Here is a 69,898-nt window from a genome sequence, read left to right as displayed (position 1 = left end):
GTCAGCTCATTAAAAACAAAAAACAAAAAACCCGTAGGTAAAGTTATGTAAAAGGGAAAATTTTAATCACTGACCTCAACTGGAAAACTGCTATCATTTGCCATAAAGAGGAAGTAACTGTATAATTAAATATGAGGAAAGCAAAACAAAATTCTTAAATCCCAGCCAAATCTCATTTCTTGCTGAAGGCTCTGAACTGAGCTCTGCTCTCCCTTCCTTGCCAGTGAGGTGTTAAAAAGACAGATGCTGTTAAATGAGACTTTCTTCCCCAGTAGTTGCAGAAACTAGAAGAAAATCAGAAGGAAATACATGTATTACAATATGATCAATGTTATTTAGTAGTGTCTTGAGACCCTAAAACCTCCTGGCATCCTATGTGTATAACATATTGGGGAAAACCCTGACCTAATCCAACTCTCTTCCTATTTTACACATGAGAAAATTAAGGCACCCAAGAAGGAGAGGAGGTGACTTGCTCACCATCTCATAGGGCAAATGACTTCAGCCAGACCTGGAATGCAACCAGAACTCTTCATAAGGTATCACTTCACTTCTGTGGGGAAAAACCTAAAGAGGAACGTTTGAAGGACACCACTGGTGGAATTTCAGGCTTAGAACAGAAACCAGGGACGTCTGGGTGCAGAGGAAGGAAGCAGGAGTGGCTGCTATGACAGCCATTCATGACCCCTCCTCCCTTCCTCCCTCTGAGTTCCTCCTGGAGGCGCCAAGCATCCTCAGAACTACAGCAAACAGAAATGCAGCCTGCTTGGCTCAGGCATCTAGGTAGAGGGATGTTCTGAGCCTGGAGAGAAGGAAATTCATGAAAGCCAAACTCTCTTTTCAGAAAAGTGCACATTTTTTGCATTTAATTTGAGTAAGGAGTGTTGGTTACCATTTATTTTCTCACTTTTTAACAAATGCTTATATCAGATTTATATTCCAGGCACTTCACAAACACTGTCTTTTAATCCTCACAACAAACCAATATTCATGTGTTAGTCATTCAGTTGTGTCTGGCTCTTTGTGACCCCATGGACCGTAGCCCCGCCAGGTTTCTCTGTCCATGGAATTCTCCAGGCAGGAATACTGGAGCGGGTTGCCATTCCCTTCTTCAGGGGATCTTACCCACCCAGGGATTGAACCCGGGTCTCCTGCATTGCTGTCTGAACCACCAGAGAAGCCTGACAAAATAATGAATTAGGTACTATTATTATCTCCTTTTTACAGATGAGGAAACTGAGACACAGAGAGTTTAAGTAGCTTACCCCAAGTCTCCCTACTCAGGAGTGGTGAGATTTGAACCCAGAAAATGTGGTTTGACTATGAACATAAGGATGCTTCAGTGCATTTAATCCTCAGGACTACAATGCAAGGAAGGTATAATTAATTTCATGTTATAGATGCAGAAAATGAGGCTCAAGATTATTTGGCATCTTTGTTGTAGACTCAACAGGCTCTTCACATTTTGCTATACTCCTTGGATTCTGAGCCAAGGATTCTCAGTCTCAGGATGACAGCATTTGCTGCAGGTAACTATTGACCATTTAATGTGGCTAGGGTGACTGACAGGCTTCCTAGGTAGCTCCATGGTAAAGAATCCACCTACCGATGCAGGACCCACAGGAGACACAGGTTCAATCCCTGGGTCAGGAAGATCCCCTGGAGGAGGAAATAGCAACCCCCTCCAGTATTCTTGCCGGGAAAATTCCACAGACAGAGGAACCTGGAGGGCTACAGTCCATGGGGTCGCAAAAAGTCAGACATGACTTAGTGACTGAGCATGCACACACGCACAGGGTGACAGAGGAACTGAACTTTTCATTTTTTTGAATCTTAATTTTAAAACAAGTGAAACAGTTCCTCCATTAAACACAATTGTTTTGATACTTTTACTATAACCACTGACAATTTTACTTTAGTCACTGACAGTTTAGCTTCCATGTTGATTTGTAGCCAAACTAAGTGTAAAATATATGCCAGATTGTTAAAATTTATTTATTTTTGGGTGTGCTGGGTCTTCACTGCTGTACACGGGCTTTCTCTGGTTGCCGCGAGCGCAGGGCTACTCTTCATCGCAGAGCGCCGACTTCTCACTGCTATGGTTTCTCTTGCTGCGGAGCACTGGCTCTAGGCTTGCAGGTTCGTAGTTGTGATGCATGGGCTTAGTTGCTCCTTGGCATGTGGAATCTTCCCACACCAGGGATCGAACCTGTGTCCCTTGCATTGGCAGGTGGATTCTTTACCACTGAGCCATCAGGGAAGTCCTATACCAGATTTTGAAGACATTACTATGAAAAAAAATTTAGGTTATCTCGTTAACAATTTTTTACCATCTGTTGAAATGATCATAAGCCATATACACACACACACACACACACACACACACACACACACACACAAATAGGATCAAATAGACTATATTATTAAAATTATTTTCACCTGCTTCTTTTTATTCTTTAATGCATAATTGAAAATTTGAAACTACATATTCGGTTCACGCTGTGTTCTATTGAAAAGTCCTGGTCTAGAGAATTGGAATGTGATACCCCTAACTGTAGGTCCCCAGACCTGGGGTCCATGCCCAAGGTACAATTCCAGCGACCATACCACAAGTGTTAGAGGAGGCTGCCAGGTTGCAAAGATTGTGAAATGTCCCTGGACATTGTGGGCACTGGAGTCAGTTGCCCCAGATTCAAATCTCAAATCTGCCTCTTATACTAAGCTGGGTGATCTTGACTCATCTATAGACTAGAAGTGACATTGCCCATTTCACAGTTCCATAAGTACCCCAGGGCCATTGCACATACTTTTTCCTCTGTCTCTTCTCACATGTTTCCACTCCCCCTCTTTTTTAAGATCTTAGTTTAAATACCACCTTCCTGATAAGTCTTACTAAAAATAGCCACCTCTCAGTCTTATCTGATAGAGAATAAATCTATGCTATTTATTTAAGAAAACACATGATGCATAATCTATTTTAAATGATTCTGGTTTATTGATTTTATTTTCCTGAGAGATGTCTGTCTCCTCCACTGATTTATAAGATCAGTGAGGGCAGGGATAAGTCGGTCTTGTCACTGATGAGTTCCCAGCACTTGGATCAGGGTCTGACACAGCATGGGACAAAGTTAGGACTGTATAAGCAAACCCAGCCACAGTTTGGTTTCAGAGAGGTGCTGGGAAAACAATATGCAATCTTTCCTTGCCCTCTAGAGCTGTGGGTGTGTCCATAGGAGTCTAGGTCCTCTTGTAGAAAATGAGTTCATTCATTCCTCCCAGGTTTGGGAGTCTCCAGGGTTAAATGGAGAAGGCAATGGCAACCCACTTCAGTACTCTTGCCTGGAAAATCCCATGGAGGGAGGAGCCTGGTAGGCTGCAGTCCATGGGGTCGCTAAGAGTAGGACACGACTGAGCCACTTCACTTTCACTTTTCACTTTCATGCACTGGAGAAGGAAATGGCAACCCACTCCAGTATTCTTGCCTGGAGAATCCCAGGGATGGGGGAGCCTGGTGGGCTGCTGTCTATGGGGTCGCACAGAGTCGGACATGACTGAAGTGACTTAGCAGCAGCAGCAGCAGGGTTAAATGAGATCTGAGAACAGCCCCCTGCTGTGCCCTGAAGACTCTGAGACACACATGAGCTGGTCCCTGGAGGTCTGCAACCAGGGAAACAAAGGTGACTCCACTTGTCTCCCATTAACCTCTGCCTGAAGGAGTTATTTTTTTGACATTGGTGAATTCAAACATCATGGCCTTAAGGGGACTGGACTCTCTGGGGCTGCATAGGGGTGCTTCACCAAACAGCAAGTGGCACCGGGGCTTCCCAGCCTGGGGTGCAAGTCCTATTATTATAGGTACCATTCCTCTCTCAGCCTCTACTGTCTCCCACTCTGTTTACTGAGCTTCTACCATTCGGTGGTAAAGAATCCGCATGCGATGCAGGAGACACGGGTTTGATCCCTGGGTCGGGAAGATGCCCTGGAGAAGAAACTGGCAACCCATTCCAGTATTCTTGGCTGGGGAAATCCCATGGACAGAGGAGCCTGGTAGGCTACAGTCCTTGGGACAGCAAAAGATTCAGACACGACTTAGTGACTGAACAGCAGCAGCAGTACTATGTGCCACAGAGTTCAAAGCATTTGACATGTGTTAGCTTATTTCCATTTCCTGATGTAGCACAGTGGGTTTGGCAGAGTTAGAGTCTGGGCACACTTATGCAGACTGGTTCCAGGGTTTTGTTGTTGTTGTTGTTCAGTCGCTCAGTTGTATCCAACTCTTTACGACCCCATGGATGGCAGTATGCCAGGCTTCCCTGTCCTTCACCATCTCCCGGAGTTTGCTCAAACTCATGTCCATTGAATTGGTGATGCCATCCAACCATCTCATCCTCTCTCGTCCCCTTCTCCTCCTGTCCTCAATTTTTCCCAGCATCAGGGTCTTTGCCAACGAGTTGTCTCTTCACACCAGGTGGCCAAAGTATTGGAGCTTCAGCATCTGACCTTTCAATGAATATTCAGGGTTGATTTCCTTTAGGAGGGACTGGTTTGATCTCTTTGCAGTCCAAGGGACTCTCAAAAGTCTTCTCCAACACCACAGTTTGAAAACATCAAATTCCAGGGTACTTCCTCTTAACTTCCAGGCTACACTGCCTGCATCAAGTGAGTGCTATGAAGCCCACTGGACCCCAGGCCTCTCCAGGGCACCACAATGGTCTTTTGAGCCCGGAGTCAGCCCCTAAGTCTGTGGTCTTTGCAAAGCTCCTGGGTTGTTTTTTCATAGCTGTAGAATGGGTTGAATGGAGCTTCCCGCCGGCCCAGGGTTCTCCTAAACATTCAGTAAAGCACTGGTGGGAAAGTGCTTTATTACCAGGGGAGTACCCAGGGAACTGTTAGGGTTTGCTTTTTTTCTCCTCCACCCATCCTGAGAAAGGGTGTTCTTCCTTCCATTTCACAGATGGGAAAACTGAGACTCAGAAAAGCAAAATGCTTTCTCTAAGGTGATAGGGAGAGCCAGCCTCTGGCATCGCTTTCAATCTTCGACCGCTGAGCGGGAGGGGTCGGGGGGTGGAGGCAAAACACCCCTAGAGGGCTAAGGGGAGGGGTTCCGGGACAGCTAGCTGTTCGCAAAGGAGGGGCGGGGCGGGCTTGGAGGTGACGGGCGGGAGGGCGGCGCTCAGCTGGGGATGGTGCAATCCCCGGCCTGAGGGCATCAGGCGGTGGCTGATTAACTCAGGTTTACATCACCCGGGCCGGAGCTGGAGCCCTGCTTTCCGCGCTCCAGAGACACTCGCAGCGGAAGCGGCGGCGGCTCCGCACACGTCCTGCTGCTGCCGGACCGAGGCCAGAGCCGCACCCGGAGCCGAGCTCGGCGGCGGCGGAGCAGCGCGGGCCACCGAGGGGTGCCAGGCGACCCTGAGCTCTTTCTGCGCCAGGACCCCGCCTCGTGCTAGGGCAAGGTACTCGGTGGGGGCGGGAGGGGCGGGAGGGGCGGGCAGGCGGGGCGGCTGAAGTTGCTGCGAGTGACACACACACACACACACAGACACAGACACAGACACAGACACACACAACTTTTAAGGAAGCCCGCCGTCGGGGGAGCGACGCTGGCTGAGTGTTCCCGCTGGGTCCAGGTGACGCGGTTCCGCAGGGCGCGGGGTCGCCGAGTGTGGCCGATCGGGCTGCGGGACCGTGGATCCCCGCGGGGTGGGGAGGCGTGTCCCGGGGAGGAGGGTGTGCGCTCCGAGTCTGTCTGAGTGTGGGGCGGGCAGGAGAGGTGTGTGGTTGGGTGCGGGGAGGTCCGTGGTTGGGTGCGAGGAGGTCTATGGGGTCCCTGGGAGTCGGGTGGTCCCGAGTACCTGTGAGATGTGTTCGTGAGGATTTGCTGGAGTCGGCGTGGGCCGATGGGTTCCGGGTGGGGCCGTGTGTCCGAGGACCGTGCGGAGGCCTGGGCACTGGGCGGCAGGTACTGGCCGTGCCGGGACGCACTGGGGTGCCTGTGGGTGGGGCGGGTGCGGGGTCAAGGGCGGCCTGGACGCTGTGCGCGCGCACAGATGTGCCGAGTCTGATGACCACCAGTTCGCCAGCTGTAGGATGCGCGCGTATTCTGGTTCTGCCAATGGTGTGTGTTGTACCTGTTGATACTGGGGTGTGCGGGCAAGGCCGCTTATCTCAGCGCCAGGGCCCAGCCTCCTTCCCTTTGCCGGTCCCCTCCCAGTCCTCTAGCAGCCCCTCGGTTTCCGCTTAACCTTCTGCAGGGGGTCGCGGGCGGGAACCGAGCGGTACTCCTGCCGCCCCGCCGCTTCCGCTCCCAAGAGAGGAGCCCAGCTGCTGAGGGTGCGGCCGGTCCGCCCACTGCCTTCTCGGTGGGAACTTGGAGTGGGGGTGGGGGGTACAGACTGAGCGTGTGGCCTTGTTGGTATCCGTCCTACAGTCGTGAGTACAGTTGGGAGAGCTCTCGGTGCGTGTGCTTGCGTCCTTGCCGGTGCAGGGTCCCCTTGACCTTGGCAAGACTTGACACCGGTGTGTCACTTAAGGATATGAAGGCCCCTCTCTGCCCTGCCCGTGTGCCATGGCGGGCCGGTTTGGACGAATGTGTTTGGGAGGGGCGCGTGTACACCTGTCTGCCCTGGGTTATGTGAATATGTGTGTTTGGTGTGACCCACCCTATTCCCCTGGGAGGGTCAAGGACCAGCAAGAGGTAGAAACTAGGCGCTGCCTGCATCCTACTGCAGAGATTCTAATCTTGCCCTGTGGCCTGTAAATTCCTGTATTCATCTATAAACTCAGTTACCCTGTCTGTCCAGTGGAGCTCATCCCAGGCAGGACCAGACTCTGAGCCCTGGATAAGGCCAGAGCAGCCTGGGGTACTGATGTAGTCATGGGAGAGTCACTCCAGGGAGTCTCGCTTTGCAGGACACAAAGCATCTACACACCTAGGGATCATCTTGCTTTACTCTTGGAAGAACCAGTGCAGTAAAGAGTGTTATCCTGGCCTCATCCCTGGGGAAGTTTCTGAGACTCCCAAAGGTAGCACTTCAGCATCTTCAGCTGTGAATAATAATAGTAATGAGCCAATGGTAGTGACCATTTCCTGACCCCTACCATGCAACAGGGCCGTGTTAATTTATTTGTATTTTCATTTCATCATCACAAAATCTTATGGACTTTGCATCCTGTTTCCACTTTACAGATGAGGCACAGAAAGTCTGAAAAACTTGCCTAGGGCTACCCAGCCAGGAAGGGTCAGAGACAGGATGAGATCCAGGGAATATCTGATGACAGCCACCCCCTACTGCATTCTCACCAAAATGGGATTATGCCTTTTTGTTCAAGATGGTGGCTCCCTCCCTCCCAAGGCAGCCCATGCATTTGGGAGCAGCAAGACTGGAGAGATGGGCATCAGCCTTAGAACTTTCTCTGAGTGATGTTCCCTCTAATCCTGCCTGGGACTGTTTGGAAGGTCTTTACCTGGCTGCAGTCCATTGTCCTCTAACACCTCATACCTGGGCTCCTTGTTCCTCCCCTGGAGCCTGGATGGGTGGGCACATGGGTGTTGGAGAGAACCTTTCTGCCCTAACATGCCATTGCCCTCCTCTACGCACCACACTGGCACACAGTGACATAGCTGTGTGGGGACGGGGCGGGGGGCGGTGCTTCCTCTGCAGTTGAGTAAGTGAATCCTGGGGCTTCCAGCCACCTTGCCTCCCTGCCTCATTCTCACCTGATGGTAAAACTGAGCTGGCTGGTGGACTAACTCCACACGTAGATCCTGTGATTCTGGTAGGTCTTGGGCCATCAGTTGATTGCAGACGAAGTTCACATTTGAGAAAAGAAATAAACTCCATCTGTTTTGAAGTACCCAAGCACTAAATAAGTGTAGAATCTTTATTTTAAAATACTGAAATTGAACATTCCCTTGCCTCCCTACTAAATCCCTTCCACTCCTGGAGTCTCCCAGAAGGCCAGAAGCTGCTGTGGCCAATTTAGCCTGGGTCCTTCTAGACCTTTTCCTGTGCATTTACACACCTGTGTATACAAATAGGCCTTTTCTGGTGGCTCAGATGGTAAAGAACCTGTGTGCAATGCAGGAAACCCAGATTCAACCCTGGGTTAGGAAGATCCCCTGGAGAAGGGAATGGCTATCCACTCCAGTATTATTGCCTGGAGAATTCCATGGACAGAGGTGCCTGGAGGGCTACAGTCCATGGGGTCACAAAGAGTCAGACACGACTGAGCTACTAACACTTTCACACATATCATATTACACACTTGTGGGGTTTTTTAAATAAATGAGATCATTTCATGTATATTTTTCAGCAGCTAGCTCTGTTCACTTGACAATATATTTAGTCATTCCAGAAACATCCATGTACATTCAGTATATACATCATTCATGCATCATTCTTCATCATCCATTCTTCTCTCCCTCCTCCCATTCCTCCCTCCCTTTCAGAGGTAATAACTGCCTGTGCTACAGCACTCAACAGATACAGTACAAAGTCTTTCTTCCTCTTCTCACCAATCTTCAAGTCCATCTCTCCTCTGTACTTTGTTTTTCACTTTACAGTTCACTCTGGAGATTTTTCCAACTAGCACATAAAGGATTTCCTCAATCTCTTAAATGGCTACAACTATTTTACGTATGGTGAAATATAATGTATTTAACCAGTCCTAAAAATGGATGTTTAATTGATTCTATCATATGGGCTGTAGGAATAACTTTGTACTTGCACCATTGCATCAGTATGTAGAGAGTTCTTGATCATTTTTAGAGCTGTATAGTATTCCACTATGTGGCTGTATCATGATGGCTTGCCCAACCTCCAACTGCTCAACATGTGGGAGAGTTTCCTACTTTTTGCTGTTAGATACGACACTGACAAGCAGCCTTTCACGTATTTAATTTTTTTGGTGAGCATTTTATTTGGAAGATAAATTCTCAAAAGTGCGACACCGAGTCAAGGGTATATGCTTTTGTTCATTTAACGCACACTGCCAGGTCACCCTTCATAAAGGCTGTGCCAGTGTAACCTCCCACCAGCAGAGGAAGAGAAGAGCCGCCAAGTAGCCTGACTTCAGTGCCTTTCTCCCCTTCTTTCTAGATGCGAGCAAGCCCCCTGGCTGTTCCAGCAAATGCCCCCTCCAGAAAGAAGCGGTTGGAGCTGGATGATGACCTAGACACTGAGTGTCCCAGCCAGAAACAAGCTCGAAGTGGGCCCCAGCCCAGGCTACCCTCCTGCCCGCTAACCCTGAACCCACCACCTGCTCCTGTTCATGCTCCGGATGTGACCACTCCCTCCAGGCTTGGACCCTATGTTCTCCTGGAGCCTGAGGAGGGGAGCCGGACCTATCGCGCTCTGCACTGCCCCACAGGCACGGAGTACATCTGCAAGGTACATGTCCCAGAGGCCATCTCCATGAGCATCACGGGGGCTGGGAAAAGGCGTTGGCTCTAAAGAATTGCCAGGGCTGAGGGCCCCTTATAGTAATTTAGTTCTGTGTTTACTGGGAAAGCAGCCAGTGAATACCCAGGCCAAGCTGAAACCAGAAAGGTAAACCAGATGGTCCCAGCCCTGGGGGAATACAGAGCTTAGGCTGTATAGTGTGATAAATGTTGCTGGGGTGAGGCTTAGGGGCCAGGAGTGCAAAGAGAAACCTCTAGTATATTAGAAAGCAGAGTCAGAAAAGGCTGAGGAGGAGTCAGCCAGGGAGAAATGGGAAAAAGGGGTTCCAGGAAGGGGAAATAGCTGTCCGAGGCCAAGAGGAGTGAACATGGCACTTCAGAGCATGAAAAGGACTTCATCATGGCCAGAGTGAGTGGGAAAAGGATGCAGACAGGGCTGACAGATGAGAGCTAGCAGCCGCGGATTGTGAAAGCATTAGGAAAAAGCCCTGCTAGGCTGTGGGGAGCCACTGAAGGCATTTGCACCAGGGAAGGATGAGATATGGTAGACATTAGAACTCCTGGGACCATGGAAGTCATTGGGCCTACTCGTGACCATTTTATAGATGGAAAAACTGAGGTCAAGAGAGAAGGGCCATGCATGAAGCCACATGGCATCAGACCTGGATCCTAGGGCAAGGTCCAGGGCTCCTGACAGAAATCAGGGTTCTTGACAGAATTCAGGCAATAGGCAGAGCCACGTGACCCCTACAGGACACTGCCAGGTCTTGGCCCACAAGGACAGAGATGAGAAAGCATTTGTTGCTGTTGTTTCAGTTGCTAAGTCACGTCCGATTCTTTTGCAACCCCATGGACTGTAGCCTGCCAGTCTCCTCCGTCCGTGGGATTTCCTAGGAAAGAATACTGGAGTGGGTTGCCATTTCCTTCTCCAGGGTATCTTCCCAACCCAGGGATCAAACCTGCATCTCCTGCGCTGGCAGGCAGATTCTTTACCACTGAGCCACCAGGGGAGGCCCTGAGAAAGCATAATCGTAGGCATTAACTGTGCACAAGGTACTATATTGATCGTGCAGTCTGCATCCTCTCTAATATTCACACAGTCTATGAAGTAGTTACTATTATTGGGCCCATTCTGTAGAGAGAGGACAGGTTCTGAGGCTCAGAAAGCTGTGGTTACTCGAACGTGAAAGTGTTAGTCAGTCAGTTGTGTCTGACTTTTTGCGACCTCTTGGACTCTAACTCACCAGGCTCCTCGGTCCATGGAGTTCTCCAGGCAAGAATACTGGAGCGGGTAGCCATTCCCTCCTACAGGGGATCTTCCCAACCCAGGGATCAAACCTAGGTCTCCTGCATTGCAGGCAGGTTCTTTACTGTCTGAGCCACCCAGGAAGCCCTGGGGTTACTTGCCACCTCACAAAGCCAGGAGGTGTCAGAGCTGAAATTGGGCCAAGGCAGGTTCAACCCAGAGCCTTGAACCCCATGCTAGGACAGGTGGTTCAGATACAAGCAGGGCAGGTTTGCCCTGGTGGGCAGAGGTAAGGAGGATAGGGGAGACCCAGGTACACAGGGAGGGGTAGAAGGGAGCTGGGTCCCCTTGGGAAGGCACAGAGAGGCAGGGGGACTGACGCCTCCGTCCAGTTGGCCGGGGGATGAGGGGAAGCAGCAGCAGTGGCTCCAGTTCCTGCTCATGGGGGTGCAGTGGGCGGGGCCACATCTGGACATCAGACACCAGCTTTACCTGGGCTCTGGGCACTTGATGCAGGTTCCTAGGTCTACCCCAGGTATTCTAGGGAACCCATGAACTCTGGGTCCTCTTTCTATAGCATCACAGGTTTTTTCTGGTCCCTCTAGGGAGGGAAGTCCATACTGAAAGGAATGACCATGGCAAGCTGGAGTCAGAAGCTTTCACATGACCCCAGATATTCAGGAACATTTAGGGCAATCTACTGGGAGTGCCTGTCCTTACACCTAGCGTGAACTGTGGGAGCTGACCTGTTGTTTCCACATTGCCTAGGCTTTTCTGGTCAGCATGTAGAAAGATCAACATCCTGTCTTTCTAGATTATTGCCTTATTCATTAATTCAACAAACTCTCAGTGAGCACTTGTATACTCTGTGCATCATGCAATATGCACCACATATGGCTAAAAAGTGGGCCAAGCTGTGCCATCACAGTTCATGGTGCAGGTGAATGAGTAACATATATATCAGGTTATCTTAACTGCTATGGAGAAAAACTAGGAGCTAGGAGAAAGGGGAGAGGGAAGAGGGGAAGGGGAGAAGGTGCAGGTGATCTTAGGTGGGAAGTCCACCTTGGAGGAGGTGACCTGAATAGTGTCTTGAACTGAGGAAGCCAGCCCTGTGGGTATCTAGAGGAGAACGCTCAGGTAGCAGAAAAAGCAAGTGTAAATGCTCAGAGGCAGGGATGCATTTGCCCTGATTTTTAAAAAAGTCTCTGTTTGTGAATTGTTTACTCGAAGCCACTCCAATTGCTTTAGGACATGTACTTACATCTTTTCATGGATTAAATGTGTATATGCTTTATTTATTTTTATTGGCTATATGTCCTAGACAAAATGACAAGCAAAGGGTTTAAAGGCAGATAAACCAAAGTGCATAGACTGCTCTGCCAGTGATGAGCCATGTGGCTTCCAAGTCACCATCCTCTGAACATCCTTTCAGGACTATGGAAAGGCTTCCATCTAATGTCTATAAGCCCCTAGCATCTTTCCCCACGACCTCACCACGCTCACCACAGGCCCCACCTTCCTTCACATTCCAGCCACACTGAGCTTTGGCTGGGTTTCTGGAGCAGCTCAGTTTCTTTCCTACCTCAGAACCTTTGCACTGCCTTTGCACCTGGAAAGCTTACTCCTTGGGCATCTCAATCACTCAGGTCACTTCCCAGAGTCCCTTCTGGACTATACTTTCTAAAATAGGTGTCTCCTGCCAAGATATTCTTCATTCCAGCATTCCTTTGCAATGCTCATCAGAATTTGTAAGTATTTAGTTTTTTGGCCTGTTTAACTGTCTCATGTATTGGACTGTGGGCACCAGGAGGGCAGGGACCATGGCTGTCAGTCAAGTTATAGTCCCAGTGGCAGGCACAGGTGGGCATTCAATGCCTGCTTGTGGGATGAAGGAAAGGGTGGGTGGGCAGTGAATGCTAGAGAATGGTAGCCATGATGGGTGATGACGACCATAAGGTTACTTCTGTATTGTCTACTCTTCCAGATTCCTCTTGTTTGAGTTACTTTTGTTCTGGTTACCTGATATACTTTTGAATATCTCAAGTTTAAGAGCACATGAGCTTGTAGCTAAGAGCATGGATGATGGAGAACAGGGATTTAAATCCCAGCTCTGCTCCTTGCCGGTCACGCAGCCCTCAGCTGGGTCAGTATTGAGTGACATGCAGTGGAAGCGCTGGGCACAGGGCCCAGCCCACAGTAGTGCCTAAAGGATCGGCTGTGACCTGCTGCAAGGCCGGCCCCAGCCGCCTGCCCCTGCCGCCTGCCCCCTGGAGTCCCCACCCATGCTCATACCACGCTCTGCCCACAGGTGTACCCGGCCTGCGAGAGGCTGGCGGTGCTGGAGCCCTACTGGAGGCTGCCCCATCATGGCCACGTGGCCCGGCCGGCGGAGGTCCTGGCCGGCACGCAGCTCCTCTACGCCTTCTTCCTGCGGCCGCACGGGGACATGCACAGCCTGGTGCGCCGCCGGCGTCGCCTCCCGGAGCCCGAGGCCGCCGCGCTCTTCCGCCAGATGGCCGCCGCCCTGGCGCATTGCCACCAGCACGGGCTGGTCCTCCGCGACCTCAAGCTAAGGCGCTTCGTCTTCACCGACCGGGAGAGGTGAGTGTGGCCGCCGAGGAGGCCCCTTGGTTTGGCCTTGACTGATGTTCTGGTCACACTTGGATTGAGGTGATGCGTTTTTTGGCAAGAATACCACAGAAGCCGTGGGGCCTTCTCAGCCGGTTCTATCAGGAGATTCGGGCTGCTGAGAGGAACTACTGTGATGTTAACCCCGGTCTTTGGTTACAGTGGCTTCTGCCAAGTTGTCCACTGGAAGGCTCCTAATTTACCCTTTGTGTACCTTGGGTAATTCTTTGTCATTAATTTGTCATTAAAAACCTTGAGGGTTTTTATTGACAAACTGCTATCTATTCCATAGCAGTTACTCTTATGATATTTGCCTAAGGGTGGTTTTCTTTTCTTTTTAAAAATGTTACTATTTATCTGGCTGCACCGAGTCTTAGTTGCAACATGTGCAATCTAGTTCCCCTTTCAGGGATTGAACTCTGGGCCCCCTGTATTGGGAGCGTGGAGTTTTAGCCACTAGACCACCAGGGAAGTCCCTGAAGGTGGTTTTTCCTTTTAAAGATGGTATTTCCTTTTACATTTTATACTAAAATGACCATGCTTTGAGTAATAGGTAGAATGTAAATTTTATAATGATTTTTAAGCTAATATGCAGCTTTTCAAATAATTTCAAGCTTAGGGTGAGTACAACACCCCCAGACCTCCCAGAAGTGAGAAAAGTGCTTTCTTCCCTTTTCAAGGCAAAAGTTTGAGCCCACCATCAGTAAATGATAGATAATGGAATCATCCTGGGGCCAAATTCTGGCTCTACTTCTTTAACCTGCAGTTTGGCCTTGAGCAATGGCTTCATCTGCCTGAGCCTTGACTTCTTTATCTGTAAAATGGGCCAATAATGCTATCATCTCCGCTCACCCCCAGTGCAGTGATTGACAGGACTGGTCAGCATTTTCAGACCGGCACCCAGGAAGTAGTACCACAGGAATGAGATTAGTAGCAATGGCAATGCTATGCTTACTATTAAAGTAATCTAGACCACTCTGTGGGAGTTATTTAAAGCAGAAATTGCTAAGGTTGGTCCACACACACTTTTTTTTCTTTGCACCACATACCTGTTCATTTGTGGGGTTTTTTTGTTTTTTGTTTTTGCTTGTTTCCTGTTTTTCTTTCTTTCTTTTAGTTGAAGGATAATTACAATATGGTGTTGGTTTCTGCCATACATCAATATGGGTCATGTTCGTTTGTGGTTTTAATTGAAGTTGGTTGCCAACTTTTTAAAACCTGTTTTTTTTTTTCCTTTAAAATATGATTTCTGGGTTCTTTTGTGGAAAAGGGGTACCATGGAGGCACCCTGGGAACTATATGAGCAGCTTATAGCACTGTCTCTGGGCAGGAGAGAGCCAAGGTTCAGTCTCAGTCCTGCTCCTTTGGCTGCAAAATGGCATCTTCCTCACAGGCTGCATGAGGGGGAAATGAGGTGTGATAGATACAAGCTTAGCTCAGGGTGAGGTATGCCGTGGACACTCCCAAATATTAACTGTCGGTTTGTGCTGAGATAGTTGACACAGTCCCCACTTCCTGTTTCTCATTTTGTTTCCTGCCTAGACCCCAAGTTTGCATCTGGCTTCAGAGAGTTTTAATGCCCTCAGCCCCTCAGCACAGCCCCACGTCCCCAGCCCCCAAGTCAAGGTTCAGGCAGGTGAAGCCATCACTCAAGGCCAAATTGCAAGTTAACAAGTAGAACCTGAATTTGATCCCAGAGACATTTGGAAAAATGTGTTCCTCTCAGAGTCCTAGTTCAGATTTAATTGCTGTGTGACCTTGAGAAATGAATAAACCTCTCTGAGCCTAGACTTCCTCATCTGTAAAATGGGATCAGCCAACCAGCCTCACAGGACTGACTCATGTCTGGCAAATGCCAGCTGGTACTGGGGAAATGGGTGCCACTCAGGGTGACAATGTGGGGTAGTAGAAGCGGGGGTCCCACTGGCTGACTCCCTGTCTCTCTGCCCATGTAGGACGAAACTGGTGCTGGAGAACCTGGAAGATGCCTGTGTGCTGACTGGGCCTGACGACTCCCTGTGGGACAAGCATGCGTGCCCAGCCTACGTGGGCCCCGAGATCCTCAGTTCCCGGGCATCCTACTCAGGCAAGGCGGCAGATGTCTGGAGCCTGGGTGTGGCACTCTTTACCATGCTGGCCGGCCACTACCCCTTCCAGGACTCAGAGCCTGCCCTGCTCTTTGGCAAGATCCGCCGTGGCGCCTTTGCCTTGCCTGAGGGCCTCTCGGCCCCCGCCCGCTGCCTGGTCCGCTGTCTCCTCCGAAGGGAGCCAACTGAGCGGCTCACAGCCTCGGGTATCCTGCTGCACCCTTGGCTGCGGGAAAATGCCATCCCTGCAGCCCTACCTCGGTCCCGCCACTGTGAGGCTGACCAGGTGGTCCCCGAAGGGCCGGGGCTGGAGGAAGCAGAGGAGGAAGGAGAAAGAGATATGGGTCTCTATGGCTGATGTCACCTTACTGGACTCTCAGCTGCAGACAGCAGATTGAGTCTGGGGTATCTCTAAGCTCTCTTCTGCCTCTTTGAGCTGAGCCAAGCCTTAAGTGCCTTCTGGGAGAGAGAGAGGAGGAGGTGTGTGCAGAGCATGCTGGACACAAACACCTGTGCAGATGAGCTCGTGCCCCACCGAGTCCTTCTCAGGAGCTCCCTGTGCCAAGCCCTGTTCCGGATGCTGGGAACACAGCAGTGAATAACAGAGACAAAGTCCTGCTCAGAGCTGACAATACTTTCCATGCCCATGAGTCAGTGTCTACACTGAGCACCCACAGTGCAGGGGTTGGCATCCACTCGTGCTGATACCCAGGCACCTCTGACATGGAACAGTCCCTGTCACAAACAACCCAGCTGCCTTTGTATCTCATGCCTTTTCAGAGGAATGGAAGCATCCCTGTGCCAAAGGCTCCAGGCCTCTCCCCTGTGATTCAGGACCCTAGAGCCCAGACCAGGCTGGGAATTTTCCTCCCAGCAGCTCTGTCCTCTTGGCCAAGGGCTTCTCCATCCAGGCTTGAGCCAAGGATTTAGGCTGGAAGATCAGGAGTGCAAAACATGAGGCTGGTCCTCATCTTACTGAAAGAGTAATTTGGAGTGAGGGCCTAGGCCTGTCCACCTCTGTGGACCAAGCACCAAGATCAGGCAAGTTCTGTCCCCTGGCCTCCTGGAAAGTCTCAGGTTCAGGACCCTACATTAACACTATGGGTTTATATGCCATGAGTGTGTATTTTTTATCTTGTGCCTCATAAAGGAATTATGAAATGCTGTCATCTCTCTTACATATTTCATCCATCTTCTCCTCCCCATCTCTTATGAGTTTTCCGTGCCTCTGCAACCAGCCTCAGGGTGAAAGGTCGGAGGCCTTGTGTCTCAATCTCAGCCGACTGGTTCATGAGAATAGAAGACCCAGTGGGTCTTCTCTCATTCACTCTGTTCTTTCTGGATGTTCTGATGTCTCAGGGTACTGTTTGACTGCAAGTCACTGAAATCTTGAGTCAAAGTGGAAAGAAAGAAGGAGACGAACCAGGAAGTCAACAGGCAGAGAGGGGATGGGCTTCAGGGCTCATTTATTTATCTGGCTCAGTCGGTAAAGAATCTGCCTGCAATATAGGAGAACTGGGTTTGATCCCTGGGTCAGGAAGATTCCCTGGAGAAGGAAATGGCAACCTATTCCAGTAAAATCCTGGAAAATCCCATGGAAAGAGGAGCCTGATGGGCTATAGTCCATGGGGTCACAAGAGTCGGATACGACTTGATGACTAAACCACCACAGAGCTGTTAGAAAGGACCCTGGCTCCCTACGTTCATTCTGTCTTGGCTCTGCTGTCCTAGGTAACTGCTGGCACAACGGCTACAACCATCTGTGGTGTCACCTAAGACAGATCCATGACCAGAGAGGAAGGAGGAGGGTGGTACCTGAGAACTCTTTCTCTGGAGTCAGGCTGCCTGGAATTAAATCCTGGCTCCAACACTCACTAGCTGTTTGACCCTTGACAAGTTTCTTAACCACTCCATACTGCAGAGACTTCATCTGTAAAATGAGAGATAATAGTACCTAACCCAAGAAAGTTGAATGGGTTATTTTATTTAAAGCACTTAGAATTAACAGTGCCTGGCAGTGGCAAGTGGAGAAGGCAATGGCAACCCACTCCAGTACTCTTGCCGGGAAAATCCCATGGACGGAGGTGCCTGGTAGGCTGCAGTCCATAGGGTCTCTAAGAGTTGACACGACTGAGCAGCTTCACTTTCACTTTTCACTTTCAGGCATTGGAGAAGGAAATGGCAACCCACTCTAGTGTTCTTGCCTGGAGAATCCCAGGGATGGGGGAGCCTGGTGGGCTGCCATCTCTGGGATCGCACAGAGTTAGACACAACTGAAGTGACTTAGCAGCAGCAGCAGGCATAACAAGCCCTCAAAGTTAGGTATTTCTCTCCATAGCTTTTCCATGGGATGAGGAAAGCTTTCCTAGGAGCATTCTGAACAGACTTGCCCACATTCCTCACTGGCCAGACCTGGGTGTGCCTTCTCCTGACCAATCACCAGCAAAGGAAATGCAGTTATGTTAATTATCATGTCAAGTCTCCAGCAGTTTCCCTGAGGCTCATGCTACATATTGGGAGTTGGGATGGTGGGGGAAAGATACCTGCACAAAATCAAATTCTGAGAGGGAGGTGTAGTGGGGAAAAGTGCAGAGGAAGAGAACTGCAGAAGCTCCCTCAATAGCTTGCTAACTGCAGACAGGTGAGGGTGGCTATCCTAGATTGCCCAGCCATCAGTTGACCCTCCAGCTGACTGAAAATGCAGAGTTCAGTTAGGTTGACCCAGACCAGAAAATTTCCCCAACTGACCCACAGGATCAGGGGCTAAATAAAAGGATTGTTTTAAGCCATTGAGTTTTAGTGTTTTGTTACACAGCAAATGCTGATATAGACAGGGACAAGTCAGCCTCCTCTCTGTGCACCCAGCATGACCCAGAAGAGGGCCCAGCTGTATCTAGGGTCTCATGGAGCTGCCTCCAACCTTTACCCTTCCATCCAGCCTCGAAAAGACCCTGCCCCGTCACAAGCTGTGCGCAAGTAGCAAGGGCAAGAGGGGACAGTTCATATAAAACGGGGGCTGCCAAGTGGCAGGTCTTTATTACACAGAGACTCATCACCATCTCACAACAGCCCTATGAAGCAAGTGCTTTTGTCATTTCACTGACAAGAAAAATGAGGTTCAGAGAGAGCACAAGATTCATCCAAAACCACACAACAGGGAAAAACTCACCTGGTTTTTGCCTTGAAGCAGGAGCTTTTGCCAAGTCCACTCTGAGGCAGCTGAATGAGAACTATCACATAAAAATGTAAATCTTCTCTCACCAAGCAATGCACATAGCCATACCTCTGGCCGCAACTAGTAGGGACTTTGATGTTCTGTTTGTGTTCTTTGGTTGATCACTGTGTAAGAGATTTACAATATCAAAGGTAATGCATATGTGTTACTGGGAGGGAGGAACTGTTAGACATTTAATTGGGGATTTTCTCTGCAACTGGGAGCTAAATACAAAAGATCACACCATGACCTGCCCAATTATTCATTAAACTAGCAATTCAACAACTATTCCTAATGCCACTTGTAGCGTAGGCCCCATGAGAGATGGATGCAACATGATCATGCCCTCATGGACTTCAGTGCAACAGAGGAGACAGATATTAAACAGGTAACCACACAAATGAAGAAATTAATTCTATCTGTGGTATGTTCTTTGTGGCAAAGACAGGCATCACCACTGTGTCCCGTGCTCCGCTACATGCCCTGTCTTCCCTTTCAGGCAGCGGGACAAGTTCTGACTAATAATGTGTGTGTAGAAGTGACGTAAGGGTGGTCACTTCTGGGCTGAATCGATTGAGAGCTGGTAGGCCTCCATACCAGTCTTTCCCTTCCACCTTGAGGCCTTGTGTTCCCTTAGCTATAAAATAGAGGAGATCCAACCAGTCCATCCTAAAGGAAATCAGTCCTGAATATTCATTGGAAGGACTGATGCTGAAGCTGAAACTCCAATCCTTTGGCCACCTGATGCAAAGAACTGACTCATCTGAAAAGACCCTGATGCTGGGAAAGATTGAAGGTGGGAGGAGAAGGGGACAACAGCAGATGAGATGGTTGGATGGCATCACCGACTCAATGGACATGAGTTTGAGCAAACTCCGGGAGTTGGCGATGGACAGAGAGGCCTGGCGTGCTGCGGTCCATGTGGTCGCAGAAAGTCGGAGACGACTGAGCGACTGAACTGACCTGAACTGAACCGAGAGGAGGACTACCAGATTCACACTGGATTTTACTGAGCAAGAAACAAAGCTTCCTGTGTTAAGTCTACAATTTGGAGTTTGTCTGTTGGGCAGTTAGTGTCAATTACCAAGAATAAGAAAAACTTGCTACAAGAGAAGGAAGGAGAGTTCTCTTCCCCAGTAACTAGGCTGTATCAATCTGCTGCTTTACAACTCCCCAAACGTCATGGTTTGTGATTGTCTGGGTCAACAGACAATCAATGTGATGCTGGTCGTTCCTGCAATTGCAGACAGCGGACCGCTCCACGGGGCAGCTCAGCCTCACTCACTAGTCTCCAGGGAGAGCCTTGGTTGGGGAGGACCACTTCTGCTCCATGTGATCCCAGTGCCGGCTCCTTCATGTGGTGGTCTTGGGGTTTCAAAAAGCAACAAGGGGACTTCACTGGTGGTCCAGTGGTTAAGCATCTGCCTGCCAATGCAGGGGACATGGGTTCAATCCCTGGTCTGGGAAGGTCCCACATGCCCAGGGGCAAGTAAGCTCCTGTGCCACAACTACTAAGCCCGCTCTCTAGAGCCCTCAAGCTGCAACTACTGAAGCCTGTGTGCCTAGAGCCCGTGCTCTGCAATGTGAGAAGCTGCTGTAATGAGAAGCCCCTGCACCACAAAGAGTAGCTTCCTCTCTGCAAAAAATAGCCCCCGCTCGCCACAGTTAGAGAAAGCCCATGTGTAGCAATAAAGACCAAGCACAGCCAAAGATAAATAAATACATAAATAATAATAAAACAATCTCCCTAGGTGATGCTGTTGAGCATCCAAGTTGGAGAACCTCTGTGTTTGGAGAAAGCCTGCCTCCTCGGGGACTCAGAGAACTCATGTTAGCTCCTCTCTGTGTCTGTTTGTAAAATTGGTGTAACCTGGGCATAAATTCTACCTGCCTGTGATGCTAGCATGGGTTCACAGATGTGGGGAGCTTTACTGGGTCAAAATCTGAATCACCACCTCAGTTGTGCCAGCTTCCCGTGGAAAGAAGCGTAGCCCTGTTCCATCCTCGCTCCCTCTCCCCTCAGCCTGTTTTGTGGTTCTTCACAGCACTTAGCACCACCTTGCAGGACATTCTCATCTGTTTGTCTGTGTGGGTTTCATAAGTCTAAGTATCTGCTTTGTTTATAATTGTCTCCCTGACTCCAATAACAGCGCCTGGCACACAGAGCCACCCAATAAATGTTTGTGAGTAAATATGGTTGCTGTGCAGATCCTACATGCCCAGAGCAGAGCCAGACACTTATTAGGCATGGTTAATGTTTACTGGGCACATATGACATGCCAAGCATGGTTCTAAGTGCTTTATGTGCCTTATCTCATTTGATATGTGATAGCCAGATGGCCCTCAGTGATCCATAGCACCTGGTATCCATGGGATTATATAATTCCCTCCTACCCCAAGCTGGGCTAACAGTAACTAATAGGAAACTAAAAATAAAGAGCATGACTTTAAGGATAGACCATATATTATGGCTTCTACCTCGCTCTTCTGGATCATCTATTCTGCTGCTGCTGCTGCTGCTAAGTCACTTCAGTCGTGTCCGACTCTGTGCGACCCCATAGACAGCAGCCCACCAGGCTCCCCTGTCCCTGGGATTTTCCAGGCAAGAGTACTCGAGTGGGGTGCCATTGCCTTCTCCGATCATCTAGGAAAAGCCAAATGCCACGTTGCTAGGACACTCGAGTAGCCTATGGAGAGATGCATGTGACAAGGAACTTATACATTCTGCAATAACCAGCACCAACCAAGTCTGTGAGTGGGCTTTAATCCTCCAACCTCAGTCAGGCTTTCAGATAACTGAAGCCCCAGCCAACATCTTAACTATAACTCCTGAGAGACCTTGCGCTAAAACTACCTAAGAAGCTGTTCCTGAAATCCTAATGCATAGGAACTCTGTGAGATCTTCATGTTTATTACTGGCTTCCCCAGTGGCCCAGATGGCAAAGAATCTGCCTGCTAAGGCAGGAGACCAGAGTTCGATCCTTGATTCAGTAAGATTCCCCTGGAGAAGGGCATGGCAACCCACTCCAGTTTTCTTGCCTGGAGAATTCATGGACAGAGGAACCTGGTGGGCTACAGTCCATGGGGTCACAAAGAGGTGGACACGACTGAGCGACTAACTCACACATAGGACTGAACGCAGGCTTGCGTGATTACAGAGTCTACCCACTGAGCTGAAGGGTGTCCCAAATGAGTGCCAACTCTTCCCTTGAAGGAACAGGCTAAGACCAGAACGCTGAAAAAAAATGTTTCTGCCTCCAGTACAAATGTGTTCTGGCTGAGAGGAACGTGAACCTAGGAAACCAGCAGGCTCGGAAGAAGAGAAAAGCCAACAGGAGTGAAAACCAGCAGAAACAGACACTCAGAGTTCAGATAGCAATACTATCAGATACATATTATAAAAGAGAAATATTTAATGCACTTAAATCTATAACAAGCTTGAAACTATAAGAAGTTATATCAAGTAATGTAATGAATTTGAAAACCTAAAAGGATTTGAACTTCTAAAATGAAAAATACAAAAACCAAAATAAAACATTCAACAGATGGGTTAAACCACAGATTAGATGTGGCTACGAGGGAACTAGTGAGATAGAAAGCAGACATCAATCACAGATTTAAGAGACTCCGTACGTTTTCACACACAGACACATCATAGTGAAAATGCACACCACCAAAGACAGAGATCTTAAAAGCAGTCAGAGGGAAAAGAAAAAAACAGAGATTACTCTCAGAAGAACAGCAGTACAACGTGGATGAACCTCAAGAACATTATGCTAAATGGAAGAAATCAATCACAAAGAACCATACATTGTAAGATTAAATTTACATAAAGTATCCAAAATAGGAAAATTTCTAGAAACCAAAAGTAAACTAGCGCTGGGGGGTAAGAGAGTAGGAGATAGAGAGTGTCTGCTAATGGATACAGGGTTTCTTTGGGGGCGGTAAAAATGTTCTAAAATGAGATGGAGATAGTTGCACAACTCTGTACTAAAAACCATTAAATTGTACACCTTAAATGGGTGGATATTATAGTATATAATTTATTTCTTGGTAAAGCTATTTAAAGAAAGAACAGCAGTTAGACTGACAGGTGATGATGTCTCAACACCAACCATGGAAGCTGGAAGACAACAGAGTGCTATCTTCAAGGTGCCCAGCTAGAATTCTATATCCAGCAAAAATGTCTACCAAGAGTGAGGAAGCCCAAGGGCTTCCATGGTGGTTCAGTGGTAAAGAATCAACCTGCCAATGCAGGTGACATTGTTTCAATCCCTGATATGGGAAGATCTCACATGCCGAGGAGCAACTAAGCCTATGGGTCACAATATTGAGTCTGTGCTCTAGAGCATGGGAACCACAACTACTGAGTCTTTGTGCTGCAACTACTTAAGCCCACACACCCTAGAGTCGGTGCTCCATAACAAGACAAGCCACTGCAGTGAGAAGCCCGCACACCTCAACTAAAGAGTTACCCCCACTCACTGCAAAAAGAGAAAAGCCCGCATGGCAATGAAAACCCAGCACAGCCAAACAATAAATAAATAAAATTTTTTTTTAAAAAGAGTGAGGTCTACATAAAGATTTTTCAAACAAAACCCAAAAAAGTTTGTCACCAGAAGACCAACCCCACAGGGAATTCTAAAACAGCAGTTCTCAAACTTGGCTTTTCATTAGGCTCATCAGAGAACATTAAAAGCTCCTGATGTCTGGGCCCATCCCAGATATTCTGAATCAATTGATCTGAGATATTAATCTGGGCATAAGATTTTTCAAAGTTCCCCAAGTGATTCAAAGGTATAGCTCAGGCTGAGAACCTCTGTTTTTTGGGATCTATTTCAGGCAAAAAGAAAGTGATCCCAGAAGAAAGTCTGAGATTCCTTCATTCATTTAATAAAATCTGTGGACACCTATCAGGTGTTGGGGAACTGTGACTAGACACCAGGAACACAGCAATGAGCAAATAGACAAAGGTCCTCACCCTCTGAAAGAGGGAAACAGACAAGAACAAAAACAAGATAAAGAAGTAAAATATGCTATTAGATACATTAGTACCTAATTAGGAAAAAATGAAGCCAGGAAGGAAAACATAAAATGCTGGATGTATATGCATGTGTGTGAAATTTAAGATAGAGTGGACAGGAAAAGACTTTTGGTAAATGATATAAAGACTTTTGGCTAAAGACTTAAAGAGCAGGAACAAGCCATGAAGATATTTGGGCTATGGGAAGTGCAAAGGCCCTGAGATGGAAGGGTGTCTGCCTTGTTCCAGGATCTGGAGGCCAGAGGGAGGACTGAGCCAAGGGGAGAGAAGTCAGAGAAGGAGCCACAGCACTCTGCAGGTCTTGGGACGACCTTTGCTTTTACTATGAGCGAGATGAAACCTATGGGGAGTATTCTGAGGAGTGGCATGGCTTGATTCTAACAGGGCTTTCCGGCATCTGGGTGAAAGTGGACCTTAGTAACCAAAAGGGGAAGCAAAGAGCCTAGTCAGGAGGCTGGAGCATGGTGCTGGAGGAAAAAGGATGGAGGTGGATTGGGATGGTGGGTGGAGGAGGTGAGAGGTGACAGATTCTGGATCTATTCTGCAAGTGCATCCCATAGGATCTGCCAATCCACAGGATGAGGGGTGGGAGAAAAGTTCAAGGGTGGGAAGACAGGAGAATGTGAAGAGCTTCCAGCCTGTGTCCGGCGAAAGCAAACTTCATTCAGTTCAGTTCAGTTCATTTCAGTCGTTCAGTCGTGTCCGACTCTTGGCGACCCCATGAATTGCAGCACGCCAGGCCTCCCTGTCCATCACCAACTCCCGGAGTTTACCAAACTCATGTCCATCGAGTCAGTGATGCCATCTAGCCATCTCATCCTCTGTCATCCCCTTCTCCTTCTGCCCCCAATTCCTCCCAGCATCAGGGTCTTTTCCAATGAGTCAACTCTTTGCATGAGGTGGCCAAAGTATTGGAGTTTCAGCCTCAGCATCAGTCCTTCCAATGAACACCCAGGACTGGTCTCCTTTAGGATGGACTGGTTGGATCCCCTTGTAGTCCAAGGGACTCTCAAGAGTCTTCTCCAGCACCACAGTTCAAAAGCATCAATTCTTCGGTGCTCAGCTTTCTTCACAGTCCAACTCTCACATCCATCATGACCACTGGAAAAACCATAGCCTTGACTAGACGGACCTTTGTTGGCAAAGTAAAATTTCTGCTTTTTAATGTGCTATCTAGGTTGGTCACAACTTTCCTTCCAAGGAGTAAGTGTCTTTTAATTTCATGGCTGCAATCACCATCAGCAGTGATTTTGGACCCCCCAAAAATAGTCTGACACTGTTTCCACTGTTTCCCCATCTATTTCCCATGAAGTGATGGGACCAGATACCATGATCTTCGTTTTCTGAATGTTGAGCATTAAGCCAACTTTTTCACTCCACTTTCACTTTCATCAAGAGGCTTTTTAGTTCCTCTTCACTTTCTGCCATAAGGGTGGTGTCATCTGCATATCTGAGGTTACTGATATTTCTCCTGGCAATCTTGATTCCAGCTTGTGCTTCTTCCAGCCCAGCGTTTCTCATGATGTACTCTGCATATAAGTTAAATAAGCAGGGTGACAATATACAGCCTTGACGTACTCCTTTTCCTATTTGGAACCAGTCTGTTGTTCCATGTCCAGTTCTAACTGTTGCTTCCTGACACACATACAGATTTCTCAAAAGGCAGATCAGGTGGTCTGGCAGTCCCATCTCTTTCAGAATTTTCCACAGTCTGTTGTGATCCACACAGTCAAAGGCTTTGGCACAGTCAATAAAGCAGAAGTAGATGTTTTTCTGGAACTCTCTTGCTTTTTCGATGATCCAGCTAATGCTGGCAATTTGGTCTCTGGTTCCTCTGCCTTTTCTAAAACCAGCTTGAACATCTGGAAGTTTGCGGTTCACATATCGCTGAAGCCTGGCTTGGAGAATTTTGAGCGTTACTTTACTAGCGTGTGAGATGAGTGCAATTGTGCGGTAGTTTTGTTGCAGGAAGGGAGACCCCTTCCAGGGCCTGAAACTGGGCTCTTGTCTAACACTAGGAAATGAATTGTCTGAGGAGACACATGTGTGACGCAGCAAGAGACTTTACTGGGAAAGGGCACCTGGGTGGAGAGCAGTAGGGTAAGGGAACCCAGGAGAACTGCTCTGCCACGTGGCTTGCAGTCTCTGGCTTTATGATGATGGGACTAGTTTCCGGGTTGTCTTTGGCCAGTCATTCTAATTCAGAGTGTTTCCTGGTGGCACATGCATCGCCCAGCCAAGGTGGATGCTAGTGAAAGGGATTCTGGGAAGTGGACGGACATGCAGTGTCTCCTTCTGATCTTTTCCAAACTCTTCCGGTTGGTGGTGGCTTATTAGTTCCGTATTCCTTACCAGGATCTCCTGTCATAAAACAACTTGTGCGAATGGTTACTAAAGGGCCTGGCCAGGGTGGGCAGTTTCCATCAGCGTGCTTCCCCTAACAGTTTGAGCATTCTTTGGCATTGCCTTTCTTTGGGATTGGAATGAAAACTGACCATTTCCAGTCCTGTGGCCACTGCTGAGTTTTCCAAAATTTCTGGGATATTGAGTGCAGTACTTTCACAGCATCATCCTTTAGGATTTGAAATAGCTCAACCGGAATTCCATCACCTCCACTAGCTTTGTTCATAGTGATGCTTTCTAAGGCCCACTTGACTTCACATTCCAGGATGACTGGCTCTAGGTGAGTGATCACACCATTGTGATTATCTGGGTCGTGAAGATCTTTTTTGTACAGTTCTGTATATTCTTGCCACCTCTTCTTAATATCTTCTGCTTCTGTTAGGTCCATACCATTTCTGTCCTTTATCGAGCCCATCTTTGCATGAAATGTTCCCTTGGTATCTCTCATTTTCTTGAAGAAATCTCTAGTCTTTCCCTTTCTGTTGTTTTCCATTTCTTTTCATTGATTGCTGAGGAAGGCTTTCTTATCTCTCCTTGCTATTCTCTGGAACTCTGCATTCAAATGGGAATATCTTTCCTTTTCTCCTTTGCTTTTCACTTCTCTTCTTTTCACAGCTATTTGTAAGGCCTCCTCAGACAGCCATTTTGCTTTTTTCCATTTCTTTTCCATGGGATGGTCTTGATCCCTGTCTCCTGAACAATGTCACAAACCTCCGTCCATAGTTCATCAGGTACTCTGTCTATCAGATCTAGTCCCCTAAATCTATTTCTCACTTCCACTGTATAGTCATAAGGAATTTGAGTTAGGTCATACCTGAATGGTCTAGTGGTTTTCCCTACTTTCTTCAATGTAAGTCTGAATTTGGCAATACGGAGTTCATGATCTGAGCCACAGTCAGCTCTGGGTCTTGTTTTTGCTGACTGTGTAGAGCTTCTCCATCTTTGGCTGCAAAAAATATAATCAGTCTGATTTCGGTGTTGACCATTTGGTGATGTCCATGTGTAGAGTCCTCTCTCGTGTTGTTGGAAGAGGGTGTTTGCTATGACCAGTGCGTTCTCTTCGCAAAACTCTATTAGCCTTTGCCCTGCTTCATTCCATATTCCAAGGCCAAATTTGCCTGTTACTCCAGGTGTTTCTTGACTTCCTACTTTTGCATTCCAGTCCCCTATAATGAAAAGGACATCTCTTTTGGATGTTAGTTCTAAAAGGTCTTGTAGGTCTTCACAGAACTGTTCAACTTCAGCGTCTTCAGTGTTACTGGTTGGGGCATAGGCTTGGATTACCATGATATTGAATGGTTTGCCTTGGAAACCAACAGAGATCATTCTGTCATTTTTGAGATTGCATCCAAGTACTGCATTTCAGACTCTTTTGTTGACCGTGATGGCCACTTCATTTCTTCTAAGGGATTCCTGCCCGCAGTAGTAGATATAATGGTCATCTGAGTTAAATTCACCCGTTCCAGTTCATTTTAGTTTGCTGATTCCTAGAATGTCGCCGTTCAACTCTTGTCATCTCCTGTTTGACCACTTCCAATTTGCCTTGATTCATTGACCTAACATTCCAGGTTCTATGCAATATTGCTCTTTACAGCACTGGACACTGCTTCTATCACCAGTCACATCCACAACTGGGTATTGTTTTTGTTTTCGCTCCATCCCTTCATTATTTCTGGAGTTATTTCTCCACTGATCTCCTGTAGCATATTGGGCACCTACCGACCTGGGGAGTTCCTCTTTCAGTATCCTATCATTTTGCCTTTTCATACTGTTCATGGGGTTCTCAAGGCAAGAATACTGAAGTGGCAAGAATAATGAAGAAAACTTCATTAGTGGCCCAGTTAAAAGGTGGAGAGTTAACCGCCGAGAGGCAGCGTCGGGCTGGCTAAGGGTGGGTTCCTGAGGCCGCCCGACCTGCGTTTAAATCCGGCTGCTTGGCCTAGGGTAGATCAGAAACAGAGCCTCGGTTTCTTCCGCCAAAGGAGTAAGGACCGGCATGCCCACCAGTACTGGGGCTGCTGAACTGAGCAAGGGCGGTCTCCGCGCCGCGCCCCGCCCTCCCGGCCCAGTCCCCGCCCCTCATGGCCCCGCCCCTCCCACGGCGCTGCAGGCTGGACCCAGCGGGTGAGTGAGGGTCACAGAGTCCGGGTCTGGCCGTGGGTGGCGAGGGAACGCCCTGGACGGCGGGACAAGAACGCCCTGGATTCCCGTGACCCGGGGCGGGGGCCCCCGCCGGGTGGTCGGGCGGGTGTGGCGGGGAGACCCGGATCCGGCGACAATCTTCCGCCCCACTTCCGGAGCCGCCACTTTCACTTTCTTTTCCGCTGAAACTGCTGCCCTCCTTCTCAGGACTGACAGGGGCCGCCGCGGGCGCGAGGGAGTTGGGCTGAAATCCCGCACCCCGGAGGGCGCTCCAGCTCCCAGAGGGAGAAGGGCTCCGGCCCAGCGCCCGGGCTGTGCGGCGCCGCTCCTCCCTTCCCCGCAGCCAGGCCTGTCCAGTTTTCTCTGTGGTACAGAGCCGGCTCGGCTTGGCGCTCCCTCACCTCCCACCCGTTCCTCCTCCCAGGCCCCATCCCCGGTCCTCGGGTAATATGATGCTACCCGATTGCCACCCGGAACCCTGAGGCACCAAGAAGGCTCGGGCCGCGCCACTGGCCACCGGCTGGGGCTGAGTTTCTCGTGGTCTGCCCGTCCTCTAGCAGGTGACTGGGAGATAGCATTTCCCCGGAGCTGCAGCCCGCCCCCCCTCCGCGGGGGGATGGGCACAACCACGCCAGATGGACGAGAAGATCAAGAAAGGTGGGCACAGCCTGGGGGCGGCTGAGAAGCTTCGGGTGGGAGGTGGGCCTTGCCAGAACGCGGCCTCTCCTCCCAGAAGGGCCTGGGAGAGGTCTGTTAACCTGTCCTCCTTCTGCCTACTTGCCCCTCAGATTCCTCCCTTGCAGGCAGGTTGCTCCCAAGGGCATCTTGTCATTCTTTTATTTGATGTCCCTAAGGCCTCCCATGGGCCAGCTCTGCTGAGAAGAGGGTGGGGAGCTCCCAGAGGGCAAGAGACCACCCATGCTAGTGGGGGACCAGACTTCAGTTGACCTGAATACCAGGGTCTTTGCCTTCCACCTCGCGCCTTCCTCTCAGGTTGGAGAATTAAGTTAGGGCATGTCACCAACCTGCTCACATACCCCTGTGTTTGTTCTTAGAACAGAAGCCTAGAGCAGTTGGGTAGCCTGCATGCCTGCTGACTTTGCTCACTTCTGCTTTTGCTCATCTCTGCCTTCCCCCATCTGCCCCCTTGCTCATTCTGCTGGAGCTTCATTAGCTTCTCTGTTCTAACCCAACCATTTCTTGACCAAGGCCTTTCATTTTCCCTCCACTTGAAACACTTTTCCCCAACCACGTCTTGACATTATTCAACACTCCTGCTTCAGGTCTTAGCTTCAATGTCACCTCCTCTTCTCTTTCCTGATCTCCTTATCCTGTTCATTTCCCTGCCAGCATGGATCACAGTCTGAATCTTTTTCTTTTGTTAAACTTGTTTGTTGTCTTCTTACTGGGCTGGGAAGTCCATGAGAAGAGGGCCCCCGTTTATCTTATTCACTGCTGAAGCCCAGTTTTTGTGACAGTGATTGGCACACAGTAAGAGGTCAATCCTAAAGGAAATCGACCCTGAATATTCATTGGAAGGTCTGAAGCTGAAGCTCCAATACTTTGGTCACCTGATGCAAAGAACCAATTCATTGGAAAAGACCCTGATCCTAGGAAAGATTGAGGGCAGAAGGAGAAGGGGGCAACAGAGGATGAGATGGTTGGATTGTATCAACGGATATGAGTTTGAGCAAACTCCGGGAGATAGGCAAGGACAGGGGAGCCTGGTGTGCTGCAGTCCATGGGGGGTCACAAAGAGCTGGATACAACTTAGTGACTGAACAGCAAGAGCTCAATAAATGTTTGTTGGATAAACAAGTGCAAGTATGGGGGACCTGGGAATATGAAGGGAAAACAGAACCAAATGAGCAGGGGTGGGGAGTGTCAGAGAAGGCCTCTCAGAGAAAAGGGACTTTTAAGCTGGGTGCTGAAGGATGTGTAGGAGTTTACCAAGAAGACAGAGAGGAAGCAGCATGTATAAAGAATCACCTCCTTCCTCACCCTTCTTACCCATAAAGAAAAATAAACCCTGTGCTAACCTGCTTCCACTGTGGATTTCAGCTGAGGAGGTGGCCCAGAGACTCACCCGAGCAGTGGCTGGTGGGGATGAACAGGTGGCTATGCAGTGTGCCATCTGGCTGGCAGAGCAACGGGTGCCCCTGAATGTGCAACTGAAGCCTGAGGTCTCTCCAACACAGGACATAAGGTGAGAAGTGCGTGGCTGACCAGGAAGCCCAGGGTTCAGAGCTTCCTGAACCCCAGTGGGCTGCAATATAGTGTTGGCCTGTAGAATAGTTAGAGCTTCCCTGGTGGCTCAGTCGGTAAAGAATCTGCCTGCAATCTGGGAGACCTGGGTTTGATACCTGGGTTGGAAAGATCCGCGGGTTGGAAAGATCCCCTGGAGGAGGGCATGGCAACCCACTCCAGTATTCTTGACTGGAGAATCCCCGTGGACAGAGGAACCTGGTGGGCTGCAGTCCATGGAGTCACAAAGAGTCAGACATGACTGAACAACTGAGCACATAGAACAGTTAAGTTATTCTTAATGGCAGATTCTGGGGTCAAGAGCCCAAGCTTCAAACCCCAGCTCTGTCACAAATCAGCTCTGCGATCTAAGGGAGGTCATTTCACCTCTCAGAGTTTTGTTTTTTTTTTTAATTTAAAAAATGGAACATAGTAGTAGAGCTGTTAATAGGGTCGTTGCTGCTACTGCTTGCTGCTAAGTCGCTTCAGTCATGTTCGTCTCTGTGCGACCCCATAGACGGCAGCCCACCAGGCTCCCCCGTCCCTGGGATTCTCCAGGCATGAACACTGGAGTGGCTTGCCATTTCCTTCTCCAATGCATGAAAGTGAAAAGTGAAAGTGAAGTCGCTCAGTCATGTCCGACTGCTAGCGACCCCATGGACTGCAGCCCACCAGGCTCCTCCGTCCATGGGATTTTCCAGGCAAGAGTACTGGAGTGGGGTGCCATCGCCTTCTCAGGAGGTGTATTAGAATGATAGGTCTCGTAGAACAGAGAACACATATTAACAGTGGCGTAAACAACTTTGATGGTAGGCACTCCAGGTGTGGAAGCTCTGCTCTCTGTAGTTCTCAGAGCTCCTGCTTCTTTTGTCTTATTATTATGCCACTCATGACCTCCTTTCTCAGGTTCACCTTATGATCCAAAATGGCTCTTCCCGTTCCAGCCATTGCATCACCATTCTTGTCAATAGGAAGGAAGAAGGGCACACCCTCCCACTCTTAAGAACACAGCTCACAAAATTGCACAGTCTTCTTCCACTTAACTCGCATGGCCAGAACTGTCTCGCACAGCCACATGCAGCTTGAAGGGAGGCTGTCTGCCCCAGGAGACTTAAACTTGATGCTGAAATGCTCAGCACAGTGCCCACATATTAAACACTCAAATGTTTTTTTCCTGCTGTGCAGTAAGACACTTTTGCAGTTTCTAATTTTCAATATTGGATCCCATTTGATTTTTTATTGAGATATAATTGACAGACCCTATTCAGCAATTTAAAGTGCATAGTTCGAGGCTTTTAGTATATTCACAGTTGTGTAACCACCACCATAACCAATTACAGAAACTTTTCATCATCCCATTAAGAAACCCCATACCCATTAATAGACACTCCCTATCTCCCGAGTTTTCTTGCCTCAACCCCTCAACCTTAGGCAACAACTAATTTACTTTCTATCTCTAGAAATTTGCCTACTCTGGGAATTTCATATAAATCAAATGGAATTATACACTATGTGGCCTTTTGTGTCTGGGCTTCTGTCACTTAGCAGCATGTTTTCTAGATTCATCCATGTTGTAGCATGCATCAAAACTTCATTCCTTTTTATGACTGAATAATAATCTATTGTATGGTTATACCGTATTTTCTTTATTAATCAGTCGATGGACATTTGGGTTGTTCCCACTTTTTTGACTAACATACACAATGCTGCTATGAACATTTGAGTCCAAGTTTTTATATGGACATAATTTTTCCCCCAGTTTTATTGAGATATCACTGACATACAAAACAGAGTTAGTTGACGGTATTGTGACTTACAATAAGAAATGTATATTCTTCCTGTTCTTGGCACTGAGCTCCTAAAACCCTTGGAATTTCTTAAGTGATGAGAATGATAAAGGTGCATTTTGTTATGTTAGTGAGGTGACTCTTGGACTGCCCCTAAATTGCCTAAGGTTGGAGGCTGGTCATAAAAGGAGCCAGCCCTGTGGTTAGAGACATTGAACTTTCAGTCTCATCACCACATCTCCGGGGAGGGGAAGAGGGCTGAAGGTTGAATCATCAGTAGCCCATGGATTAATCAGTCATGCCTATGTAATGAGGCCTCCATAAACACTTAAAAAGACAGGGTTTGGATTTTGGAGAGAATGATGCCCCTTCTCACATACCTTGCTCCATACATCTCTTCCATTTGGCTATTATATCCTTTCATAATATAGTAAGTAAATATTTCTCTGAGTTCTGTGAGCTGTTCTAGCAAAATAGTCAACCCATGGAGGAGGTCGTTGGAATCCCTAATCTATATCCAGTCAGTCAGAGAACAGGTGACAACTTGGGGTTTCGATTGGTATGTGAAGTGGTGGGAGCAGCCTGGTAGGACTGAGCCCACAACCTGTGGAAGCTGACTCTGTCTCTGGGTAGAGAGGGCCAGAATCAAGTTGAATTGTAGGATGCCCTGCTGGTGTCTGAAAATTGCTTGGTGTTGTGTGGGAAGCCTTCCCTCTCTTTCCTCTTCCATGTGTTGGAAATTGAGCCTCAGAACCATTTTAGATGTATGACATATGCTTTAATATATGTATATATTGCACAATGATTACCACACTAAGTTTAGTTAACATCCATTGCCTGACATAGTAACAAATTATTTTTTCTTGTGACAACTTTTAAGACTTACTCTCTGAGCAGTTCTCAAATATACGATATTGTTAACCATGTTGTACATCTCTTCTCCAGAACTTACTTATCTTAAAACAGGAAGTTTGTAGCTTTGGATCACCTTCACCCCTACAACCCCCCAATCAGTCTGTTCTGTTTCTCTGACATTGATTTTTTTTTAATTCCATATATAAGTGGTATAATACAGAATTTGTCTTTCTCTGTCTGATTTATTTCACTTAGCACAATGTCCATGTTGTTGCAGATGCCAGAATTTCCTTCTTTTTATGGCTGAATAATATTTCATTGTGTATGTATATGGAAACAACCTAAGTAACCACGAATGAATAAAGAAACTGTGGCGTGTATGTGTACAATGGACACCTATTTTCATTTCCCATTCTATGGGTTGTCTTTGCACCGTATTGATAGTGTCCTCTGAAGCACGTGTTTTCAATTTTGATGAAATACTGTTTATCTGTTTTCTCTTGTTTGTGCTTTTGATGTCATCTAAGAAACCACTGCCTCATCCATGGTCATAAAGGTATACCTTTATTTTTAAAGAGTTTTATAGTTTTAGCTCTTATATTTACATCTTTGATCCCTTTTGAGTTAAGTTTTGTTACGGTGAGAGGCAGAGATCCGACTTCATTCTTTTGCTTGTGAATATCTAGTTGTCACAGCACTGTTTGTTAAAAATAAAAAGACTGTTTTGTCTCTGTTTAATATCTTGGCACCTTTGTTGAAAATTATTTGACCATAAGTCTGAAGTTTATTTTTGAAACGTAATTTCTAGTCTGTTGCTCTATATGTCTGTCCTTATACCAGTAAGACAGTTTTCATTATTATAGCTTTGTAGTAAGTTTTTAAAACAGAAGCATAAGTACTCCAACTTTGTTCTTCTCTTTCAAGATTTTTTTTGGCTATTCTGGGTCCCTTGAATCTCCATATGAATCTTAGGGTTAGTGTGCCAGTTTCTGCAAAAAAAATGTGAGCTGAAATTTTGACAGGGATTGCATTTACATCTGTTGATCACTTGGCCATTTGATTTCAAATAAAATACTTGTATATCCATTTCTTGATACATCCACTTAAGATGGTATCTGTGTACACTCCTTGTTATGAAAAATGAGGAATTTAACATACTCGTCTCACTGATCCCTTTTCCTAACTTCCTGGGTTTTGTTAGTACTGTAGTAGAAGTGCTCCCAGTTGAACTCCACTTTATTCCCCCAATTAAATGACACCGTAGTTGCTGCTGTGAAACATACCACCACACACAGCTTGTTTATATCAGTTGTACTTGTTATTTCCATAGCATAATTTAATAGCTGTTATATCAAGAAATAAAACACGAATGCTAAAAGAGAATTTTGTCTATGAAAACTTAAATTGATTGCTTTAGAAAGACAAAATAGAGATGAGGCACACACACAAAAAAGCTGTTCATTTTAGGGTGAGTGAATTGTTAAAAAAAAAAAATATATATGGTAAAAATCCAAAAGGGCTCTCTGTACTCAGATGCTTCGAGAGTCTTAAGTTCTTGCTCCACTTTAAAGAAGCTGATACTAGAGATCAGAAACCATGTATAATGGGTATGGAAAGTGAAGTCGGAAAGTGAAGTCTCTCAGTCGTGTCCGACTCTTTGCAACCCCATGGACTGTAGCCTACCAGGCTCCTCTGTCCATGGGATTTTCCAGGCAATAGTACTGGAGTGGATTGCCATTTCCTTCTCCAGGGGATCTTCCCGACCCAGGGATGGAACCCAGGTCTCCCACATTGTAGACAGACGCTTTACCGTCTGAGCCACCAGGGAATAGTTCGTACAAAAAGAAAAAAAAAATCATGGGAAACTCCAGCAGATTTGTACTAAATGAAAAACAAAACGAGTGGCCTTTTTACCTAGAGATCAGCCATTGAATGCACATGTGTATCCTGTAAGGGAAAATTAAGTGTTAGAGTCTGCAACTGTGTCTGCATTTCTCTGCTGTAATGAATTTTCTGACTGATCACTGCTGACCTGGTGACGGCAGAAATGAGGGTTCCAACTGTGCTTCTCTGTTATTGGTGTTAAGGCTATAGCTTTTATTTTTTAAATTTTATTTATCTTTTGAGTCTTAGTTGTAGGATCTTTGATCTTCATTGTGGCGTGCAGAATTTTTTTTTTAGTTGTGGCATGTGGGGTCTAGTTCCCTGACCAGGGATCGAACCTGGGCCCTCTGCACTGGGAGCTCAGAGCCTTAGCCACTGGACCACCAGGGAAGTCTTGGTTATAGCTTTTAGATTTTCTTTTCTAAGTAAAATTAAGGCTTCTATGCTTTGCCTCTAGGTTGATACTAAAAATGTAAACCCAGTACAATAGCATTTATAGTATTTTGATTATGGAAATATTACTCAGTGTAAAATAAGTACTGCAGTTGACACTGTATCTTTCATGTTTCAAAACCCCTGCTGCTTGAAGGAGAATGTCTTGAAGGTTAAGATCTTTAAATTTCCTTTCCTTCTTTAAATTCCCTTTTAGTTTTCTATTCTGCATCAGACTCAGCTATTCTTGTTTCTTGTATTCAAAGACTTTTCATGTGGAGAAGTGGATGGTAAATGTTTGTTGTCTTTATGTGTCTAAAACTTGCTCATTTCATTGATAGTCGGCTAGATGTTGAAAATCTTTATCCTGAGAAATTTTGAGGGTATTTTCTGGAGTATTTTAAAGCAAGTCTCGGATTTTAGCTCATTCATAAGTAACTTGATATGTCTTTAAAACTAATGACTTGAAAAATAACCTCAATACCATTATTACACCTGAAACATTAACAACTCCTTAAAATCCTCTAATACTCTATTTGTATTAAACTTTCCTTGATTATCTCATTAGTATTTTTTATAGTTGGTTTGTTCTAATCAGGAGCCAAACGAGAATCGACACATAGCATTTCTTAATGTTGTCTAAGTCTCTAACCACTTTCTCTATTTTTAGTGCCATTGATTTTTTAGAAATCTGGTTTTTGATCTCCAGAATTCTCCCACATTCTGAGTTTACGAATTGCCTCCCTGGAATGTCATTTGGTGTCTCTCATTTTCCTTGTGAACCTGTAGATGGATCTGAAGGTTAGATGAGTCAGGAGTTACTGTTAGATTCCCAGCAACTCTTCTTCATTTTCTGATTGTTTCTTGCTGTTCTTGCTTTAAGGATGCAGCGTTTTCCCAAGTTGCTCTGGAGGTTCTAAGTGGGCTTTTTTCTGTGTCCCGAAATCAGTTCTGTTTTTTCGTCTCAGCCATCCATTTTCGTGCCATTGGTCTTCCCAAAAAGTTTTCACATCTTTTAGAAGATTGGTGTTTAAAACCACTTTCTCCGAAATACTCCTGTTTGGATTTAAATCCTGCCTCTAACAGTTATTGTTTACTCAGCAGAGTCACTATAACCTCTCTATGCCTCCTGTTTTTATCTGTAAAATAGGGGAGATGACAGTACGTGTCTCATGGGTTCATTGAGAGAACTGAGTTAATACATGTTAAGTGCTTTAGAGTCTTAGCATACAGTTAATAATAGCTGCTGTGGTTTGGTTAAGGAGCCAATAATAGCCAGTAATACAAGAGACTGAAGGAGGCAGCGCATTAAGGCCCTGATGCCACGGTGAGTTTGGATTTTATTCTGAGAGCCTTGTGGAGCCACTGCAGGGCCTAAGCAGTGAGTTCTGATCCAGGAGGAAGCACAGGGGAGTGGGAATCCAGGAGCTAGCTGGTGGTTGAGGTTGGACCTTCACCCAGAGCCCTTGCCCTCCCCGCAGGCTGTGGGTGAGCGTGGAGGATGCACAGATGCACACGGTCACTATCTGGCTCACGGTGCGGCCTGACATGACGGTGGCCTCCCTCAAGGACATGGTGAGTGAGGGGGTGAGAGGGAGGGCGGAGCTTCCCCTTTTGCCCCCGCCTGTCTCTGCTCTGCTCCTCCCTCCCCACACCTCCTGTCCATCCTCCCTGACAGGTGTTCCTAGACTATGGCTTCCCGCCAACCCTGCAGCAGTGGGTGATCGGGCAGCGGCTGGCCCGGGACCAGGAGACTCTGCACTCCCACGGCGTGAGGCGGGACGGGGACAGCGCCTACCTCTATCTGCTGTCCGCCTGCAACACCTCGCTCAACCCTCAGGAGCTGCAGCGGGAGAGGCAGTTGCGGATGCTGGAAGGTAAGGCTCTGCTTCCTGGTGATGTGGACTCACCTGTGGTCGTAGGGCAGGAGGGAGTGAGGCGCAGAGCCCAGGGGCTTTCCATCAGGGACTTGCCTGAAGGACCTTATCCATAGTGGGGAAGAGAGGACAAAGGACACCCCAGGAGGGAGCCATCTGGGGAACCCTTTGGAGAACAGCCAGTCTAGGGGAGAAGGGCTGAGTTCAGTCCCCACCCTGGCGTTTATCAACTCCTTGACCTCAGGCAAGTTCCTTCCTATCTCTCCTCCTCAGTTTTCTAAATCTGTAAATTGGATGTTATAGCTAGTTTTTAAATTTTTTACTTCTTATTCTGAAATATTTCAGACCTACAGAAAAGTTGCAAAATTGTACAAAGAATTGTGTAAGGAATTCCCATGTACCTTTCATGTGGATTCCCAAATACTAATATTTTGACTGTATTTGGTTTATCATTGTCTCCATGTAAAATTATTTATTTATGCATAAATAATTTTTGGAGATGTTTTGAGAGTAGGTTGCAGACATGATGTCCCTTTTCCCTAAATAGTTCAGTTTGTATTTCCTTAAAAAAAAAGGTCATTTTCTTACATTTATTGTACAGTTAGCAAATTTAGGAAATTAACTTTGATACAGTACCGCTACCTAATGTGCAGATCTTGCTCAAATTTTACCAGTTGTCTCACTCATGTCCTTTATAGTGAAAGACCTGGCTCTTGGCCTTGGTGTTTCTCAGTCTTTTTCAGTCTTTGATCTCTGGTCTTCCCTTGACTCTCCAGGCCAGTTTTGTTTTTAGCTTTTCCGTCCTATGTACCCTCGGAAATGGATTCAGTTTCAGTATTTTGGCAGGGCCACTTCAGAAGTGTTGTTTGGGGCAGGGGTACACTGATGGCTGCCCTGGGGGACGTCGTCCTGGATGGTTACCTGTACCCGGCGTGCGCTCTCTACTCGTACCGGTGCCTCTACCTGGCCGCTGCCGCCAAGGGAAAAAGCGGGGCCGACGAGGGTGGCTGACGACCCCGGGGCGGGGGCTACCCTCCCGTTTCCTCCTCCTCTGATGGCGCGGCCTCGTCGTCCTTCCCGATTTTTAAAAAAAAAAAAAAAAAAGAAGTGTTGTTTGTCCCTCTTGGTGCACTTGTGTGGACACTTAGGCACACAGGAGATCTATTTTCAAGCAGGGTTCTTAAGCCGGGTGGACCTAGGAGCAGTGGTGGGTAGAAGGAGAGACTGTGACCCTGTGAGAGCCAGGACACTCAGCCATGGCTGGGCCCACCTGGCAAGATGGAGCTGGAAACTCCTTGGAGCAGAGGGAGAGGATAGAAGGGGGGTTTTCTGGCTGGCTCAGGGTGTGGATGATATTGGCTACATGGATCCACCACCCTTTGAACCCTTTTTCCCAGATCTGGGCTTCAAGGACCTCACGCTGCAGCCACGCGGCCCCCTGGACCCAGTTCCCCCAAAGCCTGGGGCCGCTCAGGAGCCGGGTCGGGGGCAGCCTGATGCAGTGCCAGAGCCCCCGCCGGTAAGCTGCCCCAAGTGCGCCCCTGTGCCCTGCCCCCTGCGCCCCCCCTCCCCCATTTAGTCTCCCTGCCATCACTGCCCCTCTACCCCCAGGTGGGCTGGACGTGCCCTGGCTGCACCTTCATCAACAAGCCCACTAGACCTGGCTGCGAGATGTGCTGCCGGGCGCGGCCCGAGGCCTACCAGGTACCCGCCTCTTACCAGCCAGACGAGGAGGAGCGAGCGCGCCTGGCCGGTGAGGAGGAGGCGCTGCGCCAGTACCAGCAGGTGGGCACCAAAGTCCCCGGAAAGACACCTGCAGCCTGGACAGGGGAGGCATAGGCCAGAAAGGGAGACACATCCACATTGCTCCTGCCCCCTGTTGCTGCCCCCTTGTGGTCACACCGGTGGTGGTGACCCTACACTTGACTGTGACCGGCCTCTTCCTGAGGTCATTCATACTACCTCTGAGACCCTACTCCCCAGCTGTGACGCACGTCCAGGCTAATTTGTGCTCCCCCTTCCCCCTTCCCCATGAGCTGTGGCGCCACCCCTGGCTTTGACTTACTTTCCCATCATGCACTCAAGGGTACCTGGCTCTGACCCCAGCATCCTAGACAAGACCCAGACCACACCCCTGCTTCATCCAGCTGTGACCTAGGTCTTGCTCCATTAGCCCTGACCTCATCCTGAATCCTACTATTCCTGACCCCCACCCCCCACCCCTTCCTTCCTGGCTGTAGCCCTCCTAGACTTCCTGAGAGCCTGGACCCAGCTCCTTGCTGCCCACTTGGAGGCTGACCCGCCCCCTGTTCTGCCCCATCCCACTGTCCCCCATCCCACTGTTACACACTCACAGATTATGTAGATACATAACCCTGAGCAGTTTCCCATTCTGGTCCAATGTCCCCATCCCGCCCTTGGACCCAGTGCTGGCCATGACCTCATTGCTGGTCCCATCTACAACCCTGGCCCAGACCTTGGCCCTCTCTCCCGACTTGCTCTGCTCCCTCGCTTTATCACCACCCCCCAACCCCCTGCCTTTCCCCCTGGAGCTACCCCTGCCGTGCTTCTTGGCAGAGATGGGAGTCCTGCTACCCCTGACTCCCCGCTCAGATCCGGGCCCCATCTCCCCCTGACTTGACCCTACATTGTAGCCTTAAACAGCCCCTGCCTGGCCCACCTCCTGCCCCACCCCCGTGTTTGGTCGCCTCGCTCCTGGTCCTACCCTTATCATTTACGCCGCTTGCCCACTGCCTGCCCCATACGCAGCCCCACCCTAACCCCAGGATCCTTCCATGAGCCCCCCTTTGCCTCTCGTTAGGTGGTCTGACCCATCCTACCCCCTCACCCGGTCCTGCCCTCCCCCGCCAACCCTGACCCGGTCCTGCCCCCTTCCTGGTCTGCCCGCCCCTGAGACCCTGACCCGCCCCGCGGCCCCACCCCCGTGTGCCCAGCGGAAGCAGCAGCAGCAGGAAGGCAACTACCGGAAGCACGTGCAGCTGGATCAGCGGAGCCTGGTTCTGAACACAGAGCCCGCCGAGTGCCCCGTGTGCTACTCGGTCCTGGCTCCTGGCGAGGCCGTGGTGCTGCGGGAGTGTCTGCACACCTTCTGCAGGTGCGGCCCGACTCCCGGCCCTGGCTATGTAGTACCCTGGGCTGGAAGGGGGTGGGGCCCAGGACTCAGCTGTTTGGGCATCCTCACAAACTTGGGAGGTAGGCACCATTTCCTCATCTTGCAGAGGAGGGATGTGAGGTACAGAGAGGCTGCACAGCTCAGACATTCTGGCGCCAGAGCCCGCACCTTTCCGCACCACCGCTGGGCCCATGCAAGGGCAGTGAGTCCCTTGCCTACAGCCTGGGCCAGCCCGGCCCTGCCGCTTGCTGGTGGACAGTCTGCCCTCTGAGGCTCTCCTCCTGGCCCTGAATGTGGAGAGCATGTCCTCCTTCACAGCACACATTTGATGAGCTGCTTTGGGTGCCAGGGACTGTGGACTAGGCCTGGGAATCCCCAAATGCCCACAAAAGCTCAGTTTCTGCGTCCTGAAGCTTACCTTCCCATGGTCAGGCTGATGTTAATCAGATAATCACTGATATAATTGTAAATTGTGTCATAAGTGTCAGTGGCTTTTTATAAGCAACGGAGGCCCTGCCCTAGAACAGGTCAGGGAAACCCCTAGGTAAGCTATGTTTGAGCAGACCAGGGGATCCATCGTGGGTACGTGCCTGGCCTGCCTGCAGCAGTAAGGGGTCAGTGTGTCTGGAGCAGAGGGATGGAGCAGGTAAGGCATAGGGACAGAGAGAGGTATTAGAGAGGGTGAGTCACCAGGGCTCTCAGGTTTGCTCTGGGTGGGGTCGGATGGGAGGTTATGAGGAAGGACATGGCTGATCCAGGAAGTCCAGTGAAGAGGCTTCTACAGTTCTCAGGTGAGGGGTGAGGCAACCTTGGCTGGAGCAATATGGTTAGCAGTGAGGTGGACAGACAAGGTGGGTTGATGGGAGGCACCAGAAGAAAGGAAGAAACTGGGGAGGAGCCAGCCCAAGGTCAGGCCTCACCATGTGAGGGCCGGAGTCCTCGGGGGTGGGGTTCAGATGACCCCTACCCGCCCTCCCACTCCTCACCCCTCCCCCAGGGAGTGTCTGCAGGGCACCATCCGCAACAGCCAGGAGGCCGAGGTGTCCTGCCCCTTCATCGACAACACCTACTCATGCTCGGGCAAGCTGCTGGAGAGGGAGATCCGAGCGGTAAGGCCTGGGGGAGGGGCACCCCCCTGCCCCCCACCCTCCATCCCAGGGAACTGGGCTGGGAGCTGGCTGGTGGGAATGGGTTTGAGAGTCCCAGTCTTGGGTTCCGGACATTTGTCAAGAGCCTTCTCTGTGTGGGATGCTGGCGGCCCAAGTAGTGGGCAGGATAGAAATTGGGGGAAATAGCTAGTAAAGAAATCACCCTTGTGAGGAAAAGACAGCAGAGAAGTTAACAACAGTGGGGACAGGACTTCTGGGGCCAGATGGCCCAGGTGACCTCAAGGGCAGATACACAGCCCCTCAGTGCTTTGGTTTGCTCATCTTGAAGTGATAGCAGAAGTGTTCGTGGCTCAGTCGTGTCCGACTCTTTGCGACCCCATGGGCTGTAGTCCGCCAGGCTCCTCTGTCCATGGCATTCCTTTTGGCCACACCTCACAGTTCCCAACCAGGGATCAAACCCTTACCCCCTCCATTGGCAGCACATTCTTAACCACTGGACCGCCAGGGAAGGCACTAACCCGTTCTTTGGATAGAGTTTGTAAACACTGCTGTGTTGGACTTCATGTGTTGGGGGCTTCCTGAAGGTGGCCAGGAGGGCATGCACCAAGGTTTCTGAGTCTCGGGCACCAAGGTTGTGGTCTGCTGGCAGCTCCTGAGCCCTGAGGAATACCAGCGGTTTCTGGACCTGGGCATCTCCATTGCGGAAAACCGCAGTGCCTTCAGCTACCACTGCAAGACCCCGGACTGCAAGGGATGGTGCTTCTTTGAGGATGATGTCAATGAGTTCCCCTGCCCCGTGTGCTTCCATGTCAACTGCCTGCTTTGCAAGGTGGGGACAGGGACCTACCCTGCCCAGTCACTCTGATCCTGCTAGGAGCTCATTGCAAGTCCAAGCTTATTATAGGAATAAGAGAAGGGAGCCAGTATACTGACCCAGTTCCCATGGCTTAGAGCTGCGTGTCAGTGGCCGGGTGTGGCTTGAGTCCTGACCTGAGCCTAACTCTTAGATTGAGCCCTGAGCCTGGACTGACCCTGGCCTAAGGCTGAGCCCCAGTTCTGCCCTCTGACTAACCCTGAGCCTAGTCACAGACCAACCCCAGCCCTGGCCTCAGGCTGTCAACCTCTGTCCTGAATGAGCCCTGACCTCAAACCCAGACTGAGCCCTACCTGACCCTCACTTCAGGCCATCCCCGTCATCATTCTCTTAACAGGTGACCACTATAGAGACTGGTCTTGAGCTGGTAGACAGGGCCGAGCCTGGTCACAGTCCAGTAAGCTCACTCTTAGAGCATTACACCGGCAACCAGGGCAGAACTCAGCTGGGGACAAGGGGCTGTGCCCTGGGTGAGAGGTACTTTAGGGATTTCTGTGCCTATCAGGACTTTAATAGGTATATATGATTATTATCGTATGTGATGACCCTGGCTTCACCACCCTGGCCTCAGTGTCCTCTTCTATAAAATGGGTTGTAGTTTACAAAGGAAGGCTCTGTCACTGACACCATCTAGGCATTAAGTGCTTGTGCGGATGCCTGCTCTGGCCCTAACTCTCTGGGAGCTTTCTCATCTCGAGCGCCTCATCCGCTCCAGGCCGTCCATGAGCAGATGAACTGCAAGGAGTATCAAGATGACCTGGCCCTGCGAGCTCAGAATGATATGGCTGCCCGGCAGACGACAGAGATGCTGAGAGTAAGGCTGGGTCAGGGCTGAAGGCCGAGGATCTGAGTTTTGGGGAGCAGTGGGGGCTTCTTAGTCAGGGCTGTGGTTCATGCAGCCCTGGAGGCTCTGAGCTCCTGCTGGCATTTCTGCCATCCAGAGACGGGACTCAGGACACGTGGTCAGGTGGCGGGCAGCAGGGAGTGTCAGGGTGAAGGGAGGCAACTGCAGACACAGGAGAGGAGGCTGCATTGCAGCTGGGCCTGGGTAGAGCAGCATGGGAGAATGAATCTGAGACTCTGGAGGTGGCCGATTTCTCTCTGCAGTGGGGCGTGGGCCAGGGAGCGGGCTGGCTCTGAGGTCAGCACCTTCTCTGCTCCAGACCATGCTGCAGCAGGGTGAGGCCATGCACTGCCCACAGTGCCAGATCGTGGTGCAGAAGAAGGATGGTTGCGACTGGATCCGGTGCACTGTCTGCCACACTGAGATCTGCTGGGTCACCAAGGGCCCCCGCTGGGGCCCCGGGGTGAGTGCCCTGACAGCAGAGGGCTCAGGAGTACTGCGGGAGGTGCCCGAGAGTAGAGTTCGTACAAGTCAGCCCATGGGCCAAGTCTAACCCCAGCGCCTGCATTTGTGAAGTTCATGAACTAAGAAAGCTTTTTGCGTTTTTTAAATTGGTTGAACGTATCAATACCTGTGGCTGATTCATGTTGATGTTTGGCAGAAACCAACACAATACTGTAAAGCAGTTATCCTTCAATTAAAAATAAATTAATTAAAAAAAGAAAAAGAGGGGGGCTTGAAGCTAGAAAGCCTGGGTTCTAACTTTTCCCCAAACTGTCTATTCTTGATTAAATGAGAATAATAAAAGGGAAATACAATTTGAAAAATGGTTGAACGTATTAAAAGGAACATATTTTGTGACATGTAAAAATTATACGAAACCTGAATTTTAGTGTCCGTAAGTAAAGTTTCGTGGGAGCCCCGCACATTCGTTGGCATTCTGTCTGTGGCTGCTTTTGCGTTGCAAGGATAGAGCCCGTCTGGCTGGCAAAGCCTCAGATAACTGTCTGACCTTTTACAGAAATATTTGCCCATCCCTGCCCTAGAGAGTGCATGTAGGAGTCTGAAGTGGAGGAGTGGGTCCCTGGCTCTGGCACACACTGACTGTGTGGTTATTCCGTTACTCCCTTCTCTGAGCCTGTTTCTTCTTCTGTAAAATGGAGATGATAGCAGAGCCCATCTCAGGCTTCTTGTCGGAATCAAATGGAAAACAGGCGAGAGCAGTGGTATCTGTCATCGTGAGGAGTGTTCCTGGAGTTGGGGCTGGTGTTGTTCATGTCCAGGCAGACAGTGAGACAGGTAGAGCGCTCCCTCCTGCCACCAGCCTGCTGACCCCCTCCAAATATGCAAAAATTCATCAGGTCCTTTGCGGCTCTGGGTCTCAGGTTGGGTAGATAGAGACCACATAATTGAGGGTGCTACGAGAGACCAGAAAGGCCTTGAGAGCTGCCTCCATCTGGTAGCTGAGGCTGTGAGGATCATTCTTAGCAGCAGAATGTGCCCAGGCCAAGACCCATGGTGGGCGAGTGCACTTCGTGGGTGTGATGGGGTGCCTGGGGCCGGGGTGGGGCACTGCTCTCTTCTCTGTCCTGACCTTCTCTCCTCTCCCCTCTCATCTCCTAGGGCCCGGGAGACACCAGCGGGGGCTGCCGCTGCCGGGTGAATGGGATTCCATGCCACCCCAGCTGTCAGAATTGCCACTAAGCTGAGGATGGTCTGGTCCCCCTGCTGACCCAGCCCCACATCTACAAGCTTCTGTGGGACAGGCCTGGTGCTTTGGCTCTGATTTCTTTGCGCTCGGCCGAGACAGGGGCCCTGAAGTGGCCAAGGCCTCTGAGCTGCGTGGATGGCCTTGTTTACTGTGGGCATTGCAAGGGCCCTGCCTGAGCTGGCCGTTGTCCATGGCTGCATCTGCCCCGGTGCCTTTGTCCTTCCCCTGGGGCTCACCAACCAGACCTTTCATCTCTCTGCGGCTCCCATCTGTCTGACCCAGCCTTAAATAGAGCCCCAGCCAGAGGCCTTGCTGGATGGAGCCTCTGAGAGCCCTGGATGAGTCCATACATCCCTCATCCACCACGCTCGTCTGCTGAGCACTCAGCCTGCGGCCTCTCCCATTGGCTTTCTGGGGGTGACTTTTCTCTGGCTTTGCTGTTGGAGGCCTGAGGGCCTCTTAGAATTGCTGCTAATTCCACTTAGAGCCAGGAGGGAGACCTGGCATCCTGAAGCCCAGCCAGTTCTGCTTCTGCACTCCCTCTTCGCTGCCTGTGTACACTGATTAAAATGGTTTTCCAGGAAGGCCTGAGTGTGATGTCATGAGAGAGAGCGGAGGGGTCATGGGCTGGGACTCTGCACAGAGACAGGCAGGGGCCCAAGCTCTGGGAATTGCAGTCACAAGTTGATGTGTCGCCCCTGTCAGTGTAGAACGAGGGTGCGAACAGAGCACAGGGATCCTTGCTCCGGACTTGGCACCCCTGCACCCACTTGAGGGCAGCATGCTCTGGGTCAACCTTGACCTGGACAGGCAGCTTGCAGTGTGTTGAGAGTCTGCCAGCTGGTGTTTGCAGGTGTGTGTGGGCTTCAGGCGGGGAGGGAGGGGCTGGGGCAGCAGCTACAGGCTGGCAGGAAATTCTTGCTCTGAATTTCTAGCCTCTCAGTGGGCATCCACTGTCAGGGAACAGAGATATTTCAGGAAGAGGTGAACGTGCCGCTGCTGCAGGGTGATGCTGTGAGCACTTTTAACATCTGAGATAAGATGGCATATTATTATTGGTCCAGTGCTGTTTACTAGACCTATTCTGTGCTGGTCAGATGAATAAAATACGGTTCTGGGTGTTCATTCTAGAAGTTTTTACCTCCTACTCGGACCCCTCCTACTCCCCCCTGCCCCCAATGAAGGCCAGCACACTGTCTGAGCCAGGATGTGGACATCATTACAACAGGTGGAGGGCATCTTTGCGGCTCACAGTCTAGACTCCAGGCTCCAGGATTTTTGAAAGTGTTAGTCACTCAGTCATGTCCAACTCTTTGGGACCCCATAGACTGTAGCCCTTTCTGTCCTCTGTCCATGGGATTCTCCAGGCAAGAATACTGGAGTGGGTTGTCATTTCCTCCTCCAGGAATCTTCCCAACCTAGGGATCAAACCTGGGTCTCCCATATTATAGGAATATTCTTTACTGTCTCAGCCACCAAGAGTTGGGGGATGTCATTTGGAGGGAGACAGAGGGGAAGGGCTTATTCTAGACCCTAGAAAGGAACAGCCATTCTGTTCCTGGGTGCCAAGGCTCAAGAGAGTTGACCCCAGGCTCTGTGAGCAGAGAGGTGAGATAATGTGAGTGCTTTCCTGCTCTGCATCAGCTCATGAATCATGAAGGCTTTCCCTCCCTGGGAGTAAGAAGGAGTCAGGCAGAGCCACTGACCAGAGGAAACAGCAGCTGAGCTGAGCTGGACCCCAGGAGAGCGCGGGGCCCACCCAGACCAGGACCAAGTGCTTGCTCTCACCAGCTCCTCCAACCTCCCTCTCTTGCCAGGGCCTGTCTTGACCTTGGTGAACCGTAGAGGCCTGTTGTGGAGCAAAGTAGACCACTCTCTTGGTGCACAGGTACGAACTACTAAGCCCCAGGCTATAACCAGTCTACCTAGTCTTGTTTTATAAACTTGAATTGGTCGCCAGTATTTTTAAATTGAAGATGCTACATTAAAATCTAGATGTCCAACTTCTCTTGAAAAACACTGAAGCTTGGTAATCTGGGTCCTCATTTCCACGTGGCAGGTCCAGATCACATGATGTTCCCCATCCAGCTCTCCGCAGTCCTTCACCCCTAGCGCTTGTCGCACCACACTTCCCAGTGCCCTCGCACCATTCTTTTGGCATTGAGTACTAAGAAATGTTAATGAAACATTTCTTTCCCCGTGGCTGTATCAAAAACGTGAGGACAAGAGGGAAGTGGGAACCGCATGGGCCGCATCTTTCGCTTGGCCCACTCCATCTGCACCAAGGCAGGCAGCGGGTTTATGGCTGCTGCAGCCAAACTGGGGCCGGGGGCGGCCAGGAGGGCAAATGAGATGGTGCAGGGCTGTCCTGGGGTTCTACCTTCCAGCACCATACATCACATGCCAGAGGGTGAAGAACCTAAGATGGGCAGGCTCACAAGTGCTCCCCACTGCTGTCAAATGGAGGCACCACCCTCTCCCAAGGAGTCACTGCAAACAGGGCCCTGGCATGAACTCTCTGGGGCAGACTTGAAACCAAACCCACAGGCTTTGGACTCAAGCCATCTACCTGAGGAAGCAGCAGGAGGTCCCAGATGTACTTGTGTGACGCAGTTTTTCTCTTCAGGGCCAGTGGAAGCACACTGCTCAGATAAAGAGCAGCTGCTGATGTGGGCAGGAAGTGGTGAATGGGCCCCACAGCCTGTGTCAGAGTAACACATGTCTTCTTCTAGTGTCTGGGGCTGCCATGAAGGCCACTCACTTAAAAAGCAGGAAGCTGGAGGCAAGCCCACAGCCTTGCCAGCTCACAAAGGCTGCTTGACAAATTCCAACCGTATGTTAAGTCTGGAGAAAAGGGCCTTTGAGAACTGGAAAAAAAGCAGCAGGATACACCAGCAGCAAACACGGAGGGGACGGTAGGGCAAAAGGAAGAACGCAAGCCAGGCTGGGCCTCAGGTGCCATCATCTGGTAGTTGTATTTGGCAGAAGCTTCTGGCCTGTTCTTCCTTCCAATCACCACTTAATCCAGGGATGAGCTCCCGGGGCCCAAGCGCAAGGCTGAATTAAGGTGTTTATTGACCCATATATGTTCACGGAAATGAAATAAAAATACTTGTACAACTTCAGTTTGTAAGACGTTTTCACAAACGTCAGTTCATTAAACCAGCCATGGTGGGATGAGACTATCTCTCTTTTACTGTCACTGACAATGAGTTTGAGAGATGTAGTGCCTTGGAGAAGCTCACATTGCCAACGAGAGACACATTTGCCATCGTGTCACCAGTCACTCTCTCCAAACTGAGTTTTGGTCATGGCCCATCCTCACCCTACAAATTGCCTACAGAGGGAGTCCCAGTTGCTTTCCACAGATCTCAAAACTCTCCTCCGCCTGAGCCCCAAGTACACTTCCACTGACAATGCACACTCCCATCTCTGTACAAAACACCCACACCTTTTATTCAGCTGTTATTTTTAGTTTTCCCTTCAGCCTTGTGTGTTGTGCAGTACTTTCTGATATCACGCTTCCCCAATTCTCCAACATCAACTAGGTGTCCAGTAATTCAATCCAGTTCTGACACTAACTACCTGGGAAGTTAGCATCAGATGCCACAAGTTAAAGGGCTCAGTCCCACAAGGCTGTCCCATTTCAGATCCAGTAGCAAATGTGGTGCCCAGACCACCTACACTTCTGCCTGGTCAACTACAAGTTCACTAGTTTCCACAAAACCCTCTCAGGTTCAGTAATTCGCTGGAAGTGTTCACAGAACTCAAGAAAACACTTCACTTACATGTACTGATTTCCTGTAAAGGACACAACTCAGTAACAGCCAAGTAAAAGAGATGCATAGGGCAAGGAATGGCGGGAGGGCTGCAGTATTCCCAAGCCGTCTCGGGCCATGTGATCCTCCCAGCACTTTGATGTATTCAGCAACCCAGCAGCTCTCTGAATCTCTGAACCAAGAGTTTCTGCAGCACTCAATGTCCAGCCTCCCCTCCCCTCCCAGGAGGTCACTGGGGTGAGGCTCAAAATTCCCACTATGTAAATTGGTACAGCCACTATGGAGAACAGTATGGAGGTTACTAAAAAACTAAAATGATCCTGCAATCCCACCTGTGTATATGACCAGGGGAAAAATAGGATCTGAAAGGAAATACACACCCCAGCATTCATTGCAGCACTGTTTACAACAGCCTAGACATGGATGCTACCTGAATGTCCATCGACAGAGGAATGGATAAAGAAGACGTGGTACATGTACACAATGGAATATTTCTCATTAAAATAAATGAAATAATGCCATTTGCAAAAACATGGATGGACCTAGTCACACTGAGTGAAGCAATTCACACAAAGGAGGAGAAATATGACATTTCTCATATGTAGAATCTTAAAAAAATGATATGAATAAACTTACTTAGAAAACAGAAACATACAGACTTCATGAACCAGTTTATGGTTGCCAGGGTGGAGGGGTGGGGAGGGGGGAAGGGATAGATAGTGAGTTTGGGGTGAACAGGTACACACTGCTGTATTTAAAATGGATAACCAAGGCCCTACTGTATAGCACATAGAATTCTGCTCAATGTTTTGTGGCAGGCTGGATGGGAGGAGTGTTTAGGGGAGAATGGGTACATGTATATGTATGGATGAGTCCCTTCATTCTTCACCTGAAACTACCACGTTGTTTGCTAATCAGCTATACTCCAATACAAAATAAAGTTAAAATAATTCCCCACCATATAATCTTTCTGGTGTTCTGTCCCATCCTGAGGCTATTGAGGGGTCCAACCTTAACTCACCTCAATATCAACCCAGTTGGAATCAAAAGGAAATCATTATGAACAACAAAAGACACCCCTATCACTCAGAAAATTCTAAGGCTTTTAGGGGAACTGGTGACAAAACCCAAATATTTATTTCACCACACATACCTTTCCTTCAGTTTTCCATTTATCAAATTTCTCTTTACATTTAATCAACTATGAAACTGCCACTGAAAATACATTGCTCCTTCAATGCAGCTCTCTGGTGAGCTCCCAGAGGCAGGGCGGTGTCCTGGCCAGCCCTGTATCCTCCATGAGTCAAATCAAAGGACAGCATGGGCAGCTGGCCTATGGTGGCAGGACACAGTCAGAGAGCCAAGTGATGCCTGCTCAGCCTTCAGCCCCTTGTCTCCCTCTGGGGCTAAGGAAACAGTAAACCCAGACAAGTGAGTTCTTGCCTCAGGTGAAAGAGAAACTGTTTCAAGTTCTCCAGGTAAGTCAAAGCCAACCAAGAGTCCACGGCCTAAGGCACAGCTCCAGGTCAGGGGTGGAAGGACGGAGCATCCAGATGTCTAAACCCAGAGCCACTCCAACAACGGAAGAATGACAAGAGGGGTCAGTAACCACATATGGCTGTTTATTTCATACAGGGCTCTGTACAAAATATTTACACATATTCTTTACAGAATAGTAAACCACTTGAAGGTAAAAACACTTTCTTCTCATTGGCAGGGGCTAATCCTCATGTCAGCAAAGCTATAAATCCTAAGAACTTTCTCCTTTCTAGGCCACAACAGAAGCAAATGCCACCTGCTTTCCTGGAATCCAAAAAACCGTGGCCTTGGGACTCTGATCACACGCACCTCCCCGCTACCTCTTCCCCATCACTTCCCTTCAGTATTTACAGACAGACCCGAGAGTTTGTGGCAGGAGGGGCCGATGCTGTCCACTTGCAAAGGTGATAAGACAAACCTGCTATAGAAGACTGGGAACACCTGTCACATCATCTAGGTCTTGGAAAAATTCCCGCTGTCTTGATAAATCTACCTCTTTCTAGATTAACCCATCCATATCATGCTAACCCCAGATGGGACTCCTGCTATGGAGAACGATCTGTTGTTTTTGGTTGTAAAGTGCTTAGTGTAACTCATGTAAGTAGATGCCTCTCCTAACCACTCTGCACACCGTGAGAACATGGGGAGGATGTGGAGGTCTGGTGTGGTGGGAGGAAGTGCTTCTGGCACGTTTAAGAAAATACTTGCCAAGAGAGAACAGTGCCCCAGACAGACCAGGAAAAGAAAAGTACATTGCTGCTTCTTACCATACACCCCAGTTCTTCAAAGCAGCAAAAGGCACTTTTTTCCAAGCCACAGTTAATCTAAAACAAACCTAGGTTTGCTTACACGAAAAGCTGTATCAGAAGAACTGAATATGCATCGTGTTCCCTAAGGCCTGGAGAGTCCCTAGGAAGCCTGGAGCAGCGGGGCTGGCTGTCCTAGGCTCCCACCACATGCTTCAGGCTGCAGTTCGTCCCTTTCTGGGTGCTGACAAGTTCCCAGTGACATTTCCAACCAGGAAGGAGAGACCAGCAGCTGAAGAGATAGGTCAAATGCAAAAAACAAAGCCAAGGTGATGACTGGATGCTGATCTGGGGGTAGAAGGGGGACTGAAGGAAAACATGAAGGAAGGAAGGGAAGCTAGGGAAGCTAGACAGGAAGTGGGCACTGTGAAAGTGTGGGGCTGTTTACAAACAGCAACTCTGGCGGAAGTGAAATGTTAAACGCTTAAGTAGAAAGGAAACCTCAGGGTTTTAGAAGCTCATCGTTCGGATGAGAACTATTTTTTTTTCCATGAAGGAACTATTATTTTAAAAGTGATGGTACTTTACATATTGGATGTGTGTAATTCTAAAAATAGTAGTAAATGTACATTTTTATAACCACTATGTGCCTTGTGGAAGAGTAACAAGAAAAAAAAGGGGGGGGGGCAGGCAAAAACTGGCCTATGTGAGGGGTCCTAATACTTAACATTCCTTCCTGTCTGACTGGCAATGCCCAAGTGATTTCTTGGCTGAAAATAGGTAGGATTTACCTACTAACCTAGTTCACATGTTTCTCTAAGATTTCTGACCAGCTTGGAGCTATTCTTAAAAGGGGCCAATCTTGCTCCCAGGCCAGCCTCCTCTGCCCCTTCCCCTTCATTTCAAGGTCTGACTAAAGCAGCAGCTACATCCTTCTTTGTTAAGCTGAAGCAGACAGACTGGAGGAGCCGCCAGGAGGGCATTCAGTGGTCCAGTTTACTTACTATGAGCAGCCAAGACACTCCCCAGTGACCAGGCCCAGAGGGTTCCAACGGCACCCAGGAGCTGCAGAGACCCATTTCCTTCAGCAAAAGAGGAGGCAGCGGGGAGCTCACTCAGGCCACAAGGGAGAAGAGTTCTGTGCTCAGGCCCCCGAGTGCCCAGCGTCACGCAGGCTCTGCTATTGGCCTCTGAAGCAAAGGCATCCATGGACAGGAGGGAAAGGGTGCAGGAATAGAAAACCCTTGACTGAAACCCTTTTAATAAAGGAAATTCCACCCCCTCCCATCTGTCCATGGAAGGGTGAGACTGTGACGTCATGTAAGAGGAAGTATCTTCTCTGGCATTTAGGGAAACAGCTGCAGCTGAAACTTTGGGGCCCACTCCAAGGCACTTTTCACCACGGCTAGGGCGGCCGCTCCAAGCGCCACTGTCAGCCCCATCACCGCCAGCTTCACAAAGCGGTTGGTCCTTGGTTTGGTCAGGACATCTTTTGTTCGCTCATCAGGCCGCAGAAGTCCCCGAAACCGCTGCCGCAGTACCATGTCAGGCCTCTGCTGTGCTGACGCCAGCTCAAAGTCTTTGAACGTAGAGGCAGCCGTTCTGCAGAGGGGAAGGAGACAAAAGGGAATGGGATGAAAGAAGAAGGGGGAAAAATGGACTAAATAGTCTGAGGGCAGAGCCACCCACTGCTCAGAAAACTCTTCTTGATCAAGACCCATGAAGTCTCAAGTGGGGATTCTGTTGGCATAAGCGGATCTCTGGAAAAACCACTCCCAGCCCTGTCCCTACTAGACACAATCTTCCATCACTTTTGCTAACAAACACCCCTGCACAACCAGTGCCTCAGCACCACTCACTTCTCGGCTTGCGGCTGGGCAGCTGCCTCTCGAGCAAGTTCGGACGGGGGAAACTGAACAAAGAGGTCTCCTGCTCTACTGATCAGTGTCTCATAGGGCAGGTCCTGAGGGATCTGGGACAACAGGTGGTGGACCGAGGCCATGTCGCAGTCACAATCCAGGACTTCCTGCTCTCGATACAACACGATCTGTGGGGAGCAAGGCCTTGCGTCAGAGACCAGAACATACAGCAGCTTGGCCACTTCATTTCATTCTCCTTAGAGGTAATATAAATTGGTACCAAACAGGGCTCACCCAAAATGTTCAGCAAATTCCTGTACTATCTGGGAAGTGATGCTATACTTATCTGAGTGCTTTTCCCAATGGGCTAGCACTTCCTGCTAGAGGCAAACTTCCACACCATGACAGGAAAGGCTGACAAAGGAAGGAGGTTTTTTAGGAGGAAGGAAAGGAGAGATTACTGGAGATACCTACAGCTCTAGCACAGAAGAAATGGTTCAAAACAGTAGAAAGAATGGTCTTGCTCCCTTTAAAACACAATGAAGAACACCCCCTCCACCCTCACGTCTGATAGTTCAGGCCCCTCTAATAACTGGAAGCCCTCATCCCTGACTAAAAGCCATTTCAACTTTCCATCATAATATCATGCCTCTTCTTAAACCCACTTGGCCATTTGCACTAGCTCCAGGAGCTGTCAACACAAACCCTGATAATTCACAACGCACATGAGCATTTTAAAGGTTCAGAAGAATCGAACAGTAAAAAAAAACTAACAACTTTGTTTAACCAGCATTTCCCAAACTTATTTTTATACATAATATTTTTGACTCCCATGACTCTCCCAGTAACATTCCAAGAACAGTGTCCAGGACACCAGCCCAGGAAGTGCTGTCTTTTGTATCTTTCCATAATCACCAGGTTTCCTTTTAGGGAAGATGATCAAGCTGGACTGGGAGACACACGCCAAACTGCTGGCTCATGGTCTGTACCTACCACAGCTGCAAAGTAAATGGGCATCAGCGGGTGGCAGGCCAGGAAGAAGTCGTATAACCGCACGACGTGCCTGAAGTCAGACAGGACGTGCCCGAACCAGGTGATAAGCCAGCTGAGCGCAAAGATGGTCCCCACCTCGGCACTAGGAGCAAGGGAGTCCAGATGTTAGGTTCCCTGCTGAGTCATCCTGTCCCTCTCCCTGGGCCTTCTTTGTCCTCAGTGCTGTATGAAGAAAGTAACTGGGGAACATGCTTTCTGGAAGATTCAGCTGCTGATAAATTCAGTATCTTCTCCTCACAAAATATTACAGAAAGTCCTTGCAACATACTCTACATCATGGCACTAATACCACAGTAGGGTCCTGGTTGGCCTTATCTCCTTGGGTGCTCTCATCATGGCCAAGAAATGTCAACTCCAGGAACAAGAATCAGCTGTTTTCAGAGAACTACACCATTTTCCTTCTGGGAAAGTCACACCCTTTTGGGGGGCACAGGCAACTATTCTTAGGCTTGAAAACATAACTGTATTAATTGTATAGTTAACATGAGATGACTGAAATACCTTAAGACACAGGTGTTTTTTTTTTTTTTAAGAGAGGCAGGTATTGGCCAAGGACACACTTCCAACTAAACAGAAGAGAAAAATCATACAAGAATTGCAAAGAAATATTTCTTTTCCTTGGTGTATGGTAAATAAAACAAGCTACAGATGGGGTAGGGTCCTATAGGACTCTGTACTTCCGTTGTAGCAATAACCTCAAAGTTGGTATGCTTAGCTCGCCCACCTCTCTCCACTAAATGTAAACTCTTTAAGGGCATGGGCTGTGACATCTCCTGCATTCCTGGAAGAGCACAGCACACAAAAGTGTTCTAAGACTGTGCACAGAACTGAATTATCTAGATTGCTGGTGACTGGAAAGGACAACTCAGAAGAACCTAACACTAATCAACATATGATGATGATGCAACTGAGCTAGACTTGTGAGGAATAAACAAAGGAGCAAGCTGAAGAGGGGTGTCTGTGTGTGCGCGTGCACGTGTACACGTAAATGTAGACACATATATACCTCTGCATGAAGTCATGGAGTTCTGGATTCACCTGGTCAATGATGGGCATCAGATAGTTTAATATATGCTTGGTGTTGTCCATTGTTGGGTCCATGAAATCCCTAGAAGACATTTCAATGAGCTTGGTCAGACCAAACATTTGGATCAGGGTTGGGGGGCAGTTGGGATTGGGGTTCAACCCACTGAAAACACCAACTAGAAAGCGGGCTGAGGAGTTATTGCTGGGGGGAACTGTCTTCTGCCCTTTTGCGCGGGTACCTGAGATGGTGGGTAGACAGCTTCTCTACTAGGGATGTTGCCAGCCTCTCGCCGAGCACCAGCAGAAACGTGACCACGATGTCGTGGTAGCCCTGGTAGTAGTGCAGCTGCGGGTTGCGCTCCAGGATGAGGAGGATGATGTCGATCAGCTCTTCCTGCAGCCCTTCTCTCTGTTCTTCTGGCATGCCTGGGAGAGGGTAGTGGGGGGGAGACGCACTTGAACAAGGCAAGCAGTCTAGTAACATGGAGGTAAGGAAGACGGTAAGCTGTGGATATGCAGACAAACTGTTTAATAAAGTAAAACAACTTGGCAACACATTCATGATCCATATACTGTTGATAGCCACCTGGCCATGTAGGAAAGAACCACAGACTTGGAAACCTTTCAGTTGGGGAACCCAGCCAACAACACCATCTTAACCAAGTCAGCACAGGGAGTGATGCCAGCAGGGGAACCACTGGACAGCATGTGCCTCTTGATGTGCTGGGGGGAAAAGAACTCAATATTGCTTCAGTGGAATTCCTATCAAGAGTGCATCACCTGAATCTTGCAAGGAGAAAATAAAAACTGAGGGGGACTTTATAAAGTAACAGGCCTGTCATAAAATACAAAAGAACAAGTCCAGACTAAAGGAAGCTGAAGAGATATGAAGAATGAATGGAAAATGCACTTTTCTCTATAAGGAACATTATTGGAATAAATGGCAATATCTGAATAAAATCTGTAGATTAGACAGTAGTATTTTTTATTACTGATTTTAAGTGTGACTATGTAAAAAAGAATTGTGTTTTTAAAAAACACACAGTGAAATATTTAGGGATAAGGGGGTACCATATACGTAATTTATTCTTAATAGCTCAGAGGAAAAAAATGTGTGTATGTATGGTGAAGGAGAGAGAGAAAACAAAACTAAAGCAAATCTAGTCAAAGGTTGATGTATAAAGAAATCTGGGAAAAAGCTACCTGGGGAATTCTGTGTCCTATTTTTGCAGCCTTTTTGTAGGTGTTCAGTTCAGTTCAGTTCAGTTCAGTCGCTCAGTCATGTCCAACTCTTTGCGACCCCACGAATCGCAGCATGCCAGGCCTCCCTGTCCATCACCAACTCCTGGAGTTCACCCAGACTCACGTCCATCGAGTCAGTGATGCCATCCAGCCATCTCATCCTCTGTCGTCCCCTTCTCCTCCTGCCCCCAATCCCTCCCAGCATCAGGGTCTTTTCCAATGAGTCAACTCTTCGCATGAGGTGGCCAAAGTACTGGAGTTTCAGCTTCAGCATCATTCCTTCCAAAGAAATCCCAGGGCTGATTTCCTTCAGAATGGACTGGCTGGATCTCCTTGCAGTCCAAGGGACTCTCAAGAGTCTTCTCCAACACCACAGTTCAAAAGCACCAATTCTTCGGTGCTCAGCCTTCTTCACAGTCCAACTCTCACATCCATACATGACCACAGGAAAAACCATAGCCTTGACTAGACGAACCTTTGTTGGCAAGGTAATGTCTCTGCTTTTGAATATGCTATCTAGGTTGGTCATAACTTTCCTTCCTAGGAGTAAGCGTCTTTTAATTTCATGGCTGCAGTCACCATCTGCAGTGATTTTGGAGCCCGAAAAAATAAAGTCTGACGCTGTTTCCACTATTTCTGCATCTATTTCCCATGAAGTGATGGGACCAGATGCCATGATCTTCGTTTTCTGAATGTTGAGCTTTAAGCCAACTTTTTTACTCTCCACTTTCACTTTCATCAAGAGGCTTTTTAGTTCCTCTTCACTTTCTGCCATAAGGGTGGTGTCAAAACAAAAAATGTATGAGATGTGTGCTCCCCTCAGAATCAAACTAAATATCATAGGAAGTACTAATCTTGACCCAAAGATGCAGGTGGAAACAGAGGAGCTGGTCTCAGGAGCTCTTTCAGCGCAGGCACCTAGTCTGGCAGCGGTCAGCGTGGTCCCTCAGCTCTTCTGGCTCTTACTATAAAAATGTCAACCCTTGACACACGTGTGCACCCATGGCGGATTCATGTTGATGTATGGCAAAACCAATACAATATTGTAAAGTAATTAGCCTCCAATTAAAAAAAAAAAAAAAGTCAACCCTTGGCCTCATGACCTGTTTTAGGAGGATGGCACACAACACAGCTTTCCTACACCATTAGGTTTTCCAGTCAAAAGCAGATCTTGTGAGAGAAAACAGCTAATGCAAGGGCCCAGACTGAACTTAAATACAGGTTTTTAGGGGACAGTGACGCTCATCTCTCATGCACTTTTACCCATCCCTTCTCTAAAAGCATACGGTAGAAGATAAAGAAGAAAATGGGAGTAAACCAAGTACTGTGGTCAGGTAAAGTAACGAAGCAGTGAGAGAAAAAAGTAAGCCTTCTTTAAATTTTCAGTATAAAAGTGGTCAGCTAAGTTCAGAAGAACATGAATGTAAAAAGAATATGAAACCACATGGACAGTTCTGTCTGGAAGAAGAATATCCTGGACTGATATCACATAAATGGAAGAGGGATAAAGGGCTCAGAAGGAAAACAGGTTACACCCAGAGAAAAATGTGAGATGCGTCTGTCCTATGTAGTCTCCTCAAGACCAGAGGAACAGGAAAAGGGGACTGGATCACAGGTATGTGTGTTTATCAAAACCCAAATGGCAAGCTACTGGCTACACAAGAATTACAAGAGCCTTTCTGGGAACCATGATTGTAAACAGGAGGGATGCCCTCTAACAGACAAAATCCAATGCCAGAGCATGGGCTCAGAAGAGTGAGGCAATGGGTTTTGAGACTCTTGTTCCCTCTAGCAACTCTCCTCTCTTCAATTCAAGGACTTAGAGGTGGAGTTGCGAAAGGAAGGGAAACAGATGAGGTCTGCTACCCAGTTGCCTTCACTGTGAAAGTGGAGACAGTTGTCATTCTTAGTATTTCTGGGAATGGACAGACAATTTTAGTAACAGACTCTTTAAAAATGTGGTGATTGGCCTTCATTCTAGTCCAAGGCCCCGGTATATGTATATGCAAGATTGTCTGTTGTTGTTTAGTCTCTAAGTCGTGCCCAACTCTTTTGTGACTCCATGGCCTGTAGCCCTCCAGGCTCCTCTCTCCATGGGATTTCCCAGGCAAGAATACTGGAGTGGGCTACCATTTCCTCCTCTAAAGGATCTTCTGGATCCACTGAACCTGAGTCTCTTGCAATGGCAGGTGGATTCTTTACCACTGAGCCACCAGGGAAGCCCACAGGCAACATACCGCTACTTATAAATGAAGGTATTAACAGTTCCTGTTAGTGACCACTTCCAAACCAATCTGCTCTTTAAAGTCAGACTGATAGCTCTAGAAATCCCTATAAAGTCTCTTCTGTAGCTCTAACGGGCAGGGGGAAAACCCTCTTCTCTCATTTACCACCTCTAAGCCAAGAGAAATTATTTTGGGCTCAGTGTTCTTGCCTGGAGAATCCCAGGGACGGCAGAGCCTGGTGGGCTGCCGCCTATGGGGTCGCAGACAGTCAGACACGACTGAAGTGACTTAGCAGCAGCAGCAGCAGGCCTTCACAGTGGGGGTTCTGAATGGACTGAGTCAGTGAGAGAAGGACTCAGCAGACTGGGAGCACGACGGATCCCTAAGGAGGAAGGGTCCTGGATGTGGCCATGTTCTGTGCTAGGATGTAAAGGTCTCGGGACAAGCAAGCCCAACAGAGTAATGTATCTGCAAACGGACTGAAGCCAAACCTACCAAACCTCCCCCTCCCGCCCCAAAGACCACCAGTGTGTCTCACCAGGCGGGAACCGCCGTAAAGACCGCCGGACGTCCAGGAGCACTTGTTGGTAGTCCTTGCTCATCTGTCGTAGGTTTTTCCCTATTGGAGGAGAAGAAACATGTTATTGTAGGAATGTCTGGGAACCAACAGCAGGAGCAAGACATCCTGGCATGACACAAAAGGCCTGGAAGACATACTCAAGGCTTTTTCCTGAAGTGGACATGACTCAAGATACAACATTTGGAGAGGAATCCCTGGTTTAGTTCCAAACATGCTGTTTTATGCAAGTCATGATGACCGTGAGAGGAGGGAAGATACACTATCCAAGAGCAGCGGAAAAGTTAGGAGGCCAGCACCCATTATGCGTTACTGGGAATCACTCTGAATTTCAAAGTTCACATATGTAAAATGGGGATTATTCCCTTCCATGTGTACCTCTCAGATTACTGTTAAGCATCAAGTAAGAGCATGAATGTGGAAACCACAGACCGCTGGAAAAACTCTAACATCTATAAAGTGTAGGAAGATTGAGCGGTTCAGAAAGGAGTATTAAGATAAATGTACATGGAGAAGAACCTAAGCTCTCTTAGCCCTGAAATTCTAAAACTAAGACACTGGTAACAGGAGACAGTACTTGTGTTCAGTTGCTAAGCCCAACTGAAAGCAAGGAGGCAGACTCCAGCTGTTACATATATAACAAGTATACATCTCCTTCATAATGGAAATCAAAACTTACCAGAGGAGCCTGTAGAATACAGACTTCATCTTAAAAAGATATGAGAAATTTGGAATTTGACAGAACACCATCTCAGGATTTAGAGTGTGAATATGGCAATGCCTATTCCTTCCAACAAAAGATCACTGCTCTGAGGCCGCCCAGTTCCAAAGACAATAACAAGTGGCAACTTAAAACATCTACTTGGCCACACCATGACACTGTAAACTTTTTATTGGCAGTGGCTGTTTTAATCATCTCTGGTACCTAGCGCACATTAGGAGCACAACTGTGTGTGCGTGCTCAGTCACTAAGTCGTGTCCTGCTCCTTGCATCGCCAAATGAAAGAAAGAATCCCCAACACCTGGACTTTTGCCAAACATAGTAGGAAAGCAATAAATGTAGACTCAACGAATGACAAAGTGGATTCACTGTTTTCTGTACTTTCTTTTGTATTCTGCACTGCAGTCTAAAAAATTCTTTTTTTCACTACATAGGCCTTGTAGATAAAGTTAAGTACAGTTAGTTGTCCCTTGGTATTTGAGGGGGATTGGTTCCAGGACCCCCAAGGATAGCAAAATCCACTGATGCTCAAGTCCCAAATATTAAACAGTTTAACATTTGCACATCCTCTCGTATACTTCAATCACCTCTAGATTACTTTCAAACCTGACAGAATGTAAATGCTATGTAAATAGCTGCCAGAGCACAACAAATTCAAGTTTTGCTTTTTGGAAATTTCTGGAGGTTCCCGCCCGCCAGAATATATGTGCCAGGTGGAATGTAGGATCCTAGTTTCCTGACCAGGGACTGAACCCATGCTGCTGGCACTGGGTGTGTGGAGTCTTAACCACAGGACCTCTGCAAAGTCCTTCCAGAGTACTTCTGATACATGGCTGGTTGAATCCTTGAACTTGGAGGGCTGACTGTAACAGCTTTTCACAGAATTACAGAATTTTAGAATTCAAAATAGTCTTAGTATTTCCCTATAAAAAGTCTTTTTTGTTGTTGTTTTTAAGGACTATAAGAGGCATTATATCTCTGTAGAACCCCATGTTTCTCAAATGTCCATCTGTATCAAAATTATGTAGGATTCTTGCTAAAATAGATTCCTGCAAACTTACTTCTAGGTGAATATAAACTGGAACATGCATTTTGTGTTGTGGCTGCACTGTGTGGCTTGCGGGATATTAGTTCCTGGATCAGGAATGGAACCTCGGCCCTTGGCAGTGAAAGCATGGAGTCCTAACCACTTTACCATCAGGGAATTCCCAGAATATGTATTTTTAATAAACTCCCCTAACTAGCCAATAATCGCTCCCTCCTTACCTAATAAAAGCTCATTCCATTTTTAATTGAAATTTTATTTCGCAGTTTGGTCTTATTTTCACAGTAGGCCCAAGCATATCCTAAAACGTTTCAGGTGTTTACATGTCTACTCTTGGTTTGAAATTAGCATAAAAATTAAAGACCCTGAAATTCTTTTTTCCCTGCCTCCTAGACAAACTCCCATCACAGCACTTCTTCCCCTAACTACCTGATATAGGAGGTGGATCATTGGTGTTGACATTGAGGAGCTTGGGCCACACTTTCCGCCTGATCTCATCAGTCAGGAGCCCTCCTTCACTGATAGCCATGCGTCTAAGGGCAGCCACATCAGTGGGCTCACTGTTCAGAGCCTGGTAGATCTCTGCCACTTTCTTTTTCCTTTTGGCATTAAAGTCTGCAAAACAGAATGGAAAAGGGCATTAGGCACATATTTACCGTGTGTACATTTTCTGTTCAGGGCTCAATCTCCTTAACTTGGTCTGAAGTAAGGTAGGTATATTTAAAATCAATTTACTGATGAGCACGGGGTTCCAAAGTGGTGCCAGTGGTAAAGAACCTGCTTGCCAAAGCAAGAGACGTAGGAGACATGGGTTTGATCTGTGGGTTGGGAAGATCCCCTGCAGAAGGAAATGGCAACCCACTCTAGCACTCTTTTCTGAAAAATCCCATGGACAGAGCCTACAGTCCACAGGATCTCAAAGACACGACTGAAGCAACTTAGTATGCACACACACACACTGATTAGTATATATAGTGTGTGAAACACTAAGGAGACATACCATATAAGTAACAAAGAAAAAGGAATTATAGTAAATGCTCAGTACATTTAGGCATATCTAATAGCCACCATTTATGTTTTCCTACTGTGGTGTTGGAGAAGACTCTTGAGAGTCCCTTGGACTCCAAGGAGATCCAACCAGTCCATTCTGAAGGAGATCAGCCCTGGGATTTCTTTGGAAGGAATGATGCTAAAGCTGAAACTCCAGTACTCTGGCCACCTCATGCGAAGAGTTAACTCATTGGAAAAGACCCTGATGCTGGGAGAGACTGGGGGCAGGAGGAGAAGGGGACGACAGAGGATGAGATGGCTGGATGGCATCACTGACTTGATGGATGTGAGTCTGAGTGAACTCCGGGAGTTGGTGATGGACAGGGAGGCCTGGCATGCTGCGATTCATGGGGTCACAAAGAGTCAGACACGACTGATCGACTGATCTGATCTGATGTTTTCCTAAAGAATGCTGTGCTTCATTAATGCTAAACTTCACAGAGCATTGTTGTTAAGTCAACTCTGCGACCCTATGGACTGCAACACGCCAGGCCTCCCTGTTCCTCACTATCTCCTAGAGTTTGCCTAAGTTCATATCCATTGAATCAATGATGCAATCCAACCATCTCATCCTCTGCCGCCCTCTTCTTTTGCCTTCAAACTTTCCCAACAGCAGAGTCTTTTCCAATGAGTCAGCTGTTTGCATCAGGTGGCCAAAGTATTGGAGCTTCAGCTTCAGCATCAGTACTTCCAATGAGTATGCAGGGTTGATTTTCCTTTGGATTGACTGGTTTGATCTCCTTGCTGTACCTGGGAGCTCAAGAGTCTTCTCTAGCACCATTAGAGAAAGCATCAATTCTTCAGTACTCAGTCTTCTCTATGGTTCAACTCTCACATCCATACATGACCACATCTCTCTTAATATAATACATTTTCTCTGTTATTTACTGAGGAAAAATGTACATGCATGTCACCAAAATTCAGTATTACATTTTTAAACAAAACCACATGTGAAAAAAGCCTCTGGTTACATGCTAATACAATTGGAAAACATCAGAATCCCATGGAGGTATTTTCAAAAGCAGAATGTCAAAGGGCATACTTGGGACTCCAGTGTGGCTAGTGGTAAAAGGGGCATGCTACTGGTTCTCAAGAGCCACACTAATCACTGGTAATCAAAAAGGAATGTATTACGCATCTTACATCCTCATGTGGTAGTTTGTTATTTATACACAGGCATTTTGCTGTGTTTAAATTACTTTTTTAGGAGACTGAGAGTTTGTGGTTAATGTGCATCATATTATAATTGGCTCTGTTTAAAATAATGGGGTAACAGGCTCTCAGAATTTTCATGCAGAATGTTTACTTCTAGGAACAGCAAACACAAGAAAAGTTAAAACTCTTCAACCCACTGAAGAGATGTCACATAGCAGTGCACTGTAATCGTCCGAAAAAAGGTATGTGCAGACACCAACAGTTCAGACAGCTGTGGGTCAGGCAAATCTTGAGAAAGCATTATGGAAAAGTGAAATTTAAAAAGAAAGGGGAGGATTCAGAGAGGCGAGGAGATGACCAGAAAGGCTTGGAGACAGAAACACAAGCCCTTTCACTTAACAGTAAATGAAGTCATTAGGAAGTATTTATGTAGCATATACGAGGGGCAGGGCATTAATGTTAATATAAAGTAGAAGATAACACTGGAAGGTAGGTCAGGCCTTAGAAAGGACTAACATCAGAATGTAAGTGAGGTTTTTAGGACAGACACTAAGCAGCTTTCCTCAGTTATGTTCTATTCTGAGGCAACAGTATACAAACTGTTTCCACGACAAAGCTGCATATTGTTAACACAAATGAAAGGTGTAACCTTTCATTTCATTAATCCAGTAACCCTGGTTACCCATCTATGAGCTGTGACATAAACTTTATAAACTCAGGCACCGACTGTTTTGAAGTTCCATGCAATTGGAGATGCAGATAGGACAGGATGCTTTTTCACCCAGGTAAACCTGTTCTCCTGGCTAGACTGTTGTTTTCCCTGGTGACCTAGTAGGTGAATCTGCTCCAGGCAGTCTGAGAGATTTCTAGTTTACATCTATAGTTCCGGCATAACTAATTGTTCATAGCAAACCCCTCCTCCCATCTGCACTCCTAGAAATGTCCCAGGTTGATGCTAAATTCAATCGTTACTCTATCTAGAAATCAGGAAAAACCAAGTCCCAATTCCCAATCAATCAGCACAGCACCAACTATAATAAAATGTTTATTTATTTACAAGGTGCTTCAAGCTCTTGGCTTGGACATGTCATACCATCCATCCATGCACCTACCTGTGCATTAATGTATCCATTCATTTATCAACCTGTCATTTAATGAGCAACTACTCATAGTAAAGCACCAGGCTGTGCTGTATTGTGCTTAGTCCCTCAGTAGTGTCCGACTCTTTGTGACCCTACAGACTGTAGCTTGCCAGGCTCCTCAGTCCGTGGGGATTCTCCAGGCAGGAATACTGCAGTGGGTTGCCACGCCCTCCTCCAGGGGATCTTCCTAACCCAGGGATCGAATCCAGGTCTCCCGCATTGCAGGCGGTTTCTTTACCGTCTGAGCCACCAGGGAAGATCATGAATACTGGAGTGGATAGCCTATCCCTTCTCTAGGGGATCTCCTCGACCCAGGAATTGAACTGGGATTTCCTGCATTGCAGGTAGATTCTTTACTGCTGAGCCACCTGGGAAGTCCATATAACAACACAAGCTGAGACAAAATACGAGCAGGAATTGAATTTCTAGCAAAGAAGAAAATAAGATTAAAAGTTTTTTAAAACTTAGAGTGTTCTTGTACTTTGTACTTTCTACACATCACAAATTAAGAACACTTAAATGGTAATACTAAATATTTTTTGAGGTATCTGATATTTAGAAACCTTATTAATCTATTTGGTAAGAGTTTGGAAATTTTCCCTCAAAATTTTTTTGACATATATCCACCTTGCCCATCTTTCCACTTAAGCTATTTATTCAGCAATCTGGAGGAAAGGAAAACCAAAAGTGTCAGTCTCTCAGTTGTGTTCAAGTCTTCGCAACCCCATGGGCTGTAGCCTGCCAGCCTCCTCTGTTCACAGGATTTTCCAAGCAAGAATACAGTAGTGAACTGCCATTTCCTTCTCCAGGGGGAAAGGAAAACCACTGCTTAGGTCTTAGGGGAGTTAACACTGTTTGCAATCAAGTGGATTTGCAGTGTGTGTTAGTCGTTCAGTTGTGTCCAACTTTTTGCAACCCCATGGATTGTAGCCCAACAGGTCCCTCTGTCCATGGGATTCTCCAGGCAAGAATACTGGAGTGGGTAGCCAGTCCCTTCTCTGATCTTCCTGACTAGGGATCAAACCTGCATCTCCTGCATTGCAGGCAGGTTCTTCACCGTCAATTTTAACTATTTCTGAACCCAAATCATTGCTCCAATACTTATTTCTCTCAAAACTCTGTTTGGATTCTATTTAAATCCTGCATTTCAAAATTTACTGCTGTCATCCTGATTCTGATGCCCTGTGGGAATTCAATACACATGGGCAGAATAGAATAAATAATTTAACTTAGCTACTGTTCCTCTGGAAAAACTGGCCTTTAGTAAATGGCATTATTTCCCCATATTAATATTAATATTAAGAATATCCTCACTGTAGGGACTTCCCTGGTGGTCCAGTGGCTAAGAATCCATCTTCCAATGAGGGGACACGGGTTTGACCCCTGGTCAGGGAACTATGTTCCCACATGTCATGGGGCAACTAAGCCTGTGTGCTGCAACCAGAGAAGCCTACATGCCACAATGAAGAACTTGTGCTGCAATTAAGATGTGATGCTGTCAAATAAATAAATAAAATTTAAAATTAAAAAAATAAAAGACAATACTCATTATATAACTCTAAATAGATTTATAGGCACTTTGGCCTTTTTCTAAATCTACTGGTGATTCCCAGGGTAGAATGCTGCTCAAGTGCAGATTTTAGCTGTTGTCTGTTCAGACCCCAACATCACCTTTCTCAATCCCATATTTAAGTGATCAAATGTTAGTGGAAGATGAAGAAGGCACTCCTGTGTGTGCCACACACACAAACAAATATTTCATTGCACTTAATGTACAGGTTTTGATTGTGACATTAAAAAGGTAGGAGAAAACAGAAAAAAACTTAAATGATCTGGAGAAGTATAAATTACATAGTGGTAAGGTCAACTGTGAGACTACACAATGAGGGAGAAAAAGTTAAGCGGAGTCTTAACCAATTAATCTACACATACCCTCTTTGCTGCAGAAGAAGAAAAAGCATGGAAAAAGGTTAAAATAACTTTCTTCCTCCAGGGGATCTTCCCAATCCAGGGACTGAATCTGAATCTCCTGTGTCTCCTACATTGGCAGGTGGATTCTTCACCAACTGTGCCACCTGGGAAACCCAATGTCTAACTATCTATTTTAAGATAAATTTTACATATGGATTTTGGGGTAGGACACATTTCTGGACTTGAGAATGCTTTATTTGGCTTTGGGATAAAAGCCTACATTTCATCTGCTGATTGTATACATGTAATTCAAATCCCCTTGAATCCTTTCATCTCCAGTTTTGCTCTGCTTATATGAGATGTACTATATATTCCAAAGCTGGTATCTTCCAAACTCCTTTATAGTAAAAGGTCTTGGCTTTCACAACCACAACAGAATGAAATGACTATCCTACAACTGGCTGCAAAATATATAAGACACTGCTATAAATAAATCCCTGCTGTCTGAAAAGTAATTCATTCAACTGAGGAAAAAGGAATGATATTGGCACTACCTGACCAGCTCTCCATTAAAATGATCATTTAAGTAAGGGGCACTGAAAAAGAAGTTCTTAACAATTCTGATAAGGATGACTGAGTCTGTTATTGTCTCAAATCTCTCCCTACTCTGGCTATGGAACTCAAGTAAAGATTTCTGTTTCCTCAGAGCAACACGTATCTTCAAAAGCATCTGGCTTGGGAAACAATATACAGTTAAGGACAATAGCAAAAAATGAGCACTAGCTACGCTTCCTCCAAAAGTTTTTCCACGCCAGCAAAATACGTATCAGTGATTTAGATCAGGTAAATGAGCTACACACTTAATATGCATCTTATGTGCAAGAATGAAATTCCATACTGATTATTTGGTTTAAGCTTGCATATCAAGAAAGCTTTACAGACTTTAAACAGAAGTTAAAATTAGCAATGCATTGTTGCTGTTGATTAGTTGCTTCAGTCATGTCTGAGTCTTCCGCGACCTGTGGACTGTAGCTCCCTAGGCTCCACTGTCCGTGGGATTTCCCAGGCAAGAATACTGGAGTCGGTTGACATTTCTTTCTCCAGGGAATCTTCCCCACCCAGGGATCGAACCTTGTCTCTGGCATTCCAGGTATATATTCTATACCACTGAGCCACCAGGGAAGCTCCCTTAGGGCTTAATCAAAACGATGGAAGAGCTAGTCAGATAGAGAGCCTCCCAGATAGACAGACATGCCCAGCTCCACTCCTTGAACTCCTAATGTTGATGCTAGAAATTAACTTAAAATTTTCTGCTAACAAAAAAAGAGAACTACAGTGGGAGAGGAAAACCTAACCTTATTCTGATAAAGTTTAAGTGTTAGTCGCTCAGTCATGTCCAACTCTTTGTAACCCCACAGACCCTCCAGGGTCTTCTGTCCATGGAATTCTCCAGGCAAGAATACCGGAGTGGGTTGCCATCCCCTTCTCCAGGGGATCTTCCCAACCTAGGGATCCAACTTGAGTCTCCCGCATTACAAGTGTATTTTTTTACCATTTGAGCCACCAGGAAAGCCCTATTCTGAATAAGGTTCCCATCAAAAATAAACAAAAAAGAAACTGTTTTTGGAGGTCCCAATTAGTTTCAACAAACAGTACCCAAATTAGCGTTGATTCAGCAACTACCTGAAAAATAAAGACAAGTACATATGAAGAACGACTGCTCTACCCACTCCCCCAAATGGAGAAAAATAGAGTAAACCAATCCCATCATAACGTCTACAAAGGAGAGTTAACAGTATTAGTAACCTCTCCAATTTTCCAATATGATGAAAATCAAAACAAGAAAATCAAAACACCAAAAAAAAAAAAAAAAAACAAAACTCCTCTCATTTCTAAATTCCTCCATTTATCCAGAGAAGCAAAATTCAGGACACTAGAGGATAAAGTCTCGCAACCTAGGCACAGTTGCACTCCAACAGGTCACAAGACCCATATACCACTTGGGGCAATGACCATTATGCCATGAGAACAGATGTCATACAAACACCAGGAAAGGGTTACAAGGCCAAAGGGCCCAGAGGAGTAATATGAGGCGTTAGCTTCATTTCCATAGAGGATTAGAAGAGGAGAAAAAGGCAATAACAAAATGAACTCAGAGAAACAAAACTTGGGTTGCACTGGTGGTTGGTTCTGCTATGGGAATCATCCATCAGAGGATGGAAAACTGGGAAAGTTACCTTACTCTTTCCCAGAGGGCAAAGAGATTATTTCACCTGGTACAGAGTAAACGTTAATAATTTTAACTGTCATGTATTAACCAGTAGGTAAAACATATTTGAAAACATAGTGCACGATGAAACTGTTTCATGGAAATGAGTTTAAGGCAGTATAAAAAATAACTTGCTTTTTACACAATTCAATAATATTAAAATAGGCGGAATAGGACGGGGACAGAGAATAGATTGGCAGTTGCCAGGAGCTGTGGAGAATGGGGCCTGCGGAGGGATGGTCTCTCTTTTTGGCATTAAAAATGCTGTGGAATTAGAGACAGTGCGATGGTTGCCCCACCTTGCAAAATTACTAACAACCACAGAACTGTACACTTTAAAGGGTTAATTTCACGGTAATTAAAAGAAATACGTGTCCAGCGCGTCAATCCAGACCTCGACGACCGATGAATGAAGTTTGGAAAACTGGCCTGACCACTAGGGAGGCGGCCCCGGGAGCCTGCGGACGTGGCCGGACAGTCTCGGCCGGGAGCGAAGCTTGGCCTCGCGTCTCAAGGAAGAGATGGGACGTGGGGCCCCCGCCGTCCTTCCCACTAGGGGGCTCGGGTCTGCCGCCAGTGTTCCTCCGGTTCCCTCAGCATCCGCTGACCGCCCCCTCCGCCCAAACTGCAGGCTCTCTTCCCCTTCAGACGTGACCCAGGCCTTCAGTCTCTTCCTTTTTCGCTGTCCCGACCCTGGCCGGCGGCCCTGGGCACACCCCGCGCGGTCGTCCCGGGCCCCCCTGCCTGCCGCCCCCGCCTCCGGCAGCTGCCCCCTGTCCCCCGGGCCGCCCCTATCCCTCAGGCCGTCCTCGCAGGCCGCTCCTCGGCGCCCTGGCCGGCTTCCGTACCTCCCTTTTCCGCGCCGCCGTCCCAGCGGCCGGAGGTGGGGCCGTCACCCCGGGCACTCCGGAGGGCCATGTCCCGGGGGCCCGGGCTCGAGCCCGAGCCCCGGATGGTGGCGGAGCCGACAGAAGACGCGGCTTCGGCCGCAGGTTCCAGCGCCTGCTCCGTGGAGCGAACTCGGCTTGGTCAGCCCGCGGCGCGCAGGCCTCCCCGCGCCGCCCCGCCCCGCGCCGTCACGTGACCACCCGCTACGCCGCGCGGGCGGCGGCGGAGCCGCGGCTCTCACCCGCGCTGGTGCGCAGGCGCCCTGAACGGCGAGAGAAGAGTGCGGGGACTCTGCCCCGGAGAGTTTGTTCCAACTGAACTTATAGAGCGTAGCAGTCTTGAAGCGATGTGTTCAGGAGCAGATTTTTATCATTTCTTTCGGTTTTCTTTATCTGTAAAATGATATGGATGATTATAGAAGTACTGCACTCAGAATAGTTCTTGGGAAAGTGTTTAAAACACCATCAAGAACATAGAGACTACTGGTGGCGCTAGTCTCTTCCCTGGTGGCTCAGAGGTTAAAGTGCTACCCGCAATGCAGGAGACTTGGGTTGGATCCCTGGGTCGGGAAGATCCCCTGGAGAAGGAAATAGCAACCCACTCCAGTATTCTTGCCTGGAGAATCCCACGGACGGAGGAGCCTGGTGGGCTACAGTACAAGGGGTCGCAAAGAGTCGGACACGACTGAGCGACTTCACTTTACTTTCTTTCAGCGACTTCACTTTACTTTCTTTCACTGGTGGCGCTAGTG

General features: G+C 47.9%; 3 protein-coding genes across 7 annotated transcripts; 2 read left to right on the top strand and 1 right to left on the bottom strand.

The window, feature by feature from the left end:
* Window positions 1–5,193: 5,193 nt before the first annotated feature.
* Window positions 5,194–18,152, top strand: TRIB3 (tribbles pseudokinase 3). Of its 2 annotated transcripts, none has more exons than XM_005214812.5 (4): window positions 5,194–5,456; window positions 9,102–9,392; window positions 12,961–13,253; window positions 15,236–18,152. In XM_005214812.5, exons 2-4 carry the CDS (start codon window positions 9,102–9,104, stop codon window positions 15,723–15,725), a joined length of 1,074 nt encoding a protein of 357 aa, XP_005214869.1. In that variant the 5' UTR covers window positions 5,194–5,456; the 3' UTR covers window positions 15,726–18,152.
* Window positions 18,153–28,109: 9,957 nt separating this feature from the next.
* RBCK1 (RANBP2-type and C3HC4-type zinc finger containing 1) lies at window positions 28,110–45,504 on the top strand. 3 transcript variants are annotated; one of them, XM_025000354.2, is made up of 13 exons: window positions 28,110–28,152; window positions 28,595–28,827; window positions 30,232–30,376; window positions 36,854–36,947; window positions 37,051–37,249; window positions 38,647–38,768; window positions 38,861–39,034; window positions 40,204–40,364; window positions 41,380–41,491; window positions 42,141–42,320; window positions 43,081–43,179; window positions 43,529–43,672; window positions 44,833–45,504. In XM_025000354.2, exons 2-13 carry the CDS (start codon window positions 28,806–28,808, stop codon window positions 44,911–44,913), a joined length of 1,533 nt encoding a protein of 510 aa, XP_024856122.1. In that variant the 5' UTR covers window positions 28,110–28,152; window positions 28,595–28,805; the 3' UTR covers window positions 44,914–45,504. The 3 variants fall into 3 exon arrangements, with proteins under 3 accessions (XP_024856122.1, XP_005214579.1, NP_001068629.1); XM_005214522.5 differs by having other exon boundaries at window positions 43,000–43,179; NM_001075161.1 differs by lacking the exon at window positions 28,110–28,152 and having other exon boundaries at window positions 28,347–28,827; window positions 44,833–45,502.
* A 4,796-nt stretch (window positions 45,505–50,300) lies between these two features.
* Window positions 50,301–69,281, bottom strand: TBC1D20 (TBC1 domain family member 20). Of its 2 annotated transcripts, none has more exon segments than NM_001038029.1 (8): window positions 50,301–52,586; window positions 52,844–53,031; window positions 53,837–53,978; window positions 54,903–55,004; window positions 55,162–55,348; window positions 58,928–59,008; window positions 61,162–61,347; window positions 69,108–69,281. In NM_001038029.1, coding segments are annotated over 8 exon segments (1,212 nt in total). In that variant the 5' UTR covers window positions 69,178–69,281; the 3' UTR covers window positions 50,301–52,330.
* Window positions 69,282–69,898: the final 617 nt, after the last annotated feature.

Source organism: Bos taurus, chromosome 13 (genome assembly GCF_002263795.3).
Source record: "Bos taurus isolate L1 Dominette 01449 registration number 42190680 breed Hereford chromosome 13, ARS-UCD2.0, whole genome shotgun sequence".
NCBI lineage: Eukaryota > Metazoa > Chordata > Mammalia > Artiodactyla > Bovidae > Bos > Bos taurus.
This window is presented reverse-complemented; position numbering and strand designations above follow the sequence as displayed.

What these genes read in the sequence shown, in the direction of transcription:
- TBC1D20 (XM_059892434.1), bottom strand. Translation starts at nt 61,261, where the DNA reads ATGGCTATCAGTGAAGGAGGGCTCCTGACTGATGAGATCAGGCGGAAA. An exon ending in CTGTCTACCCACCATCTCAG is followed by an intron (nt 55,005 to 55,161) that starts GTACCCGCGCAA and finishes AATGTCTTCTAG; the next exon opens with GGATTTCATGGACCCAACAA. An exon ending in GCCCAGCCGCAAGCCGAGAA is followed by an intron (nt 52,587 to 52,843) that starts GTGAGTGGTGCT and finishes TCCCCTCTGCAG; the next exon opens with AACGGCTGCCTCTACGTTCA.
- RBCK1 (XM_005214522.5), top strand. Translation starts at nt 28,806, where the DNA reads ATGGACGAGAAGATCAAGAAAG. An exon ending in TGGAGAGGGAGATCCGAGCG is followed by an intron (nt 41,492 to 42,140) that starts GTAAGGCCTGGG and finishes GTCTGCTGGCAG; the next exon opens with CTCCTGAGCCCTGAGGAATA. An exon ending in GCCCCCGCTGGGGCCCCGGG is followed by an intron (nt 43,673 to 44,832) that starts GTGAGTGCCCTG and finishes CTCATCTCCTAG; the next exon opens with GGCCCGGGAGACACCAGCGG.
- TRIB3 (XM_005214812.5), top strand. Translation starts at nt 9,102, where the DNA reads ATGCGAGCAAGCCCCCTGGCTGTTCCAGCAAATGCCCCCTCCAGAAAG. An exon ending in GCACGGAGTACATCTGCAAG is followed by an intron (nt 9,393 to 12,960) that starts GTACATGTCCCA and finishes CTCTGCCCACAG; the next exon opens with GTGTACCCGGCCTGCGAGAG. An exon ending in GTCTTCACCGACCGGGAGAG is followed by an intron (nt 13,254 to 15,235) that starts GTGAGTGTGGCC and finishes CTGCCCATGTAG; the next exon opens with GACGAAACTGGTGCTGGAGA.